This window comes from Crotalus tigris, unplaced genomic scaffold, assembly GCF_016545835.1.
Source record: "Crotalus tigris isolate CLP2741 ecotype Arizona unplaced genomic scaffold, ASM1654583v1 scf7180000017639.5415321, whole genome shotgun sequence".
NCBI lineage: Eukaryota > Metazoa > Chordata > Lepidosauria > Squamata > Viperidae > Crotalus > Crotalus tigris.
The window spans coordinates 1,023,967-1,096,055 of record NW_024096532.1 but is presented as its reverse complement, the minus strand read 5'-3'; the positions used below and the strand labels follow the sequence as shown (position 1 = coordinate 1,096,055).

Here is a 72,089-nt window from a genome sequence, read left to right as displayed (position 1 = left end):
TCTGGTTGCATCTCACCAGGATTGTAAATATTTCCCATTTTTTGCTGCTGGATATTTCTAGGTTACACTTAGATATTTATTTACCTTGAAGCAAGAGCAGACATGGATCAGCGGGCTGCCGAGGGCAGGAATCAAACATCACGCGTTTAAAATATGTGCTTAAGCACTAAGCTTGAATTCTTGGATGATCTAAAGGTTAAGCATTATGTTCAGAACAGTCTTCTCCAAATTGGGTGCCATCTATGTTGGCAGACAATGCTTATCAATGGCTACACTGGCTGAGGAATTTTGGGAATGGCCCACATATATGAAGGCTAGCAAAAGGATAGCGAGAGTAGAATAGTTGCCAAACTCAGCGCTCATAAAGGTTCTATTTCAGTTAACAGCTCACATTGCAAGAAGACTGGCAATAGATCTAGATCAGATTCCTACCATTCTCTTGTTTAGTGGTTCTGACCACATTAATGCTAATATGAGGCTGACTGGACATTCTGATGTCGTATTTTGGGGACCTATGTCAATACATAACTTACTTCTAGCCTGAAATTGAAAAGCACTAGCAAAGACATACTCTACCGAATAGAAATATTAAAGGGGCTTATTATTGTTGGAAGAGCAACGTGAGTCTTTAGATAATAACTGCCATCAATTGCATGCATTTTATGCATATTTACTTGAAAGTCCTACGGGATGGAGTGGGGCCTACTTTAAAGAAACATGTGCTGCATTGGGCTATCAGGAAACCGTATCTCAAGAGAAGAACCAGAATGCTAGATAGTTTGAATTGTATTTAAGAGGAGTCCCTGGGAATATTTTAAAATAAACAAGGTATTTATGAAGTCAGATTAACCACGCAAGCCTGGCATTATGGAAGCTGAAGTCCAACACACTTGGAGGTGACAAAATTTAGAGGAATGTATCAGATGCACCAAATCTCAGGAGGCATTCTATTATTTTTAAACAGTATTCAGCAGAGATCTCTGCAGGGCAGGAAAGAGGCGGGTGTCAAAAAAGATGAAGATGGTAGTCACAATCATACAAGCCTTATTATCCCCAAGAGTACCCTAGATATACAGAGAAATAAGTATATATGGCCTGAGTTGCAAATAAGCAGCCGTAAACAAGAGGATTTGAGGAGTGGGAAATGAGTTATGCTTAGTGGGATGAAGTTAGCAGCAGCAGCAGCAGCTGCTCTCTTTGCTTCAGTTCCAGCATCATTTACTTTTCTTGCTGTTGACATTTGAATGTTTATGTAAAAGACACCCCCCCAGTCATTCCAAAGCCTTATGAGAGAATGTCTGTTTCTAAATCCAAATTCTTCCAGATTAAATTGGGGAGGGGAGATATATTAAAGGAATGCTGTTTGGGATTGCTAAAATCCTTGAACCGATACTTGAAGACTTGGGGAGAAAAGCACAAGGTCCGGCAAAGAGTTACGTGGCGTCATGTGAGACATTTAATTTGCTTTTCATGTATATATCCTACTCTTAAATCTCCTGACCAGGAATCTCAACCCTAAATCCAGGAGAATTTTCTGGGATTGACTTTGCTCCCCGATTGATGATTTTGCACTCTGTACATGCACGAGTGCCAACACACAAAAACCCCGAGATGGCTTTAAGAAGAAAACTCAAAAAAATGCAGATGCAATTCATGGCTGCTGAAGATCAAAGCCCTGAATCTGGCAAAGGGGCGTCGTGCTCCTCTTAAGGAAAAGAAGCGGGCAGAGGAAGAGAAAGGAAGGCCCCGAGCCAAAACTGCTCCGGGTGCCATCCTGTCCCTGAGTCACTCCAGGAGAGTCCCTGAAAGAAGACGAGGTAGCTGGCTCAGTCACCTTTCCCTGGCCACGGCGTGGTTTTGAGGTCAGCAAATGAAAGTTTGCGGAGACTTTGAATCTGCAGCTCTGACTCCACGGGAAGGTGGTTGCACAAGATCTGCCCTCCCCCTTCCTCCCCGTATCCAGCTGAGTCAAGGCTGGCCCCCAGTTCGCACTCGCACGAAGCGGGGCTGCCATCCTCCTGACTCCACCGCGAAGGCACGCGCGCGCACGCAAGTCGGAGACCGCCGGTCTTGCGAAGGGAAGCCAAAGCAGCGTCAGAAAAATGACACCCCCCTCCCCTTCCCCGACCACCCCAGGCTGCTGACACATAATTTGGAGGCCGAGGTCGAGGCGGGAGAAGTTGCCACCCCTGGCTGGGAAAAGGACGGGATGGCTCGCCGGAGGGAATGAAATGTCACGAGGCTTCCTGGGGGCTTCTGGGAATTTTCCTGGGGCCAAGACGGCAGAGTTACAGGTGCCTCTTCGCTTCCTGTGTGCCTGGCAGTGATGAGAGGCTGCCGGGAGGGAGCCGGGCTGGCTGGCAGGGCCTGAGGGCGAGGAAGCGGGAAGGGAGGATGATATTTAGGAGCGACGGTGACACAAGCCGCGCACGAAAAGTGTGCGGTCATCGCACCGCGAGGAAAACGTGCCTCTTCCCAGAATGCTCTACTCTATGCCAGGAGCTCCCATTTCCCCTAAAAAACGGGCGGCATGGCTCTTGGAGAATCTCGCCTAGAGTCATTTCCGTCCCAAGAAACAAGGGTGGGGTGGAGGGAATAAATCTATCCCAAAGATGCTTTTTCCAAAAGGCAACTGGGATTTCTTGGTGTTTTTCTTTGCAAAAGTTTCTTGGATAAGGAGAGTTTTTTGGAATGAGAAGTTGCAGGATTTGGGTATGGCTAGTCTAGAGAAAAGAAGGACACGGGACTAAAGAAGGGCTAGGGGTGACATGATAGCAGTATTCCAGCAGTTGAGGGGCTGCCACAAAGAAGAGGGAGTCAAGCTATTCTCCAAGACATCAGTGGGCAAGACAAGAAATGATGGAAACTAAACAAGGAGAGAAGCAACCTGGAATTAAGGAGAAACTTCCTAACAGAGACAATAATTAACCAGTGGAACAGTTTGCTTTCAGAAGTTGTGGGTGCTTCATCATTGGAGGCTTTTAAGAAGAGACTGAACAGTCACTTGTCTGAAATGGTCTCCTGCTTGAGCAGGAGGTTGGACTAGAAGACCTCCAAAGTCCCTTCCAGCTCTATTCTGATTGATTAAGTTCTGAAGAAACTTCTTGAATGAGAAGCAATATGTTTTCAAAGAAAAAAACAAGAAAGTCCAGTTGCCTTTTGGAAAAAACACCTTTGGAACAACCATGACCTGAATGATTGAGAATATCCACAGACACTGAGCATAACTATGTTGTGCCGGGATCAGGAGGGGAAAACTACTATCTAAAGCTTTCTTCCCAGGGACGATGTTCTAATGAGTTCCCCAACTTGAACCCAACACTACACTCAAGACTATTTCCTGGGGGGGGGGAAGGGAATAGTCCTGAGTGTGGAGTTGGGTTCAAGTTGGGGAACTCACTAGAACATTGTCCTTCAGTTGTTGTCTTTCAGCTTCTCCTAATTTGCAAGTTTATTGGAAGGTTAATGTGGGGAGGGTGTCATAAAATAGAATAGAAATAATAGAATACTGGAAGGGACCTTGGGGGTCTTCTAATCCAGCCCCCCCCCCCGCTCAAGCAGGAGAACCTATACATCTCAGACAAATGACTGTCCAGTCACTTAAAAACCTATAGTGATGAAGCACCCACGATTTCTGAAGGCAAGCTGTTCCACTTGTTAATTGTCCTCACTATTAGGAACTTTCTCCTTAATTCCAGGTTGCTTCTCTCTTTGATCAGTTTCTAACCATTGTTTCTTGTCCTGCCCTCTGGTACTTTGGAGAATAATTTGACCCCCTTTTCTTTGTGGCAACCTCTCAAATACTCAGTACTCAAATCTCTGTCCCCTTCAGATATCTGAAAGAAGGCTGGAATAAATAAGTGTAAATAAGATACTTGAAGTTATATAAGATATCTTGATGCTGCCTTTCAGCTTAAGTGTCCATAGCAAGATGTCAGTGGGGAGGGCAACAAAAAAGTAAGAAATAGCGTCCACAGCAATGCAGTTGAAGGCTTGCCATATAAAAAAAGGAGTGGGGTTTGTGATAGTTGCCATCTTTATTATTTTTTTTGAAGCAACCAGGAAAACATGAGGACTACCTATAATAATGCATTTCCCATTAGAACATCCCACACAAAGACAATCTGCACCCAGTAAATATCTGCCTGTTTTTTAAAATTGAACCCTGAAAGAAAAAAAAGATAAAATGTGTGTGTGTGTGTGTGTGTGTGTTTCTGCAGTTTTTATACCTCAACACCCAGCAAGAAGGGTTTATCAACAGCCTGAATGCTTTATGGGATCGCATGAAATAAAAAGTAAAGTAAGCTTATCTGGTCATTTTGAATATCTTTTTTTAAATCATAGCATGGCAAAAGAAGATGGGGGGAGACCAGCTGCAATGCCTTCTCTTGGAAGCAATCACAACCTCACCCAAAAAATCCTGGTCCCCAGCAGTCTTCAAAGGAAAGAGATTAAAAAGGCCAGGTCCTTGGATGTAGCTCCGGGGCCATGAATAGGGCCTGTGTCAACCCAGGCTTCATAAACACTCAGGTCCCCATAACAACGTGGGAAAGCAATGGAAAACTTGAGTCAGATATATCTGTGCCAGGAGCTGGTGGGGAAGGGCAGGTGCCTAGCAGGATGAAAGACAAAAGTTCCCCCCATATGAGCCCCTGAGCAGTGGGGAAGTAAGGAACCAAATGAGGTTAATGCTCAAGCCCCACACAGGGCATTTAAGTGGAATCACACTCAACAGAGGAATTGTCTGACCCTTTATTGTCATAAGCAATGGCATACATTTCTAACCTGTCCTTGTCCACGTGTGTTGGAGACTGCAACTCCCAGAATTCTCCCCACTGGCCAAAGTATCTGGGAATTCTGGGAGTTGCAGTCCCAACAAACCTAGAAAGTGCCAGGCGAGGAAAGGCCAGCAAGGGGGATATTTCCATATTGAAATAAAATGGCACATTTCTATTCTGGTTCAAAGCATTTTTTCCTAATTCTCCCATCCATATTTGCCCCTGCCCAAAGCATGTAAATTTTGTGAGTAAAATTTATGACCCAAGTTCAGAGAGCATCAAGATGCCTCAGTTCAACCCTAAGCTATAGCTACTCTCTTCTTTTAGAACTTCCTTCTACTGCTGCTTCCCAGCAATCCAAATTTAAAGCCGAATGCCTATGATTCAAGAAGTAATAAACAGCCATCGATACAAGGCGTCATTGATAGCCTGATGCTCCAGGAATCTGTCCGGCACTCTTTGAAAACTATCCAAATTGGCTGCCATCATCACAATTGCTGGCAGTGAATTTGACACTAACAATGTGCTGTATAAAAAAACAGCATGTATTTCATTCTGTTGGTCCTAAATTTCTGTCAGTTGATGTCCTTCACTTCGTACGCCGAAAGAGGAGAGGGAAAAAAAGCCTTTCCTCATTATGGATGCCATGCATGAATTTTTATGCCTCTATCATGTTTCTTTTCTATCCTTCAGACTAAAGAGCTCACCTCTGCTTTGTAGTCTTTTCTTTCCAGAGGCCATTTCAGCCCTCTAATAATTTTAGTTACCTTATCTAGTTCTATCTCATCCTTCTTTAAGAGTGGTGACTAGAAGCATAACAGTACTCTTAAGTGTAATGTCATCCTGGCTCTGCATCAGTCATTATTGTGTTACTGTATTTTCAGTCATCTTCCTATCAGTTCCAAGAAGAGAATTTGATAAGTTTTTCCAAGATCTCTTTTCCAGACAGTTCCTGCCAGCTCAAATACCATTAATACGTAAATTAATACATAGAGGAAGTTTTGAATGTGTACAAGATGTTTGTACTGAATTGCATTTGCCATTTAAAAATCTATTTGTCCATTTTGGAAATATTCTTTTGGAATTTAAGCAAAAGAAAACATCTCTAGCTCAGGGTTGAGAGAACTGGGTTGTTTGCTAGCAGACATTTCATGATCCACTGATTATGTTAGGATTGGATAATGAAACATCTGCAAGCAAACAACCAATCTCAGAGACCACCAAGAAGTCCTTCTAGAATTTTTCATAGTTTCTTCCTTTCTGACTTTACCATCCTGAGTTGACTTCCACTCTTCCCTTGCATCTCCCTAGAGAGCTGTCTAAGAGACTTCTAATCCTAGTATAGATCATCCATGCAGCTTGCTGAAACATGGATGGATCTGGCCTGGGATTGCTCAGGTGTGTTCCACACCACACCATTCCACACCATCTCTGTTCCCCACCAACTTGGGGAGAAGGTCTTATCTATGCAAAAGGGAGAACCCTTTTGCTTAAGGTTCATTACTAAGGTGACCAACTTTTTTACAATGAAAAGGAGGACACAAATAAATTGAAGAAAAAAAATCGTAAAAACTGGCTCGGCCCATGGAAGGTCAACCGCCTGGCATGCCCCAGCCTGCAGCCGCCCTGCCAGCACCGCTGCCCTGCCATGTAGAGCGGGCCCCGTGGCTCCCAAAGCACCAGCTGCGCCAGCTCCGACCCTGGGGGAGAGCCTGCCGTCGACACACCCCACCTGCAGCCGCCCTGCCAGCACCACCGCCAACCCTGTGCAGCCCCGTGTAGAGAGGGCCCCGCAGTTCCCACAGCACGGTATCTTTGGAACTAACTAGGAGATGCTGTAGTTGGGTAGCAGGCAGGGGTGCTAAGTTCCTGCCAATTTCCCTTCGCTGCAGACTACTTGCATGTGCAAAGTTTACCGGTTGGGTGTTTGGCACGCTCAGCAGCAATTCCTATTGGCTTTCGAAAGCCAATAGGGGGAGTAGCACAGCTCATGCAAAAGTTGAAAAAAAAACACATCAAAAAAAGGTGTCGGAATGCCGTTCTGAGCATTCTATGAGGAAAAAAAGCCCTGCAGATTAGTCTTCAAATATTAAAAAGGAGGACATGTAGGAGGACACTTTTCGAGGGAGGACAGAACTTACAAAAGGAGGACTGTCCTCCCTAAAGGAGGATGGGTGGTCACTCTATTCATTACTGCATGGAGAAGAGGAGAAAGATTTGGTAACAAAAGAAAGAATGTTTGGCTTGTGGCAGAGGGAGGAGGATGGATGGATGGATGGATAGGTGGATTCTTGATGTGCCATTAATGCTTAGGAATCACATAGATCAGTGTTTCTCAATCTTGGCAACTTGAAGAGATGTGGGTTTCAACTCCCAGAATCCTTGTTGGTTGGGGAATTGTGGGAGTTGAAGTCCACATCTCTTCAAATTGTCAAGGTTGAAAAACACTGACATAGATGTCCTCCAGGATCATATTTCCTAAATTTGGCCCTTCAGGTCTTCCAACAGCATGCCCATTGCGTCATCCTTTTCTATGTTCCGCAGCTCTCTATTGAGAGTTAAGTCTTTGTAAATAATAATGTTCAATAAGCTGGTCATGTGTGCCTCAATAGAAAATTCTGGATCAATTTGCGGTGTGATCCGTTTTTTATAACTTAACTTTCCATAATATTCTCAGGAGTCTTCTCAAAGACTCTGCGCTTCTGATCCTGTTTCTCCAAAGTTCAACTTTTGCTTTCATAGTCCATGTCAGTTGCAGCATAGAATTCCAAGAAAGTTATGTATGAACAAATGCAGCTTTCAAGCTGAAAAGTGTTTCTGATCCTGGATCTCCACAGGGAATCATTCTGCTGGATTGAAATCTGGCTCATTTCTCCAGTTTGTAAGTGCCTCCATTACTGGCTCACAAAGCTCTGAGCCTAAATACTTTTGACGATACTAGCTGATTTTTGAGGTAGCGAAGTATTGGTAGTCCTCGACATACAACAGTTCATTCAGTTCATTTAGTGACCATTCAAAGTTACAATGGCATTGAAAAAAAGTGACTTATGACCGTTTTTCACACTTAACAACCATTGTAGTGTCCCTGAGGTCATGTGATCAAAATTTGGACACTTGGTAACTGGTTCATATTTATGAATGTTGTAGTGTCCCAGGGTCATGTGATCACCTTTTGCAACCATCTGACAAACAAAATCAATGAAGCCAGATTCACTGAACAGCTGTGCCACTAACTTAACAACTGCAGTGACTCACTTAATTGGAGCAAGAAAGGTTGTAAAATGGGGCAAAATTCACTTTACAAATGTCTTACTTAATAACAGAAAATTTGGGCACAGTTAATAATAATAATAATAATAATAATAATAATAATAATAATAATAAAGTTGGAAGGGACCTTGGAGGTCATCTAGTCCAACCCCCTGCTCAGGCAGGAAACCCTATACCATTTCGGACAAATGGCTGTCCAGTCTTCTTAAAAACTTCCAGTGTTGGAGCATTCACCGCTTCTGGAGGCAGGTTGTTCCACTGGTTAATTGTTCTAACTGTCAGGAGTTTCTCCTTAGTTCTAGGTTGCTTCTCTCTTGATTATTTCCATCCATTGCTTCTTGTCCTGCTTCAGGCGCCTTGGAAAATAGCTTGACTCCCCTCTTCTTTTGGGGCAGCCTCCTGAGATATTGAACACTGCTATCATGTCCCCCCTCGTCCTTCTCTTCTTAAACTAGACATACCCAATTCCAGCAGCCTTTCCTTATATGCTTTAGCCTCCAGTCCCCTAATCATCTTTGTTGCTCTTCTCTGTACTCTTTCTAGAGTCTCAACATCTTTTTTAAATCGTGGTGACCAAAACTGGATGCAGTATTCCAAGTGTGACCTTACCAAGGCATTGTAAAGTGGTATTAATACTTCACGTGATCTTGATTCTGTCCCTCTGTTAATGCAGCCCAGCACTTTTTGGCAGCTGCAGCACACTGCTGGCTCATATTTAAATGATTGTCCACTAGGACTCCGAGTTCCCTCTCACAGTTACTACTATTGAGCAAGGTACCCCCTATACCTGTACATTTGGTTTTCTTGCCTAAATGTAGAACCTTACTTTTTTCACCATTGAATTTCATTTTGTTAGATAGTGCCCAGTGTTCAAGTCTGTCCAGATCCTCCTGTATCCTAAGCCTGTCTTCTGGAGTGTTGGCTATTCCTGCCAGCAAATATTGAAACATGCAGCACTTAGAATACCAGAGGATGTCCAGAGGCAATTGGCTCCTCTCCAACAAAGATGCTAACCTCCTTATAAAATTCTTAGCTTCTAGGGTAAAATCCTGCAGTGAAGAGCACAGCCTCAGAAGAAGAAAGTCAGATAATGTGAACATGGATTGGACTAGAACAGAGTTTCCCAACCTTGACAAAGTTAAGATAAGTGGACTTATAAACACTGGCTGGGGAATTCTGGGAGTTGAAGTCCACAGGTCTTCAAGTTGCCAGGGTTGGGAAACACTGGACTAAGAGATAGGGACCTCTGTTTTTCAGTCCAGCTTCTCCCAACCTATTTACTTTCAGCTATGCTGGATCTGCCATTCTCAGAATGCCAAGCTAGTATGGCAGGAGGCTGTAAATTCTGGAAAGTGCAGTCCCAATGTTTCTGCAAGAGTGCCAAGTTGAGGAAAGCTGCAGCGCCAGAATGTCTTTGAACAGCCAACTTTGTCTCATGGAGGAAAACCAAGGAAAGGAATTGATGCAATCTGGGCTTTTCTAGGGCTGCCCCCAAGTCCAGTTCTTTGGAAATGTCAATGGAGTGACCAAATGCTCTGCTAGAGTTTTCAAAACAAATAGTTTGGAAATCCTGAATCTTGGCCAAGGAATTAAAATCAGAGCTCACGTCAGCACTGTATTGTAAACAGAAGTACTGTCTGAGTCCACTGTAACCACAAGGTATGGGGCTCAGGAAAGTCCTTACTAGCTTCCCTTACGTGCCTTCTGGTGGGAATGGGACAAGGCTTCCTTCTGCCTTGGCCAACATTCCTCCTCATGGCTACTTAATTCCAGTAGACCCTTCAAGGTCATCTGACGATGCTTTAATGAAACCGACAGTTCTTTTGGGGATAAGATGAGCTGGGAAGTTCCTTTTAAGACTCATAGGGGAAAATTCTTTGCAAGGGGGAGCAAATCCCACCATTTACGCCAAACATTTGTACAGAATTAGCCAAGAATCTTCCCCTTTGTCACATTTTAGAGGCTGAGAAATTGGCAGCAATCTCAAGCAGTCTGGGCATGTGTACATTTGAATCAAAGGACAAATATATGCTTACATAAACAAGCAAATAAACACAAACATCTTTGCTCTCCCTTTCTCAAACCTTCCCGGCACCACTGATTTCTCAGGTAGACGGTATCTGTCAATCCACTGGAAAGCTCTCTGTCCTTCAGCCGGGCGGGACCCAGACATGGAGTTTCCCCCACTGTGACTCAGGCATAAACACAGCTCCAGGCCAAGGTGTGTGTGCAGGGAGGTGTTGTGAAGATATGTGTAAGCAGGTATGCATGTGGAACTTTAACATCAGCAGACCGCCCACCCAAGCAAGTGTCACGCTTAGGGGCATCTAAGATAAAATTGAACTGTCATGGGCTTGCCTACAACTTGTATATTGGAATGGGATGGAGAATTATCATCTTTTTGAACCCCTCTATCCCAAAATTGCACTGCTCTTTTAAAAAAAAATAAAGTCTCATATTTGGAGTGTCCTTTGCCATAACATTGTAAATAAACATTCATAAAGCATCCATGGAATGATCCTCAAGAAAAGCGATTGAATTTAATTCAAGTCAAGTCCTCAGCCCTAATGGAAAGATGTGGGTCAGACCTCCATGGCGGTTATACCCCTGTCTGTGGTTTAACCCATGATGCCTGTTCAGCCTGATATTATTTTCCTTAGAAAATCTGTTTAATAATCCCTTTACTGCTTTTATGCTTTCTTCTGGGCAATCTCAACCTTTGTGTGAACATAAAGGGTTTTAAAGTTATGGCATTATTGATTTCACTTGTGGGATGCTGCTTAGGAAAGCAAGACACTGTTTATATGAGCAGGGAAAAATCAAGGCAGGCGGCTTTTTTTATGGGAATTGTGAAAACAACTAGAAGGCACTAGAAGGGTTACTGATAGGTTCGGTTTTTGCAAAGTCAGGGAAAGATAGGGGAGGATGGGGGAGAGGGAGCGAATGGGGTCTGCTCCATGGTTGATCATTTGGTCTTTGGAAAAAATAAAACTTGTATCAAGAAGGCAGGACCCGAGGAATTATGCTTTGAACCTAACCACATTTACAGACAGGAAACTGGACTTTAAAAAAATGGATATATAAAACCACATCTGTAAGATGCAGCTGGTCAGCCAAAACACGGGCCTTTCTAGCATATACTGTAGATAATCCTCAAATTTATGGCCACAACTGGAACCAGAATTTCTGTTGCTAAGCAAGGCAGTTTTCAAATGAGTTGTGCCCTATTTTATGACCTTTATTTTGCCATGGTTGTTAAGCAAATTGCTACAGTAGTTAAGTTAAACATGTCATTAAATGAATCCGGCTTCTCTAATTGACTTTGCTTGTCAGAAGCCAACTGGGAAGACCGCAAGTGGAAATTACATGATCCTGGGATGCTGCAGCTGTCATAAATATATGCTAGTTGCCAAGTGCCTGAATTTTAATCATGCCACTGTGGGGATGCTGAGAGAGTTGTAAATGCAAGGACCAGCTGTAAGTAACTTTGCAACTTCATGGCTATTTAATTCCAGTAGACCCTTGTATAATGTCCATGTATCTCGGAGTGGGGAACTATGGTCCTTTTATGACTTGTGGACTTCAGTTCCCACAAGAGAGTTGAAGTCCACAAATCATAAAGAGGCCATAGTTCCCCACCTCTGATGTATCTATTGAGCAGCACCTACATTATAAAAAATGTCCAGGGTAATGAAAATTTGACCGTCATAGCCTTTTCTGAGTGTCTCAATCAATCTTTTTAAAACAACCTTTCCAGTCTGGTGCTCTGCAGAAATGGAAAACTATCGTCCTCTTCATCCTTAGAAGCCCTAATTTTCCCCCCAGCATATGCTGCTATATCTGAGGCTTAGGGTAGTCCTAAATTCAGCTTCAGTACATTCTGGTGCTGGAGAAGACTCCTGCGAGTCTCCTGGACTGCAAGGCGATCAAACCGGTCAGTCCTAGAGGAGATAAACCCTGACTGCTCTTTAGAAGGCCAGATCCTGAAGTTGAAACTCAAATACTTTGGCCGCCTAATGAGAAGAAAGAATTCACTGGAGAAAAGCTAATTCTGGGAAAGATTGAGGGCAATAGAAGAAGTGACGACAGAGAATGAGCTGGCTGGATGGAGTCACTGAAGCAGTAGATGTGAACTTAAATGGACTTCAGAAGATGGTAGAGGATAGGAAGACCTGGAGGAACGTTGTCCATGGGGTCGCGATGGGTCGGACATGACTTCGCAACTAACAACAACAACAACATTCTGCAGTCCACTGCCTCTGTCTACCTTGAATAACAGGGCTGGAAAATCTCTCTCTCTCTCTCTCTCTCTCTCTCTCTCTCTCTCTCTCTCTCTCTCTCTCTCTCTCTCTCTCTCTCTCTCTCTCCCTCTCTCTCTCTCTTTCTCTCTCTCTCTCCCTCTCCCTCTCCCTCCCTCCCTCTCCCTCAATTTTTTTCCAGAAAACTGGAAAAAAGAGAAGTGGCTCAGATTGTAAATTGTCTTTCTATGAGGTACTCTGTTGATGCTCAGAGGCATTCTTATTGGTCCTTTGCATATTTACAAATTTTGATGTGAACAGGTTACTTATTTCTCAAACATGTTCATTTCACTGTACAAACCTATCCTCTGCATAGCCCAAGCATGATTAGGATTGTTTCTAACTAGGATTATGGGGTGGTGGTGGAGGGAAATCCACATAATGATATAGTTCAACTTTCCAACAACCCTAGCTTCATTTTTAAAAAGACAAAAATATTTAGTCCTTATGAGTACTAAGCTGATCTTGAAACTTGGTTAGCAATGGCAGGCCTTGTGCTAGAAGTTCTCAAACATTTTGATCTCAGGATCCCTTTACATTCTTAAAAATGACTGAGGTTCCCGAAGAACTTTGGTTTATGTGGGTTATATCGTTATTTACTGTATTAGAAATTGAAACTGAGAAATTTTAAAATATTTATTTTTTGGACTTTGTGGATCTCCTTGAAAGGGTCTTGGGGGCCCCCAAGGGCCCTCAGGCCACACTTTGAGAACCGCTGCCATGCCATGGTCATCTTATGTCTTCTGGTTTCAGAGCAGCTTATGAGTAAATGATATATAATAGAAAAATCTGGGATGAAATATCAAGGAGCCAGATGGCTGCCAAAAAACACACAAGCCGGATAGATAAATATTTGGCCATGAGGTGATGGGGGAAACCTTCCCTCTCTGCCTTTGGCTTACAGCCCATTGGGGTTTTTCAAACTATACACAACTCAGGGAATGTTTAAAATACGATGCCCAGATTCAGAAGTTGGGATAAATCTATCTTCTCCAGCCAGAGAAAAGGGTTTGGCAAAGGTCATAGGAATGAGTATCCTTTCCCCTCTGCCTCAGTGTCACAGATTTACCAAACAGAGTCTGAGAGGTTTTGCAAAGTTGCACCATTGCATTGGCCTGAGTCGTTTGCAAAAACAGTGCTCTGAAAAATAAATTGCCCCTTAACTGTGCAAATGGTGTAAATGATGTATGTTGGAAGTGATCTGGTGGTTTTTTTTTTTTTTTTGGTAGGGTTTGTAGAGTTATAGGGTTTGTCATTATAATGCTCAATAAGCCCATTATTTAGGAATTAAAATATTTTTCCTTTGGTATTTTTAATCCCAGCTTATTATACAGAAAGGTGACTTTTAAAAAGCTCCCTTTCCTAATATCTTGCTCCCCATTTCTAAAATGGATGCAATTAAGAGTTATTTCATAGTCAGCAAGCGAAAGAAAGATACACAAAGGTGAGAAATTGTGCATAAAGAATTGGCTGCTGAGCGCTGGTAGGCCTATGAGGATTCAACATATCTGCCCTCCCACCATTTTGTCTGGTTTCACACAATAACCCTCAAACCACAAACCATGATTTATAGACAAGACTGGCTTCAAACCAAATGCAGCACTCAATGTCTTAGAATATTGGTGAGTCTGACTATCCTATTAAACCATAATATGAGTTCTTAGTTTTCTCTGTATTGCGAAGACTGCCTTTGTGGTCTGTTAATTGTGGTTTTACAGTTTACGGTGTTGTGCACACATTGTCATAGTGGGTGCATTTCTCAGGGAACCCCAAGCATGTCCTAAGGACTGGATGAACAGAAACATTTTGTATGAAAGCTTTTGATCACAACAAGGATCAACACAACACAACAAGGAAGAATATTCATGGTCAACTATTCTTTGTTTCCTTATGCAGCTAGTTCTCAAGTTGAGACTGCAGTGGAGCCTGCCAGTATGATCGTAAGGCGTAACTCATAAAACAATTTTACAATGTATTTTACTGTGGTCATTAAGTGAACGTGGCAATTGTAGGTGTGAATACCATGGTCATTAAGCATATCCCATGGTTATTAAGCAAACCCATTGTTTGCTGTACGCAGTTTTGGCAAAAACTGGAAGAAAGTGCTGAATTTTGGCAAAACTGATGTAAAATGTGGTCACATGACCACAGGATGCTGCAAATGGCCCTAAATGTGGCCATTTTGCCAAGTGCCCAAAGTAGTCATGTGACTGTGTGGGGAATACAGTTGTCAGAACTTCAGATCCAGCCCCTAGTTCCTTTTTTTCAGGTATCTCAAAAGATTAAATCATAGCAACTGGACCAAAGTTTATTAAAACTGAAGCATTTCGTTACTCCTCAAATAACTTCTTCAGTCAAAGTTACTTGGATGAGTTATGAAACGACTCGGTTTTAATAAACTTTGGTCCGTTTGCTATGATTTAACCTTTTAAGATACTTTTGGCCTGGAGGATGGAGTCTTCATTTACATCTTTTTCAGGTAGGTTGTAATTTCAAATAGTTGCTAAGGGTCTAGTCATGAGTCAAGGACAGCCTGTTAGAGAAAATAGGAAAATGATGACATGATGTACAATGCAAGAAGGACTTTGAGGAATTGAAAAGAGTGCAGAGAACAGTGACAGAGATGCTGAGAGGCTTGGAGGCGAAAAATCCTATGAAGATCAAAACTGGGTGTGTTAGGTTAAAGAAGAGAAGGTGAAGGCAAGACCCAATAGCAGTTTCAAACACTTGAAGAGAAGAAGGTGTGCAGTAGGATGAGAACCAACAGATGGAAACTTAATAGAGCAGGGGTGGGCAAAATATGCCCCCTTTCCGACCTGTGGACTTCAACTCCCAGAATTCCTTAGCCAGCCATGCTAGCTCATGAATTCTGGAAGTTGAAGTCCATAAGTCACAAAGAAGCCATAATTGCCCACTCTTGTTATAGAGGAAGTTCTAGGGGGAATTTCATAACCATAAGAGCTATTAAGCAGTAGACTAGCCTTCTTCCTGGCAGGGCTGGTTTTCGGTTGAAGCAAATTAGGCAGTGGGTTAGGCTGCCAAAGCTGATGGAGTTCCAATGCTGTTCTGAATCATTCAAAAAATGCAAATCTTTGCATCGGTGGGAGGTGGTGTCATCAGTAAACATGGCCTGGGGGTACCTCATACTCTTGAGTTGGCCCTGCCTGCTCATGAAGGCTCCATCCTTGGAGATTTTCAAACCAGTGGTCTGGGATGATCTATCATGCTGTCCTGGGCAGGAAAAAGAGGCTCAACGCAATCAGACTTGCAAGTTTTTGTTATTATAGTCAATATCAATAAAAATAATTTTTGCCTATACATGGCCATGAGTGAGTCTCTCTCTCTCTCTCTCTCTCTCTCTCTCTCTCATTTACAGAGCACTCTGATTGTACTGGTCTCTGAACATAATAAATAGAATTGATTGATTAAATTGATTGATTGACAGACCTTCTTGGTAGCAGCCCCTTTCTTATGAAGCAACTTGCCCCTGGTATAGGTTGCTCTCTTGTTACTTGGCATCTGCCAGACAATAAAAAGTATTTAGTTCTGTTGTTTTTTATAAACTGACTTTGGGATGGTTTTGTTATTTCCCAGTTAGTTTTGTTATTTCCCAGTTTTTTATAAGCTGACTTTGGGATGGTTTTGTTATTTCCCTTTTACTTGTGCTATAAAATCAGACACTCGAAATCTTTGGAAGTAGGGTAAATATAAACATTTATACCAACACAGAATGCATGTACTAGAGTCATAGCAGGTATAGGAATGGATCATTTGCAATCTGCAGTCTTTCAAAATGTGAAGAAACTAATACTGTACTGAAATTATGCATTCATTTATTTGTGAGTCCTGCTTTTTTTTCAGGAGCTCTGGGGAGAACGTATAATGTCCCTTCCTCTCATTTTAGCCCACAATGGCAACCTGATGAAGTAGGTTGGGTTAAGCAAGAGTCACTTGTCCAAAGTCACATGGTGAGCTTTGCTGGCAAAGGGTGGATTAAAATCCACATCTCTCTGATCCTTCTTTACATCTTAATCACTACATCTCCCTGGCTATAAATAAATATTATCCGATTTATGGACATGCCATTGTTTGAAAAATGTCACAGCAAAAGGCAAAATGTCACGTATCGCACTATGAAATTAATTCTATTTTTTAAAAATAAAATACTTCGTATTAATACTGTTTTTGATTTGTCAGCTGGTTTGCTGCCTGCCCCAACAATTGGCACTGGACTCAAATTCTTCTGACTTTTTTGTCTTTGATGCAAAGCTCGCAGGGCAAATATTACTACTGATTTCAACATTTTATAAGTATGGTTAGCCAAAAAGAACTTTATATTGTGAGTAAAGGATAATAAAGCTTTTCCTATCAGCAGGAGCTCCACTTTTGCTATCTGAAAAGCTGGTAAGAAGGATAATAAAAAAGCACAAAGGAGAAATTAAACCACTTCTTGTTCCCAGAACTACATGGCAAATTAAAGATGAATTTTCATTGGGGTGGCATTGCTCTCCTTAGAAAATCTCATCTTATATTGTAAGTGGGGAATTTATAAGATTGCACTAAGAGAAAATGCACCCAAAAAGACAAATAATACTTAGTTATTGTAATGTACTTAATTATCCATTACAAGGTTTATTTCATTCATCCCTCATCTTTCCATTAAACAAGGAGATCAAAGCTACAAGGCAGCTACAGCTGTGTCAACAAAATGAATTAAAATCAAACCAACAGCTCAGATGTCATGAAAAGGTACAGATAAAAATATTAAAATACTAAAAATTAAATATAAAACCCCATGCATATAATCAACTCAACTCTTGGATGAAATAAGATCTCTTCTTCTAAAGCAGAGATGGGGAGCTCAGGAATTCTGGGATTTGAAGTCCACAAGTCATAAAAGGGCCATAGTTCCCCACCCTGTTCTAAAGGGAGAGAGCAAAATAGTGTGACCCACTATCAAAAGAGGAAAGACAACCCAGAATTGTTTTCAATGGTCATTAAACCTGGATTCTTGGAAACATTGTGCAAATATCACACAGAGGAAGGCAGCCTGTCCTGCTTTCGGCATATAGTAAAAGGCCGGGTCTTGAACTTCAACAGCTTTCCCTGATAACTTCTTTGCAACATGGAAAAGCCCATTCGCTCTAGCTCTAAGTTTTCTGTCCTCTGAGGCTTGGCAAAATCAGTGCTTGAATTTCTTTTGAAAATGATTCAAAGGTTTTTCTATTTGGACAATTATTTATATTTGGCAATGCATTAAAAAAAAACCCAAATGTTCTCAATATAAAAATTATCTTTAAGATATATTGCTCTGTTGCAGACAAGTGTGCTGCACATGTTTTTTAAATAAATACGTGGTCCTCTAGGCATTCAAAAAGGCTCGGCCAATATAATTTTAATATGATGCAAAGCCTATTAGGACATAATAAAAGGTTTACACTCTAAACCTATCCTATATGGTTTGGATCCCACTTATGTTAATTGCATTTAATTACAACTGAAATCAATCAGATTCAAGGAATGACTGGTTTGCACCATGGAACCCAAGGGCAGGTAAATCTAGTCACAAATTGAAGCATTCAGTCAGAGTGATTGCAGAAGGCAGATATGCCTTTTGTTGGATGACAAAATGCAAAGGACAGCAGGATGTTTTAAGCAGCTCTGAAAAATTAGGCTGGCTTATAGATTTCAATAATGTTGTGTAGGCTGCTTTTCATGGGATTTGGTTGGCTGCACATCACTTGTCCTGGGTAGACTTTGGGGAGTGGGTAACCAAGGGACTGGAATGTATGAGTCTTCTCTTGCACTGAGGATGATCTGTGGTTCATTGCTTTGCTGCTGCTCTGTGCCTGAGGTTTTTCCTCTGCGGGCAAGACTTTCACATGGTGTAATCAGAACTGCACATATGTGTGTGGCACTCTGTTCCAGCCTTTGCAAGAGTGCCCATCAGAGACAGAGGGCAGGCTAGGAAGAAAAAGGAAGAGAAAACAGGTGAGTCAGTTGGCAGCCTCTCTGATACATGACAACTCAACCCAGATGGGGAGAAACCTGGGAAAAAAATTTCAACATATTACAAGAAACTCCACCTTAATGGCTTACTCTGGAGGAGAATGGGAAGTTCTCTGCAGACATTCCAAGGTTCTGTATGTATCCCAGGTGGGCTTAAAGCTACCTTAGGGAAGTCTGCAGAGTTCTGTCTGGATCATCTTGCCCTGTGATTAGAAGAGCTGGCAAGGACCTGTGATCTGACATTTCATTTGGTGCATGGAAGTCCACCTCCACTGTGCATTAAGTACTCCTTGGCAGATGGAAGCAATACTATAACTATCAAACGGTATCTCAGTGAGTTCATTTCCTCCAAATGCAAGATGGGGGCCCAATGCCGCACAGTGCCACGTCTGAAGCACTGAAACCTCCCTGGCATATCATTACCTATTTCTAAACCAGGTGCATGGGTGTAATTCTTCTCTTCCTTCCCTCTGAGAGCACCGTACCTGTCTGTGAAACTAAGTGGAAGTTTATTATAGGCATCTTGGGTGGGGGAGTCTGAGAGTTCTGGGAAATGTAATTTGTGTACGTGGTTTGCTAGATAAGCGTGTGCAAAACTGTGCGTGTGAGCCCCTGCTGCCTTTAAAAGACACTTCCCAGGAACCCCCGTCATCAGGAAATGCCTTGTCCATTTCCCTTCGCATCATGCGCTCCATAACAGCTGAATTTCACATTGCGAAAGCTTCATTTAACGTAATAAGCATGAGCCATAATAGGTCCGGGAGGTCGTGTGATCTTCTCCAGGAAAGCCATGTGGAGGAAAAATGGAGGAAACACTGCTGCTGCTTTTTATTAACTATGGCCAGAGCCCATCCCAAACACAAGGCATTATCTGAAATCATCAATGCTGGAAGACTAAGGGGTGGAAATGAACTCTTTGTTATTTCAATGTTTTAGAGTGCTCCCCACCCACTCCCTCTTCCTCGGTCACTGAGGACAAAAATGGAGAAAAGAAATGATGTTGACACAGCAAGCTGTATAAAAAAAAAGGGGGGGTGAGGATGGAAGCTTGCATCCTGGACATCTCAGAATTTTAAGAAGGCTCCAACCACAGCTGGATAGGTGGCAAGCTGCAGCTAATTTTAACAATGACTTGTTGAGATAAGCCAGCTTCCAATTTCATTTACAAGCCTGATGGTTGCAACAAGCCAACCAGAAAGGAGATGAAAGATTAGTGCAAGGAGAGGCACCCTGACGTGTTCCAGATGTGCAAAATGCTCCTGTCGTGGACCACACTGGCAGAGGCTGCTGGGAATTGTAGTTCAACATCTCCCATTTGTTACAAGCAAACTCTCCCTTCAGGCACAATTATGATAAGGCGACCAGACTAACGGATGTGACTTTCCGTTTGCATAGATGTTTACTCATGCGCTGCGGGCATCATAATACAGCCATTTTCCTCCAAGAGATGTCACCAAGTTATCCCTTGGATTGTGTACTTTTGATGATTATCTCCTCTAGTTTGGAAGAGATTGCCAAGAGGAAGCAGCCATGCTACGCAAAGGGCAAGGGAATTATTAATCGGGATCAAATGGCAGGGGAGGGGGGGTGTATTAAAAGTGGAGGGAGTAACCCCTCCTCCCTCCAGTCTGGAATATCAAGGAAGGAGAGTAAAGCCTCCGGGGCTGTGTGGTTGTCTTGTCAAAAGGTCGATGTGGTCAGCCTCTGAGTTGGTTTTGTTGTTTGCATTTGGCTCAGACACTGCCACAGCAAAAGACTACGATGAGTCTCAGTCCTGGCGTCATTTACCCCCACCCAGGCTTTGACCCCCACTTGGGGGAAATGGACTCACTATGAAAATATCAACCCCTAGAAAAAGAAACAGACCCCGGGAAAGGGGAAAAAAGGATTCACAAGGTTTTAAACAGGAGGAGATCCATGTGAAGAGGGCATGTTGTTCATTGTCCCCCCTCCCCCCCTGCGTCCCACGTCTGGAGGCTTCCCGTCTCTCAAAATCTGCTGCAGGCACTTCCAGATCAAGGGAATGTTTTTGAAATTCATTGTTCCCTTTTTTTCAGGCGATATAATTTACTACGGGAACTTGGAAGACATTTTATCGGCTGAATTGGAGCCAGCCCTGGGAGTCCGCATTCGGAAACTCACTTGAAAGACAAGGTTTCAGATTCAACACATCGTAACTTCCCTTTTTCATTGATCGGAGTCCTGAAATGGCTTCTGATAAAGAATTCCAAATCCTTTAAATAGCAACAACAACAACAACAACAACAACAACATCTGGAACACCATCCGCATTGACAAATCCACCATCAGTCAATGGCAAAAGGCAGCTTTATTCAGAACAGCTTACATTCTGTGAAGATAATTATAACACAATTAAATATCCACATCTGCCTATCCCAGGTCCTTAGGAAGAACTTGGTAGGTGGATAAAAAATGCCAAATCCAGTCTGAACATCTGGCCGACTGTGTTATGAACCATGATAAAAACATGATAAAAAATAACATTTTCTCCCTTTCTTCATTAAAATGAATTTCAAATTGGAAGGCCATAAACAGAAGCCAAAAATCAACCAACAGTCAGCAAATGAAAAAAGAAATTACAATCACAAATTGAGCACCACTGAATGTCTGAAAGAAGAGCGAAGTTCTTACTGGCTCCTAAACAAGTGCCAGGCAGAGGTGCCCAGAAGTGATTTCTCTAGCCTGGGCACCTTCTTGGCACCTCCCAGGACCCTCAGGCTATCATGGTCAATGGTGAAGATTTTCATCCACCTGGAAGACACCAGGTTAGGGATGGCTGTTCTGGAAGCTCTCAGAGAGCCCCTGGCCATATCTGCTTGTAAAAATACATTTGTTTGGAAGACGTTTTTGGGTTGCTGTTAAGGTCCCTCTTCTCATAAATCATTGTTCCTTCCTCAACAGTGTTAAACAAAATCCATGATGTCTCTCCATTATCTGCCTTTCATCCATTATGCTTGATGTGAGTTGTATCTTCTTGGGCAACTGAGCTCAATGTAGCATACACAGTCACTTTTGCTCAATGTAGTTTGCAACCAGGAGGATTATAGTTGGAAGACATTATTATATTCCCAAAGAAACCCCTACTCTGTTTTTTTTAATACAATAAGAACATAGGTGGTGGTTGTTGTTGTTAGTTGCAAAGTCATGTCTGACCCATCGTGACCCCACGGACAACATTCCTCCAGGCTTTCCTGTCCTCTACCATCTTCTAGAGTCCATTTAAGCTCACACTTACTGCTTCAGTGACTATCTTAAGGGACTCATTTTCCCCTGCTACCTCTAGTTGCATCCTCTAGCTCAAGGATAGGCAACCTTGGCTCTTTTATGACTCATGGACTTCAACTCCCAGAATTCCTGAGCCAGCCAGGAATTCTGGGAATTGAAGTCCACGAGTCGTAAAAGAGCCAAGGTTGCCTACCCCTGCTCTAGCTCAAGACTCTCCAAACTTGGCAACTTTAAGACTTGTGGACTTCAACGTCCAGAATTCCCTAGCCAGCATAGCTGGCTGAAAAATTCTGGGAGTTGAAGTCCACAAGTCTGAAAGTTGCCCAGTTTGGAGATCCCTGCTCTAGCCCATTTGGGCAAAGACTTGATATGTTTATATAGGTTTGGGAGAAGGCATATTTGAATTTTGGGATCATGTGGTAGGCATAAGTGGCCATGGGAGATTTGCACCCGATTATTGAGGTGGACGTGGCCAGTCACAACATCTCAATAGGTAATCCTTAACTTATGACAACAATTGGAACCAGAACATCAATCACTAAGCAATGTGTGGTTGTTAAATGAGCCATCATATGACCACACCAATTTTATCACCTTTTTTGCTGTGGTTGTTAAGTGAATCATACGGTCCTTAAGTGAATCCAGCTTCCCCCCTCCCCCCATTGACTTTGCTTGTTGGAAATTAACTAAGAAGGTTGCAAATGCTGTTCACATGACCCTGGGACACTGAAACCCTAATAAATAAATGCCAGTTGCCAAGTACCCAAACTGTAATCATTTAAAAAGCAAGGTGCCGTGATTGTCATAAGTGCAAGGACCTGTTGTAAGTCACTTTTTTCAGTGCTGTCATAACTCTGAATAATTGCCAAGCAAATGGCCATGAATCAAAAACTGCCTGTAAAGCTAGTGTGGAATGAGAGATTTAACACAGACATAGATTATATTCATTTAACATATATAAGGATACACTTGTTCACCTAAAATATGCCACAATGCACAGTGGTTTCAATCCAAGATATGTTGCATCCATAAATGTATCATTTAAATAGAAGGTTGGGACAAATGACTGGTAGGACCAGTTCTAAAATCACATTTGATTCAATCTAATTTACATGGGAATTTAATTATGATAGTTAAATATAGCCGATAAGATTGCCTCATATATTTTTACAGTAATTATAAAGGCAAAGGTGTCATCCCTGGAAAGTCTGCTTTAGTTGGCTCTGAAGACTACATACCAGAATAATAGATTTGGAAAGGATCTTGGAGATCTTCTAGTCCAACCCCCTGCACTAGTAGGAGACCCTAAGCAACTTTGGACAAATGGCTGTTTAATCTCTTCTTAAAAACTTCCAGTGATGGAGCACTCACAATTTCTGAAAGCAAGCTGTCTCACTGGTTTTGTTCTCATTTTTAGGAAATTTCTCCTTAGTTCTAAGTTGCTTCTCTCCTTGATTAGCTTCCATCCATTGCTTCTTGACCTGCCTTCTGGGTGCCTTGGAGAATAGGTTGACCCTCCCCTCTTTGTGGCAGCCCCTCAAATACTGGAACACTGGTATCATGTCATCCCCTAGTCCTTCCTTTCACTAGACTAGACATACTTAATTCCTGCAACTCTTTTTCATATGTTTCAACCTCCAGCACCCTAATCATCTTTGTTACCCTTTTCTGCATTCTTTCCAGAGTCTCAACATCTTTTTTATATTGTGGGGATCAAAACTGGATGTAGTATTCCAAATGTGGTCTTACCAAGGCCTTATAAAGCAGTATCAACACTTCACATGAACTTGATTCTATCCCTCTGTTTATACAACCAAGGATTGTATTAGCTTTTTTGGTCACTGCAGCACACTGCTGGCTCAAGTTTAAGTGATTGTCCATTAGGACTCCAAGATCCCTGTCACAATTATTACCATTGAGCCAAGTTCTATCTATTTCACTATTCTATTCCACCTAGGTATATCCTTGAAGCTTTATTGGTCTCCAACACATTTGTGGTTTTCCATTGCCTTCTTCCAGAATGTTTGTTGGCTTCTCAATCTAGCCTACAATCATGCAATGTTCGTGTCTCATCCATGTACTGAATAGCTACTGATGCTGCTTGGTTTCTAAGCATGGGCAAGTTATTGAAATCCTGTCACTTCCTAAGACATTCAATAACACAACTAGTCTGTCTCATTAAGAAGCAGAAATTGTTGGGAATCTCTGGAGAAGCTTTTGAGGGTGCAGTCAAAGCTTTCTTGAGTTATATATGGCCTGGACTATCAGGTTCCACCTGCCAGATTGAAAAACCCTTAAAGGTCACCATAAATGGAGTTTGTGAAAACAGTCCACTGAAATGAGGAAGCACCTTTCAGCTCTAAATCTTCTGTTTACAATATGGATAGGAAAACAACTAGAGTTCGAAGACAGGATGAAAACTTGGAAGGAGTAAGCAGATTGGGCCAGCTTTTCCTGTAAGCACAAAAATTATATTCATTTCATTATAATTACTGAACCCAAACCCTGGCAAACACTTTACTACTCCTATAGTTTGCTGGATTCAGTTAATCTCACAGTTTATTCTACAGTTTGTGTGTGAAGAGACATGTTAGCTGAATGGCATTTTCTGCACTTCAAGAAAGCACTTTTTAAGATGCACCCCGAGAGACAAAAAAGAAAAAAGGCAAAAAGGCAACATCCGTCTGCAGAAGTGCCATTGGGAGCGAAAACATCTGGATCCAGCACATGAGTAATGGCTGCGCATTTGTTTCATGACATAAGAGTTGTGTGGGATATTTCTGGAAAGACACATATGAGTGCGCGATAGTGTACACAGGCTTCTTTCCAAGCTTGTCTTATGTGTAAGCATGTGTGTTTGTGTGGTTGTTATTTGTGTACTTTTCTGAGCATTTATAGCATATTTCCTGTGTGGCATTTGTTGCTTGGATGGAGGTGTCAGTGTCTGGGAGTGAGTGGTTGTGTAGAAATATCTCTAGGAGCACATGTTTGGAGTGGGGTGTCCCCGTGTGTTTGTGTGTGTTTGCGTGGTTATTTTCCTGGAGATCCTTTCCCCTCCTCTGTTGGGAATCCTCTTCTGCTTACAGCCTTAATGACACAAGATGCCCGGATTACCACGTGTGCTGCTGACGGCAGATGTTTGCTCCTATCTAAACATCCCCTAGATGCCTCCTGCCACGTCAGGACTACTAGGAATAGAGGGAAGGGGGGAGCTAACATGTCCAACCACAGAGTTATGATTCCCTGGGACTGGGCAAGATAACTCCAAACCACAAGCAACAGCAGCCAACATCCATGAGGGCCTAGTCTAGGTGATCACTATCTAGACAGACAGATCAACTGCAGGGAGTGAACAAAGAAGAAATAAATATCTCAAAAGTGCAGGTGGAAGGGAAGTTCAATTCTGATGTGTATTATGCATTTAATAAGCATTGAAAGCTTTACCTGGTGATTTATTGGAGCATTTTAACAGACTGATTATATCAAGTCAAGCCCAAATGCCTACAATAAAAGGGTCTTTTCTAAATCATAGGACACCCTCCTATAATTGGAAAGCAGATGCAAAATTGGACATTCTGCTTTCTAATTTGGACTTGGCAGTCCCAAAGCTTTTCCAAACATACCCAAATCAGGTTCTATTGTCAGTGATGACCTATCATTATTTAAATTGCAGCTTGTCTTCATATAGTAGTCAGGGATTAAACCTAGTGAAGAAACCTCCTAAGGAGGCTGTGATAATGGATTTTTTTTCTCCCAGTATATTGTCCTAGCAAACCTATGCGATATCCACTTATGTCTCTCACAATAAGGACAGCCTCTTAATGGGGGCTTGAAAGCAGGCTTATCGGTATGGAAACTAACCAAGGAGAGAAGCTACCTAGAACTAAGGAGAAATTTCCTGACAGTGAGAACAATTAATCAATGGGACGGCTTGCCTCCAGAAGTTGTGGCTGCTCCATCCCTGGAGGTTTTTAAGAAGAGATTGGACAACGATTTGTCTGAAATGGTATGGTTTCCTGCCTGACCAGGGGGTTGGACTAGAAGACCTCAAAGGTCCCTTCCAACTCTGTTATTCTGTTATTCTGCTTATACACTGATACTCTAGGAGAAGGAGTGGCAGAACCCAGAGCAGAGTCAAAAGAGGAATCAGCTTAGAGTCATTATGTAGCCACAAAGTCCAACCCCTCTTGCATTCTGTTATCTAGTGTCAAAATAGTGCTAACCATTTGTTCAGTAGATTCAGTGCACAGACATGAGTACAGGTAGTCCTCGACTTACAATCATTAGTTTAGTAACTATTTGAAATTACAATGGCACTGAAAAAACTGACTTATAGTTTTTTTTCACACTAATGACCATTTTAACTTCTTGTGGTCACATAATCAAAAGTCAGTCGCTTGGCAACTGGCATGTATTTATGATGGTTGCAGTATCCTGGTGTCATGTGATCAACTTTTGCGAACTTCTGGCAAGCAAAATCAATGGGGAAGCCAGATTCACTTAACAACTGTGTTACTAACTTAATAATAGCAGTGATTCACTTAGCAATTGGGGCAAAAAGGATTGTAAATTGGGGCAAAATTCACTTAACAACTGTCCTTACTTAGTATTTATTTATTTATGAGACTTATATACCACTTTAAGTGCAAGCACTCTCTAAGCGGTATATACCAGTAAGCAATGTATATATATATTTACATTGCCCCCAACAATCTGGGTCCTCATTTTACCTACCCCGGAAGGATGGAAGGCTGAGTCAACCTTGAGCCGGTGAGATTTGAACCGCTGACCTGCTGAACACAGTCAGCTAAAGTGGCCTAAATTTTGGGTTCAGTTACTAACAGTGAGGACATTTAACCAGTGGAACAGCTTGTGGGACTGGACACACTTGTCTGAAATAGTATAGGGTCTCCTGCCTGAGCAGGGGGTTGGACTAGAAGACCTCCAAGGTTCCTTCCAGCTCTATTCTGATAGAATTGTGGTCGTGAGTTGAGGACTATCTGCAGTAATAAAACAGTTTAATTGGAACTTCCATGTGGTCCAGCTGCTTCATGCCTGACAAATACCTTCTTTTCTCTACCTAGAGATGCCATAGCATCTCTAGATTTCTTCCTTGTTTCCAGAGAATTCCCCACCCAATATTTCCTTGGAGGCTAACTAGGAACATTGCAAAGGGAAATGCAGGCCCACTGAAGGCTCCCCTATTTTTATTTTTCCCAGCAGACAATGGCAGAGTGCAGTTGGATTAATGGCTGTAGTAATATAGGTATTTCTCGATTTCCAACCATGATGGAGGCTTCCTGTTACTGTCGTAAAATTGTGACGGTTATAAAACGAGTTCCCCACATTACCTACCAATTTTATGACTTTTTTGTGGCAGTTATTAAGCAAATGCCATTGTTATAAAGCAACTGCCTTGTGCTCTCTCTCTCTCTCTCTCTCTCTCTCTCTCTCTCTCTCTCTCTCTCTCTCTCTCTCTGTCTCTCTCTGTCTCTCTCTGTCTCTGTCTCTCTCTATCTCTCTCTGTCTCTCTCTCTCTCTCTCTCTCTCTCTCCATCCAGAATTGTATATGTGTTATGGGTGATTAAACAAATTGAACAAACAAGCCAATAAACAAATAAGCATGTGGAGAGTTAGGTAGGCAGAAAGAAAAGTAATAAATAGAAATTGACCTGATGAATGAATCTAATCAAAATAGAGTTGGATATGATCTCCTAATTTATAGCAGTAAATTAATAGTGAGTGAGCCAGTTAGGTGTAGTGGTTAAGGTACCAGGCTAGAAACTGGAAGACAGCGAGTTCTAATCCCGTCTGGAGAACAAAACCAGCTAGGAGACTTTGGGCCAGTCACTTTCTCCCAGCCTCAGGAAAGAGGCAAGGGCAAACCACTTCTGAAGAAGCTTGTTAAAAAAACTGCAGAGTTTATAATGTTTTAGTGGAATTGGATTCAGAAACAGAATTAATTAAGGATTGTATGGTTAAGTGGGCTCAAAATTTTGAAGAGACGATTTTATTAGATACATGGGAGATGATTTGGGTTAGGAATGTTAAGTTTACCCAAGCTCAAAATTTACGAGAAAATTTTTACAAAATGTTTTATAGGTGGCACCTTGATCCACAAAAGATGTCTCGTATGTATCCGAATCTACAGCCCAAATGCTGGAGATGTGGTTGTTTGGATGCAACGTACTATCATATTTGGTGGTCATGTAGAAATATAAAGGCTTTTTGGATTAAGATTTGGTGGAACATTCAGAAAATTTTTAATAGAAGGATAAAATTTACACCACAATTATTTTTGTTAGGTTTTATTGAAATTGTGATGGTAAAGAGATTATCTTAATGTTGAATTTTATTATGGTGGCAAGGTTATTGATTGGGCAATATTGGAAGAAAGATTCCTTGCCTACTTTAGAGGAATGGTTTCTTAAAGTTTCTTATTTATCAGAAATGGCTAAAATTTCGGCTTATCTGAAAGACCATTCACAAGAGAGATATAATTCTGTGTGGAGAAGATGGGTAAATTTTGTACAGAATAAATATGGGATTAGAAAGTATTATTTAGCCTTTGAATAAGTTATTGTTTAAAGTAGTTATGGTTAGATTTGTTGTTTTTAATGTGTTGGAGTTAAAGCATTTTTAATCTTTTTGGATGTATGTATAGTTGATTGATGTTTATTTAATTTGTATGTTTTTTTCTTGTTTTTTTTTTAACCCTGTATTCAACTCTGGGAAGGAGGGGGGAGGGTTTTGGGGGGAGGGAGGGGGGGAGGTATTTTATTGTAAAAAGTTTATAGAAATTTCAATTAAAAAAAAAACAAACTGCAGAGGCTTGTCCAGGCAGTCTCCAAGAATTAGATATGATTGAATGGGAAAAAAATTGGGGGAGGAATTTATTTAGTAATAGTAGTAAAGTTGGAAGGGACCTTGGAGGTCATCTAGACCAACCCCCTGCTCAGGCAGGAAACCTTACACCATTTCGGACAAATGGCTGTCCAGTCTCTTCTTAAAAATTTCCAGTGTTGGAGCATTTACTGCTTCTAGAGGCAGGCTGTTCCACTGATTAATTGTTCTCACTGTCAGGAAGTTTCTCCTTAGTTCTAGGTTGCTTCTCTCCTTGATTAGTTTACACCCATTGCTTCTTGTCCTGCCTTCAGGCGCTTTGGAAAATAGCTTAATTCCTTCTTCTTTATGGCAGCCCCTGAGATATTGGAACGCTGCTATCATGTCCCCCCTCGTCCTTCTCTTCGTTAAACTAGACATACCCAATTCTAGCAACCGTTCCTTATATGTTTTAGCCTCCAGAGTCCCCTAATCATCTTTGTTGCTCTTCTCTGTACTCTTTCTAGAGTCTCAACATCTTTTTTACATCGTGGTGACCAAAACTGGATGCAGTATTCCAAGTGTGGCCTTACCAAGGCATTAAAGAGTGGTATTAATACTTCACGTGATCTTGATTCTATCCCTCTGTTAATGCAGCCTAGCACTGTGTTGGCCTTTTTGGCAGCTGCAGCACACTGCTGGCTCATATTTAAGTGATTGTCTACTAGGACTCCGAGGTCCCTCTCACAGTTACTACTATTGAGCATGGTGCCACCTATGCTGTACTTGTGCATTTGGTTTTTCTTGCCTAAATGTAGAACCTTGCTTTTTTCACTTAGAAGCAATTCATTTAGAAGCAATTTCAGCCTATTCGCGGCCTTGTCACCTATGAAAAAGGAAGTAACTGAAACAGAAATACTGGATTTCAAGGAGTTATTTGGAAGACCAGATGATATCCTGTCATGTATTTAGGTTCTTGAGCAAGTTACTTGCCTTTTAACCTTCTCAGCCTTTGTGAAATGTTTGGGGGAATATTGTGTGAAAGGCCAGCAAACCAGTAGTTTATTGTGGGCCAGTAACTGCCAGGTTTTGGCACAACCATCGTAAAACATGGTCATGTGACTGCAGGATGCTGCAAACAGTCATAAAAGTGGGTTGGTCGCTGAGCACCTGAAATTCAATCACATGATTGTGGGAGGAGCAGCTGTCAGAACTTTGAAACCAGATCATAAGTACCTGCCAGAGATGTCTATCACAACTTTGAACAATTGCTTAGCAACTGTTTGTATGTTGAGGAGTACCTGTATACAGTACTGAATTTGTATGAAAAGAAAACTGCCCCAAATTTGAGACCACTCACTATGGAAGACAACAAGGAAAAAAAGACATCTGTCCTCATTACGCTATCTTTAAACCATGTTAAACATGAGTTATTTATGCGAAGGGGATGCCTAGCCTTCTTGTCAAGTAAATAGAGAGCTGGGCTTCAGGTCAGTTTTACATTCCAGCCTGAAAACTTTTCCCCCATCCTCTAATTCACGGTCTCTACAGAACTCCCTCCTGTTGCAAAATCTTATCCTCATACTTGGGCCAATGTTTTTTTGATTCTGATCCGCAAACACCCAGTTCCAGCCCATCGCGATGCTTGCAAAGCCTGTTCTACTTCTTTCCCTCCTGGCTTTAGCCTTGAGCACTGTCCAAAGACACACAACAGAGGAACACTGTTCTTAACCAGAGTGAATTCCTGGGTCATGGAAAATTTGCTGAATCAGCAGTGGAGGAGCTGAAGGATTAAAGAAATGCGCAGACATTGAACAGTTTCTCTTTTAAACCTCCATTCCCTTCTTGATCTAGGCTATCAGCATTAGGGAGCCAGTCCAATGCTCACTCACACCCTTATAACCAAACGTCTGCTTCCCCCGCTAACCGAGGCCTAGTCCAGCCTTTCTGTGACGCAAATGGGAGGGAATTCTATGTGGGGGGCAGATTTTAGTGTGGTTTGGCTGTGGAGCTGTTTGGGGGATTTGGGTGGCTTCCTAGGGGAGGCCTGCGGGGTGAGGGAGAAAGAGAGCATCGTGTACCCCATGGAAGAAAGGGTACACACGTACAAGCTCACAGCCTTACATGTGGGATGCTCTCCATCTTAGTACAGAAAATTTCAAGCACATCCAGGCACAAACAATCCCCAGCTGAAACATCTGCACCTTCATCTCCTGATCCCTTTTTGTTCCTCTTGGAGATCCTGGGAAAGTTACAACACAGGCAGCTTCCCAGCTATGGCTCACTTCTCTGGAAATTAACTCTGGGCCCAGTTAGAGCAGTACAACAAGTAAAGCTGCCCATAGTACAGTTTGCCTGTCTGGAAATATGTATACTCAAAAGAGAGGGTAAGGAAGACAAGCTGTTGCAGTTGGACTGAAGGTTAGCCATTTGCACAGATCTTGCGTTCCTCAGTTTTCCTTATTATAGAGTTTGCCAGATGTGCTAAACTACGAGAACTGAATATTTCTAATTTAGGATTGAACTCAGGATTGAATATCAACGGGATGATGCTACCTAATTTGATAATGAAATATCTGCAAGAAAACAGCCAAGCTCAGAGAGCACAGAGAGCAGAGCGCACCAAGAACCCTACACTGTAAGAACTGGCTGGGAATTATGGGGTTTGCTGTCCAACACATGTGGAATACATAGTCCATGAAAAACCAATGTAGATCAAAAGTTGCTTGCCTTGGGTAATGCTAATTTAAAAAAAAATATAGAGGTATCTTATGCCTAAGTGCCTCATGCTCAGATGAAGTTGTCTGGAATTGTGATTGTCATTATTGATTTATTTATTTATCAAATTTTGAAATTGCCCATTTCCCTCTCAGAAGGACTCTGGGAAGTATACAAATAAATGTGCTGAAAGACAGAGGCAAGATGTGGGTGTTCATAGAAATTAAGGCTATGTGGTTATAGAAATGTATATATTTATGTCTTCCAAGCCTTCTTGTTCACATTTTGTGGATTTGAAATCACCTAGCCACCACGGGAAACTACTTCACATAAAAATCTTGTCTGGACTGAGCATTTTGGCAGCAGTTTGTAAGGTATTCAGTCCAGACAGTGGGCTACCATATCCTCCCTTTGGATTAATTCCCATGGTGCTTTGCTCTTCGACTTTTCTCTTTCGGATAACCAACTGCCAATCATGGATGGGTTTTCCTGGGCATGTATACTTTTCGATGTGCTTATATATGAACAACCAGGGAGATGGGAATTGGCTATATGATTGCTGAGAGTGAAACCTTTTTATCTTAAATAACTAAAAAAAACAACAACAGTGAAACCGTGCACTATAGGACTATTTTAAAAAAAGCACAGAGAAAAGTAGGAAGCCCAGAGAGAGAAAAATAGTAATTAAAGAAAAAATCTGTCAGGATTTGAACGAGCAATCTTCTAATGACAAGGCAAACTGTTAAAACTGTTATGTTACTGTAGCATTCATAGAAAAAGGCACAGAGACTATGGTAGGTATTTGCTCAGTTGAAGGGGCATAGCTATTCTCTGCGAAAGAGTTAGTGTGTACTATAGTTAGCCTGCAACAAACTGAGGCATGTTATCCAAAATGGAACATTTAAGGCCACACATAAGAGGAAGTATCCTTTGGAAATATAGCAGAAAAATACCCCCTGAAGACATTTCAAAGTGTATGGAGAATTAGTAGATGACAACATCTTTAATTTCTGTCCTTCAAATCCAATTGCCTGTCCATTCTGGTGCATAGTAAATAAGAACTTGCCTGCTTCATCATGATACAAGTGATTTTATAAATGTCTGATGTAGGTTTACTTTCTAAAATGAAAGGCATCCAGGTTCAGATTGGCTAAGAAGCTTAGTTTCTACTATTAGTACAATCTTTGCTTTCTTTAGCCACACTTGTTCTATTTCTATTTGCAGGTCTTTGTATTTTGTGATTTTTTCCACTTCTTTGTTATTTTGGTTTGTTGCACAGTCAGCCAGATATTCAAACTGGATTTGGCATTTTTGTCCCCCTTTTGAGTCCTTCTCAAGGACTTGGGATAGGCAGATGTTGATGTCAGTCAGATGTTTAGACCAGATTTGGCATTTGTGTCCCAAAGACGTGGGACAGACAGATGCTGTGGTTTGATGGAGTTAAAGGTATCATTGCAGGATGTAAGCTTTTCCAAGTAAAGCTGCCTTTTGCAATTGACTGGTGGTGATTTGGTCAATGCCAATGGGGTTCAAGCAATGCTTCAGTTATTTTGGGATTGAACCCAAGGCACATATTATTATTGCTACTATCTTTGCTTTCTTTTGCCATAGCCGTTCCATTTCTATTTGTAGGTCTTTGTTTTTTGTGATTTTTTCCAGTTATCATTATCATTATCGAATCAATGGCATCAGCTTTTGTTGTGTTCAGGGAAGCCACAGTTCAGAAATGCTGTAGGATACATGACCTCTGAGCCAGATCCCAAAAGATATGAGTTCATTTCTTTTATTCAATAACAGTCTTAGGGACTCTTCCAGTTCGGAGGGAAAAACAACATAAAATGAATGCTGACATCCCTTTTACCATGCTCCAAGGCTCTAGTGCCAGCCTGGTTTGGCTCAAGGGAATCCCATGCAAAGGAACGCTGGCTTCTTCTCCGGACTGGTGTCTAGACATTCCAGGAGAATCCAAGATGCGCTGCCAGGGGCGGGGTCACCATTTGGGCATGGCGGTTAGACTCCTGAGGTTGCTGCGTCCATGGGCCAGATGAGCTGTTCCAGCAAATCTGGGTCATTTTCCCTTTTTTTTCTCTCTCTCTTTTGCATGGAGAGATGGAAAAATATTTACTAGCAGGTGGAGGAGCTGAACCAGCCACATTCGGAAGCCCATCTGTTCGTGTGCGTGCATGTGTGTGTGTGTGTGTGTGTGTGTACAAGTACGTGTGGCAATTCCTTCTCTCCCCTTCTTTGCCAGATGAGGCATTTAGCATAGAACTTTTCCAGTCTGACTAATGAAGAGAAAAGTACTTTATTGCACCAAGCAAATAATAGGCCAACGCTTTAAAAAAAATAAAAATAAAAATAGCTAACTTCCCCAAAGAGTGAAAACTCTCTTACCATGGGGAGTTGAGGGCCCAGCCTTGCCAACTGCACCCCAGGAACATCCAAAGTCTCGGCATCTGGCATTACACTGACATTCTGCAGTGCTGGATGCAACTTTTTCACATTTGGTCGCCACAACTATTCAGCCAGCTAAAGATTTCAAAACAAAAGGCTCTGCAGGCATTAATTTCTGTCTGCAATAGGGGAGGGAAGAGGGTTATCTGTACCCACAAATTTGTCCCCTGAAACAGGCCCAAACCCACATGCCAAACTCTATCTCGTCACACAGGGTCATGAAATCACACCTCCCACTAGTCCTTCCTGCCCGAAATCCGAGCCACTCCCCTCCTTTTGAAGAAGGGAGATCAGTTGCCATCAGCATCAGTTCTAGGTTTTTGTGGGTCTGTCCTCCACCCTACCTGACTTCAGTTGTTCCATGCTGGGCACTGGGACTAGGCTGGGTGGCTCTCCTCTGTCTTGCAGACACAGTTGTCCCGTGGTCGGACAGGATCTAGAGAGACAGGATGGGAGTAGGAACAGCTGCTTTTCTCCCCTCTTGCTGCCAAGACCACTTTGGTGAGAGGCCCAGCCAATGCTTGGCCAAAGCCAACCTTGGAGACTGAGGCTGCAATCAATCATTATCACTTTTTCTTATTCAAATGTACCCTTGCATGGCCTTGCGGGGCAGCGCCACGGACTCACAAAACCATGGCAGCACTGTCAACTTCACAATCCTGGTTCTAGTCATGGGCCAAAGGAATGACCTTGAGGGGCAGGAGGAAGAAGTCAAGCAAGACAACAGTCAGATAAAAGAAACCTACGTCCTGGGCAGAAATATAAACTGAGAAAACTATTCAGACAAGAGCCTCTTTCGTGCTGATGAACGGGGTCTCCACACTTGACAATTTTAAGACTGATGGACTTCAAGTCCCAGAATTCCCCAGCCGGCCATGGAAGCTGAAGTCCACAAATCTTGCCATGCTTGGAAAGCCCTGCTCATGAAGATAGAAGGAGGGAGGGAGGAAGCCTACTTAGATTTGCAATATCCTGTTAATGATAGTTTTATAATAAGAGTAATATTAGCATTCACAACTTTGGTTGCTTAGTCCCACCTCTCTCAAAAGGCCGAAAAGTTCAAATCATCCCACCACTTCCAGCATGGAAGTTGCATGTAAACATCATACAGGTAGTCCTCACCTAACAACCACAATTGAGCCCAACATTTCTATGCTGAGTGAAACATTTGTTAAGTGAGTTTTACCCCATTTTGTGACCTTCCTTGCCACAGTTATTAAATGACTCAGTGCAGGTGTTCAGTTAGTGACAGGGTTATTAAGTGAATCTGGCTTCCCCATTGACTTTGCTTGTCAGAAGGTCACAAAAGGGGATTCCCATGATCCCGGGACACACTGCAACTGTCATAAGTATGAGTCAGTTATCGAGTGTCTGAATTTTGATCACAGGACCACTGTAAGTGTGAAAAACGGTCCTCAGTCACTTTTTTCACTGCTGTTGTAACTTTGAATGGTCACTAAATGAACTCTTGTAAGTCGAGGATTACCTGTGCATAGCCTAGCACCCAGCACACACAGTGTATGTGTTGTGGTCTGGAAAACTGGCCTGCCAATGGCTTCATTTTGCATATTCATGTTGTATGTTTCCTTTGCATGTTCCAAGAAAAAAGGAATTTCCCCTGTGCCAAACCAGCTTCATAGCACCCCTGCAGAACAGAGGACAGGCAAATTGCAAACTGCAGCCCCCGCTATGTTTTGGGGATTCTGATGGAGTAGCTTGCCGCAGGTAATCCTTGACTTATGACCAGAATGCTGCCCAAAATTTCATTTGCTAAGCGAGATACTTGTTAAGTGAGTTTTGCTTCATTTAACAACCTTGCTTGCCACAGTTGTTAAGTGAATCACTGCGGTTGTTAAGTTAGCTACATGGTTATTAAGTGAATCTGGATTTCCCATTGACTGTGCTTGTCATAAATACATGTCATAAATACGTGTCATAAATACGTGTCTGAATTTTGATTCTATGATTGTAGCAGATTATATGCTGCTACTGCCGTACATATGGAAAATGGTCATAAGTCAGTTTTTTTCAGGACCATCGTAATTTCAGACAGTCACTAAATCAATATTATATGCCAAGGATGTGTTTTATCACTCCTGAAATGGGCAATAAAGTGACATCCATGTGAAAAACAATGCCATGGCATTTGGTCCTCTGAATTACAGGAAGTCCAATGGTCATAAGTTACTTTTTTCATTGTCATAGTAACCTTGAATGGTCATTAAACAAACGGTTGTAAGTCAAGGAGTACTGTACAAATTTAGCAGCAAAAAATTGTATTTTGAAAGAGAGAAATGAAGCTGAAATTTCTTCAGTTCAATCTTCCATTCTATTCATTCCTGCTTCTCTTCATTTTAAAGTGATGGCAGAATTTTTGGATTGCCGGGAATTGAAAATTATCAACCCATGCAACCTATGTTTTCTCTTTTGCTCTGATTCTTGGGTTATATATTTCACTACCTTTGCCCTTTCCCAAAACCAGTGCTGCAAGTGAGGTTCCCAAACCTGTTGCTCTACAGCTAGATCCCACCATTTAGCTGCAAAATGCAGAGGACCTTTTCCTGCACCCAGTTTGGTTTAGTGGTTAAGGCACCAGAAACTGGGAGACCATAAGTTCTAGTCCTGCCTTAGGCACAAAAGCCAGTTGGGAGACTTGGGGCCAATCACCAGGAGATGGTGAGTTCTAGTCCTGCCTTAGGCATGAAAGCCAACTTGTTGACTTTGCCTAGTCTCTCTCTCACAGCCCAATCTACCTCACAGGGTTGTTGCTGTAGGGAAAACAGGAGAAGGAAGGAATATTAGATATGTTCACCGCCTTGAGTTGTTTAGAAAAATAATAAGCGTGGGCTATAAATAAAAAAACAAAACAAAACTAGGCAGGAATGGCTGGAAGAAGCTGAAAAACAAATAAAAGGGCAACTCCTGTCCGGTTTGTTTCGCATAACTGGGGACTCTTCTGTTGTCCTCCAAGAGTGAAACAAAGTCCAGGTCACCACACATACCAACTTTGAACCTGCTGTCCTCGTGGGATCCCCTCCGCCCAGGGCTGCCGGTTTCCCCTCCCTTGGAACCAGCCAGCCAGACCTCCTGCACCAGCAGACAAGCTAAGCCTGGGCTGTTCCATTCCTTGCACTCTCTCTGAACATGAGCCCAGTCTGAGGTTTGGGAGTTGGCCTACTTGTGGTGAAATTAATGGAGCCAACTGCTGGCCGACTCCCTACCGGTCTTTCCTCCCTCAGACAGAGCTCTGATCTGACTCCCTCCAGAGGCTTCCAAACCACGACCAACATCACCCCAGGTCTCCGGAGAGGCTTGGATGCTGGCTGCAGGCCTGTTCTTGACCAAGCCAACCAGCCCTGCTTTTGCCCTCCTGGCCACCGAGTTGTGGGTGTGTTTGTGTGTGCATATTTTCTCTTTTTAAAGGTCAGCCCCGATACTAGAATCAGAGAAGCATGAAGGCACTTTGGAGAAAATTTTTACATTACAGGTAGTCCTTGACTTATAACAGTTCATTTAGTCGTGTATGAAGGCAAATTTATTGATACTGGTTCATTTAGTGACCGTTCCAAGTTATAACGGTACTGAAAAAAGTGACTTATGACCATTTTTCACATTGCGACTGTTGCAGCATCCCCATGGTCACATAATCAAAGTTCAGACACTTGACAACTGATTCATATTTATGACAGTTGCCGTGTCCCTCGGTCATGTGATCTTCTTTTGTGACCTTCTGACAAGCAAAGTCAATGGAGGTCAGATTCACTTAACAACTGTGCTATTAACTGCAGTGATTCACTTAACAACCGTGACAAGAAACGTCATAAAATGGGGCAAAACTCACTTAACAACAGCTTAGCAATGGAAATTTTGGGCTCAGTTGTGGTCGTAAGTTCGATGATTGGTTACAGCAGCACTGAAAATAATGACTTATGACTGGTCCTCACACTTATGACTCTCTTAACATACCTACAGTCATGTGATCAAAATTTGTGTGCTTGGCAACCTGCATGTATTTATGACAGTTGCAGCATCCCTGAGTCACATGATCATTATTTGCAACTTTCCTGGCTGACTCCCAACATGCAAAGTCAGTAGGGGAAGCTGGATTCGCTTAATGACTGCATGATTCACGAACAGTTGCAGTGATTTGTTTAACACCTGTGGCAAAAAAGGTCATAAAATCAGGTGTGACTCATTTAACAACCATGTTGCTTAGCAACAGAAACTGTAGTTCCAATTGTGGTCATAAAGCAAGGACCACCTGTATTTAAATTTCACCTTTGGGACCTTTGTCCTGCCATTAGAATGGACGGAGAGCAGCTCTGCTCTCCCACCCTCACCCCATTTGCAAATAACAACTTTCCAGATAGTTGTTGGCTGCTATCATTATATATTTTACAAGCTTAAGATATCCAGTCCTTTTAACTATTTTTTGGAGGTTTCCAGACGCCGTATCTTCTTAGCCTTCCTCTAAATCCACACTAGCTCCTCCCTGTCTAGTATCTTGAACTGCATAGAGCAGGGGTAGGCAACCTTGTAACTTTGAACAGTCACTAATGAACTGTTGTAACTCAAGGACTACCTGTATTTACTCTACTTATACTCCTACATTCTTCTTACACTGCACTGCCGCCATGCCACGTCTCGCCAACTTGTACCTCTAGTTTTAAATTATGTTTTTCTCTTTTAAGATATTAACCTAGGTACTGCCTAAGTCAGGGGTGTCAAACAGCTGGCCTGTGGGCCAGATGCATCATAGCGAAACAGCGCCCACCCCACTGACGTTGCAAGCTTGGCATCCCTGGTCTAAGTTTTAAACTATCAAATCAAATATCTATTAGGGTAATAAAGCAACATAGTCTAATATCCTACTTTAGTGTCACCTGCAAATTTGATCAGCATTCCATTCCATCTCTTGTGTCATTTATAAAGATATTGTCCAACACTGGGCCAAGGTTGAAGTCTTGAGTGCTTCAGGATTGTGTAGAATCATTTCTGAGCATTCAGGGACATGAATTTCTTCAAACATCTAACATCTCTTTACAGATAAAATTACCCCTCTTTTTCTTGAGTCCATTTCTTTTGAATAAGTAACACTTGTCTAATATTACATTCTAACTACGATTTTCATTGTATTAGTTTTTTTCTGCTCCCTGTCAGGTTGATTTCCTTAGTTTTGTAGAGCACTGTGGTCATTAAGTGAACCCACTGTTTGCCGATTTCTGGCAAAAATATTATAAATTGTTGTCATGTGACTATGGGGCATCGCAAACAGCTGCAAATGAAATTGCCGAATGCACAAAATACAGTCATGTGGCCTTCAGGGGAGGCAGGCTGGATGCAGGATTTTCAAAACCAGGTTATAAATCTCTTGTTCAGGTTCCATTATAACTTCAGCCTAAATCTCCCCATCGCAGTTATAAATCTCGATGTTTGTAAAATGGGTCATTAATCTAACCAACCCAATTTTATGACATATGTTGTTAAGTAAGCTAAGGGCCCAGTTTTGCCAAAACCCAGAAATAACTGCTAGTTTTCAGCAAAACCATCATCTTATGACTGTGGGATGCTGCAAACATTCTTAAATGCGGCCATATTCTGAGCACCTGAAGTTCAGTCATGTGACCACAGGAAGGGGCGATTGTCAGAATCTGAGAACCGGATCATAGATAGCCTCAAGGTAAGGTTGTCCTTTCAAACAGGTGCTAAGCAACTGGTCATAAGTCGAGGACAACCTGTGCGTACTTCTATTCCATGCAGCAGCTTGTTGTCCAGGGTGACAAAAATGAAATCTGCCTACATGTCAGCTAATATGCACTGAAGCTGAACCACATCCCTGTCTCACTCATTCCCTACAATGCCGGTTCCCATTGCGTCAACAAGTAGCTTGTCTTCCGCTCTGCTCCCTTCCATTAGAACGGCATTTGTAACCACCAAGTCCATAATGGTTTGGACTGCATTCCTCTCACATTCCTGGGCCAGTGCCTGATCTCCAAGGAGTTCCCTGCTTGATGTCACTCTACTTCAAGAACCTTGGCTGCTTTTGTGGTTGATTCAGATGGAACAACAGTGCTGCACCCTCCTGTTTTCGGCACAGCTCCCTGTTTGATGTCCCAACCAGAGGGTGTGGGGCCAGGAGAGGAAGGACAAAAAAGCCAAGATGGGCCACAAGAGATCATTGGAGTTCAGACAAGAGTTTGACGCTTGAAAAGATGGCCCCTCTGGGGTCCCCAAGAATGGCTGTTATTTATGGTGGACTTTCCATCAGCACCAATTTACCTTGCAAAAGCATGGATTATAAATTTGGCCGAAAATGAGAGGTAGATTGGAGGCCAATGTATTTAGTGGTTTCAGAGTTAAGATGAAGAACCATTTTCTTTTTCTCAGATGGAACATCTGCCATTAACCAATACAGTACATTCAATCTACAGCAGGGGAAGGCCACTGTGGCACATTTATGACCTGTAGACTTCAACTCCCATAATTCCTAAGCTAGCCATGACTGGTTCAGAGATTCTGGGAGTTGAGGTCCACAGTTCATAAAGGTGCCATAGTTGCCCAGCCCACCCTCCCCGATCTATAGTCCATGTTAAGTCTGACACTTTGTTGTTGAAACAACCAACATAATTTGGGTACTTTTCCCTTTCCCCTTTCCTGCTTTTTGTAACAAGTTCCTTAACAACTTTTAGATGTGAGTTCTGAAGGATTCAATTCTTGCATGGGGTTTTTTGTTTGTTTGTTTGCATTATTTTGGCCAGCCGCAATAAACTATGATCCAAATGTGGATTTGGGATTTTTGTTCCATCATGAAGAAAGGTTCTCCTTTTATGACTAAGATATAACATTTAATGCATATATTAGGATAATTCCCTAGAGTTTTTTGCTGTGACTTCCAAATATCTATAGATATACGGAAATCGATCAAAATGTCTAGCCAAAAAGAAGTAATGTCCTGTTGTGAAGTCATATTGTATTTTCAGAGACTTTTAAATGAAGGTGTAGTCTGATAAGGAATTTGACACCCATAATCTGAAGTGTGGCATTCCACATAGGAATAGAGATACATCAGCCCTTGGAATTGAATTCAAATTAATTGAATATTCTTCTTATTTTTTTATTCCCACCTTTATTATTTTTATAAACAACTCAAGATGATGACTTACGCCATACTCCTTTCTCCTATTTTCCCCACAAGAACAACAACCCTGTGAGGTGAGTTGGGCTGAGAGAGAGGGACTGGCCCAAAGTCTCCCAGCTAGCTTTCATGCCTAAGGTGAGACTACAACTCACAGACTCCTGGTGCTTGGCCCAAAGTTACCAGCCAACTTTCATGACTAAGGTGAGATTAAAACTCAGTTTCCTGGTGATTGGCCCAAAGTCATCCAGCCAACTTTCATGAATTAGGAGGGACTTGAACTCACAGTCTCTTGATGATTAGCCTAAAGTCACCCAGCCGACTTTCATGATTAAGGCAGGACCAGAACGCAGAGTCTTCTGATGATTAGCTCACCAAGTCACCAAGCCAGTTTTCATGCTTAAGGCGGGACTAGAATTGGGTGCCTTAGCCACTAGACCAAATTTACACCTGCTCACTCAGCATTCCCACTGTGTTTAACTGGGTTTAGTTACCAGCTAGTGGACATAGGATTGCAGCCGTCACCACACTTCAAGCAATGGCTAGCTCATTATGTCCTGATTACACTAATGGTTCTTATTTAAGAGTGGAAATGTATAGGGCTGCATTATACAGTGTGCCAAGATCCAATGTTTAATGCTTTGTAATATAAATAAGAAAAGTCAAAAATTGCAGAGGGATCATATTTCTACTGGGTATTTTCCGGTGCAAACTGGTACACCTGTTGTGGCCAGGATACTCCGATATTCCTTAGACTTTTCCTTAGACTTCCAGATTTAATTCAAGATTCTTATGCTAACTTATCAAAACTATGAAGGATTTATACTACAAGCAATCTAGAACTAAGGAGAAACTTCCTGACAGTGAGAACAATTAATCAGTGGAACAACCTGCCTCCAGAAGCAGTAAATGCTCCAACACTGGAAATTTTAAAGAAGAGACTGGACAGCCATTTTTCCAAAATGGTATAGGGTTTCCTGCCTGAGCAGGGGGTTGGACTCGATGACCTCCAAGGTCCCTTCCAACTTTACTATTATTATTATATAAAGGAAGGAATTCCTCTTGAAATATTGGATTATTATTATTGCAGGAGTATTGGAAATAGCTAAAAAAAAAAAAAGGTCTTTCCTCTGCTAGCATCAGGATCTTGAAACTTCCCCATCTTTAGACATTTGGACTTCACCCTCATTTATGAAACCTTGAAAAACTAATTTTTACCCTCACCAGACCCTCTTTAAAATGCTGCCAAAGATTTTACCTATTTCAATAGAAATATTCTATTGCTTTTTATTGTATTATTTATAGTTGACAAATGTGTTAATAATAATAATAGTAAAGTCCAGCCCCCTGCTCAGGCAGGAAATCCTATACCATTTCGGACAAATGGCTGTCCAGTCTCTTCTTAAAAACTTCCAGTGTTGGAGCATTCACTGCTTCTGGAGGCAGGTTGTTCCACTGGTTAATTGTTCTAATTGTCAGGAAGTTTCTCCTTAGTTCTAGGTTGCTTCTCTCCTTGATTAGTTTCCACCCGTTGCTTCTTGTCCTGCCTTCAGGCATTTTGGAGAATAGCTTGACTCCCTGTTCTTTGTGGCAGCCCCTGAGATATTGGAACACTGCTATCATGTCCCCCCTCATCCTTCTCTTCATTAAACTAGACATACCCAATTCCAGCAGCCGTTCCTTATATGCTTTAGCCTCCAGTCCCCTGATCATCTTTGTTGCTCTTCTCTGTACTCTGTACTCTAGAATCTCATCATCTTTTATGTGTTATGATAGTGCTTATTAGCTTTGATTTATGATATTGGAATTATATTATCCCCTTTATGGATTACTGCCTTGTCGTGGCGAAGGGGCTTGCGTAACTCAATGAATCTATAAGCTATGCCGTGCAGGGCCACCCAAGACGGACAGGTTATAGCAGAGAGTTATGACAAAATGTGATCCACTGAAGAAGGAAATGGCAAACCACTCCAGTATCTTTGCCATGAAAACCCTATGGACAGTACTAAAAGGAAAAAAGATATGACGCTGGAAGATGAGCCCCTCAGGTCGGAAGGTGTCCAATATGCTACTGGGGAAGAGCAGAGGGCTAGTACTAGTAGCGCCAGAAAGAATGAAGCGACTGGGCCAAAGCCGAAAGGACGCTCAGCTGTGGATATATCTGGTGGTGAAAGGAAAGTCCGATGCTGTAAAGATTTTTTCTCCATAGGAACCTGGAATGTAAGATCCATGAATCAAGGCAAGCTAGACGTAGTCAAAAAAGAGATGACAAGACTGAACATCGACATCTTAGGAATCAGCGAACTAAAATGGATAGGAATGGGTGAATTTAACTCAGATGACCATCAGGTATACTACTGTGGGCAAGAATCCCTCAGAAGAAATGGAGTAGCCTTCATAGTCAATAAAAGAATAGGAAAAGCAATACTGGGATACAATCCCCAAAATGACAGAATGATCTCAATTCGAATCCAAGGCAAACCATTCAATATCACAATAGTCCAAATCTATGCCCCAACCACTGGTGCTGAAGAGGATGAAATTGACCGGTTCTATGAAGCCCTACAGCACCTTATAGAATTAACACCAAAAAATGATGTCCTTATCATCATGGGGGATTGGAATGCTAAGGTAGGAAGCCAAAAGATAACTGGAATAACAGGCAAGTTTGGCCTTGGAGTACAAAATGAAGCAGGGCACAGGCTAATAGAATTTTGTCAAGAGAATACGATGGTCATAACAAACACTCTTTTCCAACAACCCAAGAGACGGCTCTACACATGGACATCACCAGACGGTCAACATAGAAATCAGATTGACTATGTGCTCTGCAGCCAAAGATGGAGAAGCTGTATACAGTCAGTAAAAACAAGACCAGGAGCTGACTGTGGCTCAGATCATGAGCTTCTCATTGCAAAATTTAGGCTTAAACTGAAAAAAGTAGGGAAAAGCACTAGGCCACTCAGGTATGAACTAAATCATATTCCTGATGAATATACAGTAGAGGTGACAAATAGATTTAAGGAACTGGATCTGATAGACAGAGTGCCTGAAGAACTATGGATGGAAGTTCGCAACATTGTACAAGAGGTAGCAACTAAAACCATCCCAAAGAAAAAGAAATGCAAGAAAGCAAAATGGCTGTCTGAGGAAGCTTTGCAAATAGCTGAGGAAAGAAGGGAAGCGAAAGGCAAAGGAGAAAGAGAAAGATACACCCAATTGAATGCAGAATTCCAGAGAATAGCTAGAAGAGATAAGAATGCCTTCTTAAATGAACAGTGCAAAGAAATAGAAGAAAACAACAGAATAGGGAGGACCAGAGATCTCTTCAAGAAAATTGGAGATATGAAGGGAACGTTTCATGCAAAGATGGGCATGATAAAGGACCAAAATGGCAGAGACCTAACAGAGGCAGAAGAGATTAAGAAGAGATGGCAAAACTACACAGAAGAACTATACAAGAATGAGCTTAACATCCCAGATAACCACAATGAGATGGTCACTGACCTCGAACCAGACATCCTAGAATGTGAAGTGAAATGGGCCTTAGAAAATCTGAGCAACAACAAAGCTAGTGGAGGTGACAGTATTCCAGCTGAGCTATTCAAAATCTTAAAAGACGATGCAGTAAAAGTGCTACACTCAATTTGCCAGCAAATTTGGAAAACTCAACAGTGGCCACAGGATTGGAAAAGGTCAGTTTACATTCCAATTCCAAAGAAAGGCAATGCCAAAGAATGTTCAAACTATCGCACCATTGCACTCATTTCACATGCTAGTAAAGTTATGCTTAAAATCCTACAAGCTAGACTCCAGCAGTATGTGGATCGAGAACTACCAGAAGTACAGGCAGGATTTCGAAGAGGCAGAGGAACTAGAGATCAAATTGCCAACATACGCTGGATCATGGAGAAAGCTAGGGAGTTCCAGAAAAACATCTACTTCTGCTTCATTGACTATGCAAAAGCCTTTGATTGTGTGGATCACAACAAATTGTGGCAAGTTCTTAAAGAGATGGGAGTACCAGACCATCTCATTTGTCTCCTGAGAAACCTATATGCGGGTCAAGAAGCAACAGTGAGAACCGAACACGGAACCACTGATTGGTTCAAAATTGGAAAAGGAGTCCGGCAAGGCTGTATACTGTCACCCTGCCTATTTAACTTATATGCAGAGCACATCATGAGAAAGGCAGGGCTAGATGAATCAAAAGTTGGAATTAAGATTGCCGGGAGAAATATCAACAACCTAAGATATGCAGATGATACCACTCTAATGGCAGAAAGTGAAGAGGAACTAAAGAGCCTCTTGATGCGGGTGAAGAAGGAGAGTGCAAAAGTTGGCTTGAAACTCAACATTAAGAAAACCAAAATCATGGCATCCGGCCCTCTCAATTCCTGGCAAATAGATGGGGAAGAAATGGAGGTAGTGACAGATTTTATTTTTCTGGGCTCAAAGATCACCTCAGATGGGGACTGCAGCCAAGAAATTAAAAGACGCTTGCTCCTGGGGAGGAAAGCTATGGCAAATCTAGACAGCATTCTAAAAAGCAGAGACATCACCCTGCCAACAAAAGTGCGTATAGTCCAGGCCATGGTTTTCCCAGTTGCAATGTATGGCTGTGAAAGTTGGACCATAAGAAAGGCTGAGCGCAAAAGAATTGAGGCCTTTGAACTATGGTGCTGGAGAAGACTCCTGCGAGTCCCTTGGACTGCAAGGCGTTCAAACCGGTCAGTCCTAGAAGAGATCAACCCCGACTGCTCTTTAGAAGGCCAGATCCTGAAGTTGAAACTCAAGTACTTTGGCCACCTAATGAGAAGGAAGGATTCACTGGAGAAGAGCCTAATGCTGGGAAAGATTGAGGGCAATAGAAGAAGGGGACGACAGAGAATGAGATGGCTGGATGGAGTCACTGAAGCAGTAGGTGTGAATTTAAATGGACTCCAGAAGATGGTAGAGGACAGGAAGACCTGGAGGAACATTGTCCATGGGGTCGCGACGGGTCGGACACGACTTCGCAATTAACAACAACAACAATTATATTATTAGCCATCTCAGCCTGATCTGCACTCAGAGCATGGATGGATGGATGGATGGAATGGAAGGAAGGAAGGAAGGAAGGAAGGAAGGAAGGAAGGAAGGAAGGAAGGAAGGAATCAGCAGAGATAAAACCACTGCCCAAAGCACATTCCCTAATCTTCTGTTTCCATACTAAATAATGGATTTTTTAAAAAAGAAAAAAACTAAATTATATGTTTTTGTGGACCAAACAATATGTGAGCAAGAAGATTTTTATGAGATAGATGTTGTCACTTGGAAAATAGAAGGGAAAATAGCTGCCTGTGGAAATAACCAGGAGATAAGTCCTTGAAAGTTTCAAGATCAAGTTTGGAAAAGTTTGAGCAAGCAGATTTTTCAGAGCAATCAATGTTCTGTGTTAGGTCTTTGGAAAAAATGCATTGTAGGGTTAATGTGTAGTACAGAAGACAATTTTATAGGTCATGGCTAACAAGGCAAGTGCCTGCAGGTCTCCTTAGAACAGTGGTTCTCAACCTTTTTAATGCCGCGACCCCCTACCGGTCGTAAGTCGAGGACTACTCAACCAGTCGTAAGTCGAGGACTACTCAACTGGTGCAGCACTGTTTGCAGAATGGGACTTTTGGCGGGCTCAGCAGGGCAGAGACAGCCTGGACAATTCCTATTGGCTTTTGAAAGCCAATAGAATTAGACTCTATTCAAGAGAGTCTATTCTATTGGCTTTCAAAAGCCAATAGAATAAAAGGGAGTAGCACAGCTAAGGAAAAGGGGGAAAAAATGGCGGACTGCGTTGTTTGGCGACCCCCGTGAAATGGTCGTTCAACCCCAAATGGGGTCCTGACCCACAGATTGAGAACCACTGCCTTAGAATATGCAACTGATAGCTTGTTCCAAAACAGAGGGGATATTCTCTTTCTTTCTTTCTTTCTTTCTTTCTTTCTTTCTTTCTTTCTTTCTTTCTTTCTTTCTTTTTTCCTTCCTTCCTTCCTTCCTTCCTTCTTTCTTTCCTTCCTTTCTTCCTTCCTTTTTCTTTCCTTCCTTCTTTCCTTCTTCTTTCCTTCCTTTCTCTCTCTCTTTCTCTTTTTCTCTGTCTCTCTTTCTTTCCCTCTCTCCCCCTCTCCCTTCCCCCCCTCTCTCCTTCCCTCTCTCTCTGTACAATCTGTCTGTAACACTAAAGAAAATGTAACAAATCCAAGTTGCTCCTTTTTCACTGTCAGCAGACATTAATTGCAAAACCATATCCGATCAATCCCTAGATGGCAACAAAGCGATAGAGAGAAAATTCACACTTTTTTGTCAAATAGTAGGCGTCTGTATTTTAGCCAGATGCAACACAATAGTTCTAACAGAATAACAGAACAGAATAACAGAACTGGAAGGGACCATGGAAGTTTTCTTATCCAACCCCCTTCTCAAGCAGGAGAACCTGTACCATTTCAGATATATGGTTGTCCAGTCCTAGCTTGGATTTCCTATAGAGTCTTTCTTTTGTAAAGCTATCATCTCAGTGCTTAGATTCCCATCTTAGGCTGTTTATTAATACCCCAACTTTTACTATTTTTATAAATAACTTAAGACAGTGAGCATCCCTAATGTTCCTTCCTCCTATTTTCCCCATAATAACTACTCTGTGAGGTGAGTTGGGTGGAGAGAGAGAGGCACTGGCCCAAGGTCACCCAGCCAGCTTTTGTTAAGACAGGCCTGGAACTCACCCTCTCCCAGTTTCTCGCTGTTGCCTTCCTAGACCAATCTGGTTCTCATGCTGCTGTAGAAAAGCTAAGGCAGGGATCCCCAACCTCTGGGTCATGGACTGGTACCGGTCCAGGGCCTGTTAAGAATTGGGCTGGACAGGTGGAGGTGCGTGGCAGGTGACCAAGCTAAGCTTCATCTGTAACAGAGCCGTGGTGGCGCAGTAGTTAGAATGCAGTACTGCAGACTAATTCACTGTTCACTGCCAGGAGTTCGATTCTGACCAGCTCAAGGTTGACTCAGTCTTCCCTCCTTCCAAGGTCAGTAAAATGAGGACCCAGATTGTTGGAGGCAATATGCTGACCATTTGCAACTACTCCCCTTTCTAGCATCACAGCTCCACCTCAGACCATCACGCATGAGATTCTCATAGGAGCACGAATCCTATTGTAAACTACACATGCGAGAGAGTTAGGTTGTGCAGTCCTTCTCTCCCCTGGTCCACGGAAAAATTGTCTTCCACCCTGGTGTCAAAAAGGTTGGGGATTGTTGAACTAAGAGGCAGAGGAGGGCTTGAATTCTGATTTCTACTGCAACCAGAAATAGGTCTGGGAATATGGAAGACAGATGTCAAAATGAGATTCAGTGGTTTTCTAGAACTTGTTTTTCCTGGATGGATGAAGAAAGAAAGAAAGAAAGAAAGAAAGAAAGAAAGAAAGAAAGAAAGAAAGAAAGAAAGAAAGGAAGGAAGGAAGGAAGGAAGGAAGGAAGGAAGGAAGGAAGGAAGGAAGGAAGGAAGGAAGGAAGGAAGGAAGGAAGGAAGGAAGGAAGGAAGGAAGGAAGGAAGGAAGAATAACCAGAGTATGAATGCCATCTCTGTCTTGGATTTGGAAAGGGACATTTCTAACATTATGGCTTCTTCTTTGCCAATGGGAAAAAATACAATTGTTAGCAATGTTTATCCTTTGTTTCTGCTATAATCTGGTTCTAGAGATGAAGAAAAATGCCATATTTAATACGGTCTATCTTAGTCCATTCAACTGTATATCACTGTCTCTCCAAAGGGAGTGGGCGACTCCTAGTGGCTAGGATCAGTAGTACGCAAAAGACACCAGCAATTGTCAGCTTGAAAAAACATACTTCAAACATCCCTATAAAAGGGAACACAGTTCATGAGCCAGTTCCTCTTCCTTTGTTCTACTTTCCTGAAGTTTGGGGTCTTAATGTCATTACTGGCTACGCTGGATGAGGGAAGCACCCAAGAACTCATCTGGTTAGGAAAGATTTAAGGTTTTAAATCTTTAAGAATTCCACCAATTGCACTGGACTTGGAACAAAGGCAGATGCAGATAGTCCTTGACTATAATCATGTAAAGTTACAATGAATCCCCCAAAATGCTACTTCCAACCTGGATTCAAAGTTCCAACAGCCACTCCCCTCTTTGTGCTCATGTGACCCCATTTTGGGTGCTCAACAACTGGCCTGCCTTTATGACTATTTGCAGCATCCTACAGTCACATGAATGTGATTTATGAAGTTTTTGCAAGAAATTGTCACATACTTCCACCTTTTGGTGAAAAATGTCCCACAAAGAACAATGGGTTTGCTTAATAACCACTATGTTTGCTTTATGACTGCTGGAAAAAAAGTGCAAATTTGGGCATAGTCGTGTGTTGACCCACTTAATGACCATCCCAACCTATGGGTTCCATTATGGTCATAAGCCAAGGACTATCTGTACATCTAATTCAAACTGGGATGATGAAATATGACGAAACCTGAACCCCATACAAATCCCTGACTTTCCTCTTGAGTGCTACTTAAATGCACTCCAGGGCACTCCTTAAATCAGTGGTTCTCAACCTGTGGGTCGGGACCCCATTTGGGGTCAAACGACCATTTCACGGGGGTCACCAAACAATGCAGTCCGCCATTTTTTCCCCTTTTCCTTAGCTGTGCTACTTCCTTTTATTCTATTGGCTTTTGAAAGCCAATAGAATAGACTCTCTTGAATAGAGTCTAATTCTATCGGCTTTCAAAAGCCAATAGGAATTGTCCAGGCTGTCTCTGCCCTGCTGAGCCCGCCAAAAATCCCATTCTGCAAACAGTGCTGTACCAGTTGAGTAGTCCTCAACTTATGACCGGTTGGGGGTCACGGCATTAAAAAGTTTGAGAACCACTGCCTTAAATGGAAGGATGAAAGTTACAGGACTTATGTGATGCTTCATCAGTTGCCTCTTTCTTGATGCCCTGCAGATGCCTATGATGAGGGAGACCTAAAATTAACTCCACTCACAAACATAGAAGCTCTCTGGGTGACTTTAGACCACTTCAAGCCCAGTTTTCAGTCCAGCCTTCTCTGCAGGTTTGTGTTGGGCAGACAAAATACAAAGAGATTTCTAGGGAATATTCTTGGATCATTAGAGGGGAGATGGTAAGAACCCAGCAACTAAATAACTAAATCTGTATATGATCTACTTATACAAGAAATGTTTCAGGACTATTTATTTTGCTTTGGTATGGCTTTCCTATTGTTGTGGCTTGTTTAGCCAAATATAAAATAAATGTAATTAACTTACAAGGCATAATATTGTATTTACTTACTCAGGTTTCTATGCTGCTCCAATCCAAAGATTCCTGCTCTAGTAAATATCATGAAAACAATAAAAAAGTCAAAATAAACAACCCATCCCAATTGTACCACGTTGGTCAACAGTACCAATATCCTTTGGGGGGGGGGTGCAATCATCCTTCCCTCTCAAGAATGTCTGCAATGGGGTTTCAAATATAAAGTCAAGATGATGGCTTTGATTTTGCAAAGCCCATTGATTTTTTTTCTTTCTTTTTTTTTCTTTTTTCTTTTTTTTTTTGATGACCCTGTAAATCCCCAAAGCTCTCTAGAAAAAAAGAGATCTAGAAATCTGTACAGAAGTGTAGCCAGGAGAAGGCTGACTTTGCATTTAAATAGTTTGGGGCTTGCCCAAAAGGCTCACGCATGGCTTTTCTGTTTAGGCATTTCTGTAGCTTGGATCTAAGGACTCCTTCAATTCTGCTGCCCAAGGGAAAAAAACCCCTGTGCACAAAATTGTTTAGATATTATGCTGAACAATAAAATAGACAACTACACATTGGCCTAATGTGCCTTGTGAACCAAATCCTTGTAGTTAATATATGGGTCAATCTGTTGTACAAATGGTGAAAATTGGATTAATGGAATAAACCACGCATAAGTTCACCTTGGGTAATTCTGGCAGAGAGGATTTGAATTTAAATGTCCTTTGTGAATCAATATTTCCCCCTTCTGAAAGGGGAGATGATATAAACCCCGAGGAATAATCAGAAAACTATTTCCTCTTGAACAAGGGGTGACATGATATAAGTGTTCCAATATCTCAGGGGCTGCCACAAAGAAGAGGGAGTCAAGCTATTCTCCCAAGCATCTCAGAGCAGGACAAAAGCAACGGATGAAAACTAATCAAGGATAGAAGCAACCTAGAACTAAAGAGAAATTTCTTGACAGTGAGAACAATTAACCAGTGGAACAACTTGCCTCCAGAAGTTGTGAATGCTCCAACAATGGAAGTTTTAAAGAAGAAATTGGATAACCATTTCTCTGAAATAGTATAAGGTTTCCTGCCTGAGCAGGGGGTTGGCGTAGGAGACCTCCAAAGTCCCTTCCAATTCTGCTATTCTATTCTATTCTATTCTATTCTATTCTATTCTATTCTATTCTATTCTATTCTATTCTATCCTATCCTATCCTATCCTATCCTATCCTATCCTATTTCAAGATGTAGAAACTAGCTTTTTCCAAAATCTATTTTAGTTTCTAGATCAGGGGTCCCCAACCCCGGTCCTTAACTGGTACCGGGCTGCGGCATGCCAGAAACCAGTCTGCGCAATCATCTGTGGGATGCAGGCAGCACACAAAACCATGCACTCTCCGGTCTGTGGAAAAACCTTTCTCCAGAGAACTGGCCCCTGGTGCCCAAAAGGTTGAGGACCTCTGTTCTAGACCACATTTGTTAAGATAATAGTGGAGACTGCAATACAGGCAATCCTTGACTTATGACCAGTTGCTTAGCAACTGTTCCTACAAACCCCCTCCAAAAGGTGCTTATGACCCAGAAGTTCTGACATTGGCCCCTCCCACAGCTACTGACACATGTACAGCCATTTGCAGCTTCCATGGTCATGTGACCACGATTTGAGTTTTTGCTGAAAACCAGTGTTTACTTCTGGTTTCTGGCAAAAACACCCCATGGCAATCAATGAGTTTGCTTAACAATTGTGGTGTTTGTTTAATGACCACAGTGTTCATTTAATGATTACTATAAACAAAAGTCATAAAATCAGGTCAATCACTTGATGAGCCACTTTACCACTGTCACAACTTACCATCCTAATTGGCCAGCTCCATTAGGATCCTAAGTTGAGGACTACCTCTAGTTATTGGAGGGGTGTGTGTGTGAATCTGGTGTCCCTTCAGATTATGACATGGCAGTCACAGCTGGGAAAATGCTGTTGGATCCCATCATTTCCCCAGAGGCTCTGCAGCTATGACCTCAGTTTCCAATAAACGAGAACCTCCATGTTTTATGAGTCTGACATGAAGAGAAGGGAGGCTATATTTCCATTTAATAACTCTTGATTAGATTCCCTTCTGTGCTGCAGGGCGCCAAGAACAGTGGAGCCACAAGATGCTGGGAATTTGAAAGATGGTGTCCTATTTGAGAACAAAGCATAAATATCCCTCTTCAATCCTTGGCCGTTTGGGGTAAAATCATGAGTAGGGGCATGAAAAGAGGGAGCAGAGCTGAGATCAGCAAGCCAAATTAAAGCAGCCTGTTTGAAAGAAAACTTTTGTGGGGAGAGGAAGTGATTAAAAGCATGTTATTGTAGGGATATTAATTAAATTAAAATTCTGTTTCCAGGTGACCTCTACACACAGTATGACTGGCCTTTCTGTGGGTGGCAATCAACTCAGGTCTGTATATAAATCCAAGAGCTTCTTTTAATCCCTTCCTCTTCCTTTCTGGCAACATCTGTCCAGGTGCTTTAATACCGAGGAAATGCCACTGATCCTTTTCACAACATACCAATGGGGGATTTTCCTCCAGGTTGCTGGGTACCTGAGTGAATTCCTAGGCCTCAGCTGAATCAGTCCAGAATTACAAAGTGACTGAATCTCCAAATCATCTTTATTCCTTGAATCATAAAACCCAGATGACCAGAATCCAAGTAGAAAGACAGGTGATCTTCTGTTTACTGGATGGCATGCTAATCACTACTCAGGATCCCTTCTGAAGCTAAACCATGATGCTCCTCAATGACTATTAATGACTCAGTGATGTCTCTGCCCAGTGCTGAGTGTTGGCATTTTCTACGCTTAGGACAGAGCAATTTCAGCTGACCCAAGAGGGAAATAGAACCACAGATTTTGCAAGAAGAACCCACGGGGATTCAAATTGGATAAAATTATGCTACTACTTAAGGAGCAGCAGTGGTCTAATGCTGTATGATACTTCATGGGATTGAAGACACAGCTGCTAAAGCACCAGCTTTCTTCATACCATCAACCTCCTCTCCAGCCCAAATGGTATAAAATTCTGTTTCTCTCTTGGGCTAACTGAAATTGCTCAATCTATAATCTGTCCTAAGCATAGAAAATGCCAACTCTTGGCACTGCACAGAGACATCATTTCATTATTAATAGCCATTGAGGAGACACAGCTGTTAAAGCACCAGCTTTCTTCATACCATTGGCCTCCTCTCTAACATCCCCCCGCCCAGTGTCTCTCAGAACCAGCTTTATCATGCATCCCCTCTCCAGTATCCATCAACTATTTTCAGGACTTTTGAATGCAGGTTTGTCAGGCCGCAGCTTGGAGATGACATAACAAAATCCAACCAAGTCCAATCCTTTAATTGCTTACACCAAATGGACAGAATCTTGCCAGACTAAAGCAATAACCTTGTAACCTAACAGCTATATCCTATTCTAGGTTTATGTACATTCCAGTGCTTTAGAAGAGCACCAAAGCTGTGCTTAAAAATGGTCGGAATAACAGATGAAAGGAGGGGTGCAATGCAATAGCAGAACTTTTAAGGCAAAGTCACCACAACCTTGCCTTAAAAAACAAAACAAAACTTCACGCTAGACAGCATTGTCTCACTCAAAGTCCTTGTGTCTTGTTCTTCTTGTTATTCCCCCATCTTTTTTTCTCTTTTCTTTTTTACTTTGCAGGTTCCCTGCGAGCAAAAATCTGTCTCTTTGCTCTGTTTTAAAGCTTTGCATCTATCTACTCCACATGGGGAACAGGCTGCCATAAATAGGAAGGCTGGAGAACATCACCCCAGTCCAAGATTGGGAAAAGTTAGCATAGGACTCCAGGTTGAAACTGCTCATCAGTACGTTCAATAATCCTCAGTAAGGACACCTGGAGTAACCCAACCTTTCTTATTGCCCATGGAGAGGAAGTGGCAAGATCTGTATGCAGGGGAGTTATCATCACAACCCCCCTGCTCTCTCTCACAATGGGTTTGGCCTGCTCTGGGTCCTGAATCCCTGAGCCCAGGCGTCTGGTTGCTAAGTGACTATTCTAGAACTCGCAGGTTCTATGACACTTCTCTGCGATTCTGACACCATCCACGTCACAGCCCCTTCCCAGGCCCACCTGGACTGCGCAATTTGAAGATCGCTCTACCAATCTTTCCCCAGTTCCTGTGAGGAGCCTGCAGTGGGCATCTGCCCCACATGGAACTGACATCCCTAAAGGGAGAGAGATATGAGCCAGCCTATCCTGGCTTTATTTCTTTATCTCGTGCTGGTTTTGGAAGGTAAGTGAAGAAGGAACTAGCTTCAAGAGGCATTGCAGTGGGAGAGGACACCAGCAAGGCACTGCCTCTCCTACCCTCCTCCTCCTCGACATTATCCTCCTCCTCCTTTCTGATTTTGTGTCCTTTCCTCCCACTAGGTGGTAATGGAAGTTTCTTCAAGCCTCTCAGTGAGTAAAATCCAGCATTTATTATTTCCTTTTTCAATTTGTTCTCATTTTCTTCTCTTCCTTAAATACTTAGCCCAAAGGCCTGCTCTCAAAAAAGTCAGAGTGCTCCCTCTGGAGGCAACAAGAGGAAGCACAGTCCCATCTGTCAACAGAGTTGGGTTTTTTGGGAGGTGGGGGTGTCTGTAAGTTAATGTTGACCATGAATGCACTGGAAGTCTGGGCAGTAGGCTAGGTTTTATGATCAACATCCATACCTGATGTTGTTGCAAAGAAAAAGAATTGTTTCAGGAAACTCAGCTTTGTGTCTTAGTTCAAATTGTTCTTGAATTGGAAGTTCTCCAACTTGGTGTCTTCTAGACAGACAGATCAGAGGGCAATTCAGAAAATGGAATTAGAGATAAATCAAGTGGTCCTGGCCTTAGTAGTGCTCATTTAGACCTTTCCATGGTGAAATGTAAACAGAAGCAACATTCTGACTGGGATGCCCCATTTTGGAAATTTCTCCCTTGCTGCTAAATCATGAGGACCATTTATCATTTTGAGTATTCAGCGTATTTTCAGCTGTGATGCACAATTCTTTTAAGAAGCAACACACAACTATAGACCGGCCTTTCCCAAGCAGATGCTTTCAGATATCTTGAAGCCACTATGGGTCATGCGATCATTCTTGCATATCTGGAACTATCGCAGTTTAAGGAAGACAGGGGTAGATTTTGGAGGTAAAAGGATTGTTTCTCCCTCTGTTTCCAGCCACTGACACATCTCCTTAGTTTAGATTGGTTCTCTACTTGATTAGTTTCTGTTTGTCGTAGATTTGAACTAGCCACCCTTAAAGAGAGGTCTGTCTGCTGCAGGAAGGGCATGATATGGCCACTAATGTAATACAAAAGTAGACAGCCAAATAAGGAAGGTGAAAATGTAGGGAGGCTGGGGCTCTTTACAGACCTTTTAATGTAGAAGGTTGCCATCCCATCATCTGACATTTTGCTTTATCAATGAATGAGCCCTCTTTATAGTAAGATATTGTTCCTATCATCTTTAGCTCCAATGAAGCTTTTCTTATGATTCGCAGCCACATTCAGTTCCACTCCACCCGCTTTTGGGTGATTTGCATCCATAAATAAATACAAAAGATCATTAAAAAAATATTTTCCTGTTTGATTGGTTGATATCATGATTTGATCAGTTTTCAAGAATGTCTGGTTAAATGCCTCTGGGAAATTCCCAGCAAGGCATAAAGACATGGGGAGTCTTCCCTCACGGTCTTTACTTCAACGCAACATGGGACGCCATAATGTTAGACACCACAAATGTGCTGTGTTAAGTCTTTGTGTTAGTGTTGGCAAGAAGGAAGAACAAAATGAGGCAGATACTGAGGTGAGATGTTCTCCATTTCTTCTAGCCTGCCGACTGGAATCCACAGCAAAAAAAATCTGTGGTGGTGAAGCCGAGATTTTCTATCCTCACCAATGCTTACTGAAAGGATGCTGTTACAAGAATAACTCCTGCTACTTCCACGTTCTTGATGGTAAAACCAAGGACCATTGCTGCTCCTCTTAATGCCTATGTCTAGTTATCTTCCTTCTGAGGAACCAAATTTGTTTCCAGAAGGCCATTTCCCTATATGAGTATTTTCTCTATAAGCCTCTACTAATTGTATATCTAGGTGACCGCCAGCAAAGAATTCTGGGGGGTTGTAGTTTGAAGAGGTGTCCAACAGAACTTGGGAAGCTTTCCTCAAAGGATGGTTTCCAGATATGTTTAGAGTACAACTCTTAACCTGGAGGATGGAGAAAGACTGGATTAGTAGTTTGTTCAATGTTAGCCTTCCCCACCAGTTGCCGTGGCAATATGTTGCAGCTTCTCAGATATACTGGCTGAGAAGATAGGCCAAGGGTGTCCAACTGTGGCAACTTTTAAGACTTGTGGATTTCAACTCCCAGAATTCTCCAGTCAGCCATACTGGCTGGGGAAGTCTAGGAGCTGACATCCACAAATCTTAAAGTCACCAAGGTTGGAAACTCTTAAAGTAGGTATTGCAATTCTGAAACAATTGGTGGTTGTCAGTTGGAGGGGTCTTTTTAGCCCTCCCCTTCCCCAGCAGTATCATTTTCTTGGGAAATACCATGGCAGCCAAACAAGTTTGCATCTGCTCTATAAACATAAATGGTACACTGCGGATAGAGAAAACATTTTCTTTTCTTGATAAGTGGAAGCATTGTGGTTTGGAGAGGCTTTTGAAGTGCTGGCTGTTTAAGTGCCATAGGCCCCAGTTGGTCAACGCCTGTGACATCATTGACAATAAGGAACACAAACACCTCCCTGATTCATTCGTGCCATGTTCTGCCAAATATGCCATCACTAGAATATGCATGAATGTGGAAACGATTGTTCCATAAAGTTTCTTAGGCATAGCTCTGTAAGGTTCCTTGGGATTCATTAGAAGCAATCCTGTTCCCAATTTTGCATGTAGATACCTAGCCACTCCAAAGAAGATGCAGAATGTGAGATGGTGGACCCTATTACAACAATATGCCGTCCCTCCAAAGTAGACCAGACTAGAAAACCAAAATTATGCATGCTTATACTGCTTTTATTATAAATTCATAGGAATAGAATTTTGAAAGTCTCCACGTGCTTCCTTTCTCCCTCCTTTATCTTCATGTCAGTGGATTGGATCTTGTCCAAGATGCTTCCTTGAGTTACAGATCCACTCTGGACTCAGGTTTCTTTTATTTGACTGTCGTCTTGCTTGCATCTCTTTTTCTTATTCCTCATGGTTATTCCTTCTGTTCATTGGATCTACCTAAGGACTGTAGAATTAAGGGACTTATATCTCTTCCATTTAACTGTTTGTTTCAGCAGGATGCTAAAAAGCTGCTGGAAAATGTAGAAGTGGTTTGATAACTACTTATCAATGGCGTGAAGGAACCCTCACTTCTAAAGCTTTCCTCAAACAGTGCCTTTTTCACATAAGGAAAACATACATGTTGCAGAAAAAGCTAGGATGGAACCCATTTCCCTAACAACCCATTTTGGGGGATATGTTTTAATCCTGAAAAGTCAGGAAGAAATAAAGCTAAACAAGCTGCTAACTCAAATCAAAGGGTTTTTAAATATTTAGCAGACCATCAAATATGAGGGAAATTTTTATTTGCAGTCAGAAGTGGCACAGTCCAGCAAATTATACACTGATGGAAATTTTTAAGTAACATTGCTGAGGATTAACTTTTCCATGGCTAACTAGAATCAAAATTACACAGACAGCCCTTGAGACTGACGGAGTTTCATTTTCCACTGACTTGGTAGAGTGGTATTCTTCTCACAATTTAAAAAAAAAAAGGCAGGGTGGGGTTTGACAATGCTGTACATTCTTTGACCAGATTGCCTCAGTCTTCTGCTATTCATTATATGTGGGCTGGGTAGTGCAGGATAATGCATTTCGGGAGGCTTATTTTAATGTCTATCTCTACTGTCAATGAGAGGCACTTTGGTCTAGTAGTGGTTAAGGCATCATGCTAGAAACCAGGAGACTGTGAGTTCTAGTCTCACCAAAAAAAAAAAAAAGCCTGTTGGATGACCCTGGGCTAGTTATTCTCTCTCAGGCCTTAGAAGGAGACAATACAACTTCAGGGATATGTCCAGGCAAAAGTCAACAGTAGTTTGTTTGTTTTTTGTTGTTGTTGTTTTAAATTTTATTGAATAACAAAAAAAGAAAAAAAATTAGAAACATTGAACATGGTAAATCAGATTTGACAAACATCTCAGTTCATATTCACAATTAATTACTAATAAAAACTCTATACAATAACATCACTCTAATCTCAATCTTAATTTATCTCATTACAATGACTTCCATATTTTCCCCCACCATCTATAAAATTTGTTCCAAATTTGGTAAAAATCCGTTTCATCCTGATTTTTAAGTCTTTTAGTTAACCTATCTAATTCTGCACAGTGCATAATTTTATGAATTAAGATTTCCTCACTAGGTATAGCCGTAGCTTTCCAGTTTTGAGCGAATACAATTCTTGCACTGTAACCACATGAGTGAATAAATACATATCCTCTTTACTAACATTTTTTTCAAGAATTCCTAACAACAATGCCTCAGGCTTATACTGAATGTTTTGCATACTCATTTCTGTTACCCATTCCCAAACCATATGCCAGTACACCTGTGCTTCCTTACATGACCACCAAACATGAAAAAAAGTGCCCCTTTCTTTTTTGCATTTCCAACACAAAGATGAGTATCCTTTGTACATTTTGGCCAATCTTGCTGGAGGGAGATGCCATCTGTAAATCATCTTATACGAATTTTCTTTATATGATGATGCCAATGTAATTTTATTATTTCGCATCCATACCTGCTGCCATTGATCCAAATTAATGTTGTGGGATTCTGGGAGTTGAAGTCCACTAATTATAAAAGAGCCAAAGTTGCCTACCTCTGTCCTATACCATTCCAGACAAATTGTTGTCCAGGAATGTCCACATGAATCTTTGGTGAGATGCTTTTTCAGAGGACAGATGCCATGATGGAGAAGTTACGCTTATGGGATCCCACTAGACAAAACTGCTTAATTGAGGGGTCTACCCAACCCATTTACAGGTGATATCTCCAATAACCAGGCCATATTCCATAAAGAATTTTATAAGAGAAAACCAGCTCCTTGAATTGCACCCAGAAGCCATCTGGCAAACAGTGCAGTGACAGAGCAATGATGACACACAGACATATGGAGGCACATCATAACTGCTTGTGCTACTGCTTGTCTTTTGACCAGTTGTCACTTCTGGCTAGTCTTCAGATGCAGCCCCAGGAAAACTCCAATTGTGAGGTGAGGAGAATACAATCGAAGTCTGAAGGGCCTCCTATTCTAGGAATAGGTGCAATGGGTACATAAGATGGACCCATGCAAAGATTCTTCTGGCTACAGTTGCCACCGGCTCTCTAAGCAGTAACTGTAAGCCCAGGAAGACACACCCCCAGGCTGCCCCCAATATCCCATGAAGTCCCCCACATGTTCATTCAAGGACACTGTAGGAAATTAAAAATTGTAGCTTGGGGAGTGCCATCTTGAATTGCACAACCCAGCAGATGCCCCAGTCCTAAACACAATGGCATATTGCTGATCACACTGCTACAACCATTATCAAGGGACAGAGCAACGAGAGCTTTGCAAAAAGTTCCCACAATGTGACATCTCCTGTCCTAGCATCTCAGCCTGATCAACAGTTGTTGTTTTTTCCTTGCAGTTGATAAACAACGCCGGAATGCAGGCATCCTTGGAGGCATCCTTATAATTATGACCATCACCATGTGCATCTTTTTCTGCTGGTAGGTTTTTGGTTCTTTACACTTCATAGAACCTGGCTGCCATATTGGGTTATAGGACATTATGGGGAGGTGATTTGCAGTTTTCAGCATTAATTGACATAATCTGTTGATTCATTCTTTGGGATTTTAGTCATCAAAACATCAGGATCTTGAGCAAAAATAGGTAGTCCTCAACTTACAACTAGTCATTTAGTGACCGTTCAAATTATGATGGACCACAAAAAAGGTACATATGACCCAGATTTGAAATTTTAATACTCCCTTATGGCCCATGTTCACATTTTGGGCATGTGACAGTGGGTCAGCATTTATGGCTGTTTGCAGAATCCTGTGATCACATGACTGAGAATTATGAAAAAAAAAATTGTCAGAAACTGCCAAAAACAATGGGACAATGGGTTCGCTTAATGATCGTAGCATTTGTTTAATGATTGCAGATTCACTTAATGACTGTGGTGATTCAACTGCTGCAAAAAAATCATAAAATCAGGCTGGTCTCACTTAATGACCATCCCAACTTACAACCATAATTCTGGGCTCACTTCCAGTCATAAGTCGAGGACTACCTTTATATACTTCATTCTTTCCATCACAAAGGAACTCTTTTGCTCAATTCCAAGATTTATGGAAGTTGAGCATCCAGCAGGTGGCAACTGCACACTGCACTTCTTCTGGATTTGGTAACTCCCATATTTTCAAATCATGTCTAGAAAACTGTCCATACTTCAGCTTTATCTGTTGCAAATGCTCCATGTAGGAGCCAAAGTGTCTCCTGGCTATTGGCCCAAAGCTTCCAGCATATTTTCATAATTAAGGCAGGATTAGAACTCACAGTCTCCTGGGGATTGGCCCAAAGTATCCTGCTGGTTTCATGCCTAAGGCAGGATTAGAACTCACAGTCTCCTGGTGATTGGCCCAAATGCCCTGCTGGTTTTCATGACTGAGGTGGGACTAGAACTCACAGTCTTCTGGTGATTGGCCCAAAATCCCCAATTGGCTTTCATGCCTAAGGCAGGACTAGATCTCACAACCAAGATATTGTAACCTTGTCAACTTGCTCTGTGCTGAAATCTTTCCTTTCCATAAAAGAGCTGGAAATTCTTTACTGAAATTCTATACTGAAATGTAATACAGTTCCTGTATTATATAGCAATTCCATTGTGTCTATAGTACAGCAGCAGAGCACAAAGTTCTGTTCCTTGATTTCTCCAAGTGAGGCCAGTAAAATACTATCCGAAAGATAGTTTTGCTTCTCATCAGTTTCTCCATGACCCATGAGACATTTTGGTTGGAGATGATGAGAAGGAGTCATACTTCCAGTCATCTCATCTATTAACCAAAGTTCCTCTAACTCAGTGGTTCTCAACCTTTTTAATGCCGCGACCCCCAACCGGTCATAAGTTGAGGACTACTCAACCGGTCGTAAGTCGAGGACTACTCAACTGGTGCAGCACCGTTTGCAGAATGGGACTTTTGGCGGGCTCAGCAGGGCAGAGACAGCCTGGACAATTCCTATTGGCTTTTGAAAGCCAATAGAATTAGACTCTATTCAAGAGAGTCTATTCTATTGGCTTTCAAAAGCCAATAGAATAAAAGGGAGTAGCACAGCTCAGGAAAAGGGGAAAAAATGGCGGACTGCGTTGTTTGGCGACCCCCGTGAAATGGTCATTCGACCCCAAATGGAGTCCCGACCCACAGGTAGAGAACCACTGCTCTAACTGGTAAGAGAGAGAAAAGATCTGGATGTATATATTTGTGTTTCATTTCACGGATGAAACCCCCCACTATGGAGAAATATTCCCTGCATTTATGCTACATGCAGCAACCACTTGCTCCCATTCAGCTTTGGATGAAAGCTCTTTTCAGGACACTCATTGGACAGCTCATACATCAATCAATCATGGAGCAAAACATTTCCCTGAGACCCCCTTTGCAGAGTATGGGTATGCATCAGGCTGATTGGCTGCCTCTTGTGTCAGTCAGACAGCCACCTTTTCTCTTCCTCCAGCCCTTTGGAACAGATTTCAAAGGGAAAATATGCAACGAGAAAAATCTAAACACAAGTTAACCATAAATGGGTGGGAAAAATTGAGGTATTTGTAGCAATAGAAATACAGAACCACAAACCTGTGTAATACAACTGTCCAAAAGGGATGGGTGATGATGAGGGAGGCAAAACACAAGTTAAGATGGTGTCTGTGTCCATTGTGATCCTAACTCTAACTCAGTTAACTGTAGGAGTGCAGTTCTGGACAGGATATGGAGGATGTCAGTGGAAGAATACAAGTGGTTCTTTACTTACAACCGTTCTTTAAGCTGCTGTTCAAAGTTCCAATGGTGCTGAAAAAAAGTGACTTATGACGGATCCTCGCACTTAGGACCATCGCAGCGTCCTGATGATCATGAGATCAAAATTCGGACACTTGGCACCCAGCATGTATCTATGTTGCAGTGTCCTATAATCACATGCCAGCCATGTGCCACTTCCCAGCTGGCTTCCGACAAACTGGATTTGCATAAGAACTGTAAGATCCACTTAACGACTGTGGTGATTTGCTTAAAAACCACAGGAAAAAAGGTTGTAAAATCTGGCGTGACTCACTCAACGACTGCCTCGCTTAGTGATGGATGTTCAGTCCAACTGTGGTTGTTAAGTCAAGGACTACCTGTAACTATCCCATGTGGAAAGGATGGCGCTTCTGTGTTCTAATCCTACCATTCATACATGCAGCTTAACCCCAGGTGTCCAGAGGGGACTGGAGGGAACCTGTCATCCTGCTCAGAATTTGTTAAATGTGAAATGCACACAGGAGCACCCTTTATTCCCCGTCCTGTATTCTGAGGTTCTTCTTTCCCACACAGGAAGTTTAAAGAGTTGCAGCGGAAGGAAAAAATGTCTCGGACGTCACGAGGTGGGAGTGAAATGGCCGATTACTTAGTCAAACTCTTAGATGAGGAAAGCGAGGCTGACGACTACAAGGGACATGAGTTACTAGATTCCTGGGCCCAAGGAAGTTACTCACCCGAGCCAGGAGGAGGAAAAGGAGGACTAGCAGAACAACAGTGGAGTCCAGAGCTGGGCTCTGAAGCCAGTCCTGAACCTATGCAACCGGTGGAACCAGAACCACCAAAGCCAGAAGCAGCACCTGCAGCAGGAACATCGGCCCCTTCGGAGCCCCCACCCCCTCCAGCACCAGCACCCCCACCGTCAGAAGCAGCACCCCCACCCCCTCCTCCAGAAGGAGCACCACCCCCACCCCCACCCCCATCTGGAGAACCAGCACCGGCACCACCGCCGGCGCCACCATCTGGAGATTCAGGAGGTGCTCCTCCTCCTCCACCACCACCACCACCTGGAGAACCTCCACCTGCTCCCCCACCTCCTCCACCAGCAGAACCTCCCCCGGCCCCTCCCCCTCCCCCTTCCTAGTGTGATTTTGGAATCTCCTGATGCATTTAGAGTCACCAATAAAAGAGTATAGTTTTCTTTCTCCCACGCTGATTGATTGAGTCAGGGAACCTGAACCTATGAAGGCCCGAGAATTCATGCCTTCCTGCAGGGCTCAGGAGTCTCCCTCCCAGCTCTGCTCTCCCTCCCTAAAACCTTCCCCAGCTATTATTCTTCTCCGTTTCTACCTTATGGCCTGTCTGGTTTCAAAGCTTAAGGATGAAAAGTTATTCCCCCGAGTGCAGCTTTCTCCACGGGTAGGAAGTTCCTGTCACAAATCTCAGAGGTGCTACAGCTTTTTAGGCTCAGAGGGACCGAGAAAAGATTAGAAAGTGGGCTAGGAAAAGAATGAAAGTTAGTTGGACTTAGAAGAGTAATAGTAGTACCACAGTGGTAGTCCTCGACTTACAACAATTTGTTTAGTGACCGTTCAAAGCTACAAACACACTGAAAAATTGACTTAGGACCATTTTTCATAGTTATGACCTTCGCAGCTTTCCTATGATATGTGATCAAAATTCAGACGCTTGGCAACTGGTTCATACTTATGGCCATGGCTGTATTCCAAGGTCACCTTTGCAACCATCTGCCAAGCAAAGTCAAAGGCGAAGCCACTTAACAGCTGGATTACTAACAACTGCAGCAATTCTCTTAGCAACTGTGGCAAGGAAGGTGGTAAAATGGGGCAAAACTCATTTAACAACTGTCTCGCTTAACAACAGAAGTTTTGGGCTCAGTTGTGGTCATAAGTTGAGGACTACTTGTAGTAGTAAAAGGAAAAGTAATAATAATACCACACCTGGTTCTAGAAAAAAAATAGATACTGTATATATATATATATATGCATATATTTAGAAACATAGGGACAGCAAAATTCACCCAATACTGTACAACAAGAATATCACAAGATACTACGTGGATATAGGCAGGAGTTCCAGGGTAGTAACTGAAGAGTTACACACTTTTCTCAGTGAAGTCCAGTTTTAGAAGAACTTTGTCCAGCTAAATCCATCCTGCAGGTAGAGCACAAAAAAAAAAAAGAGTTAACCACAAGTTTGTTACAAATACTCATTTACCATCATACTGAAGGGAACTATGAGTAAGTTGGGATAAGAGAGGAAAGAGTCAGCAATTTTCAAGCCCTGCAGCTTAAGGTAGATCAGGAGGAAAGAGGTGATCCCTTTAAGAGGCAAGTGGAGCTCAGATGATGCCCACGTCCGGTTTCTCGTGGAAAGAATGGAAATGACCTGGAATTCAGGTTATATAACATATTGACATGTCTAGACAAATGATTTTGTTCCAAGAGATGCTGGAAATGTCCTCCTCAACTTACGACTGTAATTAAGCCCAGAATTACAATCGTGGTGTTCATTAAGCAGGTCACCATATGATCAATTGCATCTGACTTTTTTTGCCCCTTTTTAAGTGAACACCATGTTGTTAGACAAATGCAATTGTTAAGCAAGCCTGTTTTCTGAGATAGGTTTTTTTGTGGGATGGAAATCGGAAGTAAATGTTGAACACCAGCAAAACACACCAAAAAATTACAGTCTTGTGACCCTGGGATACCACAGGAAAAGAGAGTTGAGGGGAGCTTGGAGGGGAACAGAAAACCCCACACCATTTTAGACAAATGGTTGTCCAATCCCTTCTCAAAAACTTCCAGTGTTCCAACAATTTCTGGAAGAAAGTTGTTCCACTGATTTATTGTTCTAACTGTCCTTTGTTCTAGATTGCTTCTCTTCTTGATTAGTTTCCATTCCATTGCTTCTGAATTGGCCATTTATTTTATTTTTATTTTATTTTTAAAATTTATAAGCCGCCCCACTCCCGAAGGACTCTGGGCGGCTAACAATAAAAAACATATAAAACATAACAAAACAACAATACAAAAACAATCATCCAGGGATAAGGTTTTATAAACCCCAGGCCTGCCGGAAAAGAGAGGTCTTAAGTAGCTTACGGAAGACCAACAGGGTGGGAGCGGTCCTAATCTCCGGGGGGAGCTGATTCCAAAGCGTGGGCACCATCACAGAGAAGGCCCTCCTCCACGGCCCCGCCAAATGGCACTGCTTGGCCGACGGGGCCTGAAGGAGGCCCAGCCTGTGGGATCTAACCGGACGTAGTGAACTATGAGGTAGTAGGCGGTCTCGCAAATAGCCTGGCCCTGAGCCATATAGGGCTTTAAAGGTAATGACCAACACCTTGAATTGGACCCGGAGACCAATAGGCAACCAGTGCAGCTCACAGAGGATAGGTGTAACGTGGGTGTATCGAGGAGCACCCACTATCACTCGCGCGACTGCATTCTGGACCAACTGTAGTCTCCGAATACTTTTCAAGGGTAGCCCCATGTAGAGTGCGTTGCAGTAGGCCATGAATGACAGCTGGTTGCTGAGTGCCCAAATAGCAATCGTGTGTGTGTGTGTGTGTGTGTATGTGTGTGTGTGTGTGTGTGTGTGTGTGTGTGTGTGTGAGAGAGAGAGAGAGAGAGAGAGAGAGAGAGAGAGAGAGAGAGAGAGAAAGAGAAAGTGTGGATTCTCTCTCTATCCCTTTGTTGCCATCTAGGAGTTGATCAGATCTGCCTCCAGAAGCTGTGAACGCAGAGATTGGACAACCATTTGTCTGAAATGGTATAGGGTTTCCTGCCTGAGCAGGGGGTTGGACTAGATGACCTCTAAGTTCCCTTCCAATGTTGTTGTTGTTGTTGTTATAGATCTGTTTGTTCAATCCATATCTGCTGACAGCAAAAAAGGAGCAATTTGGATCTGTTACATTTTCTTTAGTGTTACAGACAGATTGTATACAGAGAGAGAGAGAGAGAGAGAGAGAGATGGGGAGAGAGGGGGGGAGAGAAAGAGAGGGGGGGAGAGAGAGATGTTAAGTACATTAATGAATTCACTTCTGAATAGCAAAACATGCATGTATGTATAAAGAAAATGCACGGATATGTTGTGGGGATACATACAATACATAGGATTTAGAGCAACATTCATTCTGGAATCACATTCATTCTGGAATGAAATGTTTTTAGAAATAGAAATATTTTCTATCAGGGCCCTGAAATCTTGAGATTGTCCTCCCTTCCCCCCAGTGTACCACATCAAGCGCATTTCTATACATTCCAATCAGGCAGAAAAAACAAGACTACACAAGGTAGTCTTGTAGATCAGGGCTCCTCAATCTGGGCTGTGGACCTCTACCGGGCCACAGAAATGGCGGATGAGCATCATTTGTGCATGTGTGGGATTCAGATTGCATGCGCAAAACTATTTCCCCACCACCACTACCAAAATCACCGCTGCCGCCGGTCTGTGGAATCAAAATAGTTGGGGATGATGTAGATCAGCGGTCCCCAACCTTTATGCTTTGGCAGCCCAGCTGGGGGGGAAGAGGGGATCAGCCCGTTGTGTAAGTCAAGCTGCATGTGCGTTGTCCAGCCACTTGCGCAGCCCGGTTCCGAATGGGCCACGTCCTAAGGGTGGGGTTGGTTGACCCTTGATGCAGACGTAGCAAAGGAGATTTCATTTGCAAGTAAAGGCCATCCAAGGCACAGCAAGAGGAGGAAGTCTCCAGTTTCACCCAGACATGAAAAATGATATCTGTGGCCTGTCTCTGAATATGTGGCATTAAAAGTTTAATGAAGATACTGAAAGATAAACAAAAGCAGTGAGGGAAGTAATAAAAGAAAGGACTGAGCTCTCACAGCAGCTTCTAGGCCACTACAGGAAATAGACTGATTAATCATATAGGACCTTTGTCCGATCAAGTAGGATGCCTAGATAAATAAAAATAAAAATCTGCAGCTGTTAAAACTCTTGAGATCAGCCCTTTGTTTGAAGGGAAGGCAAAGAACAGACTCAGGTTTAAGGAAGCAGAAGCCATGAAAAAGTTCATCCATAATTAGCATTGTTCCCCACCTTCTCAATTACACATAGTCCTTGACTTACAACAGATTGTTTATTGACCATTTGAAGTCACAACACTGTGACTTCAACAACAGCACTGAAAAAAAGTGACATGACTGTTTTTCATACTTATGATCGTTGGAGCATCCCCCGTGGTCACATGATCAAAATTCAAAAGCTTGGCAACTGACTCACGTTTCAAATTGTACAGAGACATAAAAATGGAATGGATTTTCACTGCAGCTGTGGCCAGCTGAACCACTAGCAGAAGTCCATAGTTTCATTCTCACTTCTGCTGTGAGAGTAGCTTTTACTTTCTACGCCTTCATCTCCTCCCCACCTGCCTCCTATGGTGGACTGACTATAAAAAGACTGAGGAGATGGTACATACAGTACAGTCCACAGTGTTTATATTTTGGATACGAGGTCAAAGAGAAGTAGGACTGATAAAAGAGACTCTTTGTAGCTCATGGTTGAATTGTGAGATCCTTGATGCACTACTGTATAGTGCAGGGGTAGGCAATCTTGGCTTTTTATGACTCGTGGACTTCAACTCCCAGAATTCCTGAACCAGCATGGCTCTGCTTCGAAACCATTCCCTTTCCCCTCAGCATGGCTGGCTCAGGAATTCTGGGAGTTGAATTCCACGAGTCATAAAAGAGCCAAGGTTGCCTACCTCTGGCCTATACCAAATCCAGGCTATAAAAATTCCAGATGACTAATAGATAAGCAGAGAAATAGAGAAAATGGTTGCTCTTTGCTGCCACCTAGAGATCATTTCTATTATAGTAGTCCAGATATGGTATCCTGCCATTCCCTACCATCCAATCAGAGCTGAAGAAGCTCCTTGGATGAGAAGCGAAACGTCCTCAAAGAAAAACAAGAAAGTCCAATTGCCTCCTGAAAAAGCACCTTTGGGGCAACCATGACCTGGATGACTGAGAATCTCCATAGACATTTAACCAAATCGCATAATAATTTAATACCCTTTGGTTAGCAAACCAGCATCACATGTTGTGTGAACTCAGTTATATAGATATTGTTTTTAAGTATACTTTTTGACATATAATGACTTGTGCAAATGTTTGCTTTTTAAAATCCGTTATTCTAATAATGCCCTTCCCCTTTTCCAGTACTGTATTACACCAATGAGCACCACCCAGCTCTTCACAACAGCAGGTTGGCCAAAAGTCAGAAAGATATTGTTTCTGGCATAGAATTACTGGCAGAGACTGCTGTGCTAGCCAAATGAATACATGTTGTGTTCATTGAAAAACCTGCATAAAAAACAGGAAAGCAACCTTAATTAGCACATCTAGAAGAACTGCATTGGCCTAATGCTGGGCAGGTTCTTTCCAATTATATGGTTATTGTCATATACTTGCTTCTTGGAACCATTCTAGTTGATCCTGGATGACCTTGCAAAACATAAGCTGGTTCAGATCTGGCTAGCATCTGGATGAGAAGACACCAGTACAAACCAAAGCTATAATCCCGTTTTCAGAATCAACCTAGTAGAGAGCAATGACAATAGCCATATTCTTTGAAGTCAACCGTAATCAAGCTCAACTTGAAGATATTATTTTCATTGACCTTTCATATGCAGTAGATGTTGAAGGCCGAGGTTTTCCCCAGTCCCTCTAAACCAGTGTTTCTCAACTCCGGCAACTTGAAGAGGTCTGGACTTCAGTTCCCAGAATTCCCCAGCCAGCTGGGGAATTCTGGGAATTGAAGTCCAGACCGCTTCAAGTTGCTGGAGTTGAGAAACACTGCTCTAAACCCAGCCTTTCCAGCATGATGGTTTGTAGATGTGCTGGGCTGTAGCTACCATTGCCTCTAGCTCTACAGGATGAGGACAAGGAGAATGTCTTCCACAGAGTAACATATGAATGAGAAAGTAGGATAATATCATGGTAGAGTGAAAGAATATGGAAAGTTACAAAAGTAAGGGGAAGATAAAGAAACAAATTTCACAGAGTCAGATCCACAATCCAGTTTTACTTACACTCATGGAAATCAACTCTTTCGGAGCAATTCCACAAAATGCTGACATGAATTGGAAGTCTGTGACAGTGAGGATGTTGTGATGTTGTGAGGATGATAGAGAGCAACAGCAAATCATGCAAGGACAGAAAATTGGTAGCTGGTCACCCTACTCATCCCTGTGTATAACACCCTATACCAGTGGTAGTGAACCTATGGCACGCGTGCCAGAAGCGGCACTCAGAGCCCTCTCTATGGGCACACACACCGTCGCCCCAGCCCCGCCTCCTCCCACGGCTCCCTCCTCACCAGCAGAGCTCCGGAGGAGAGTCGCCCTCGGGCATTGCCCACACAATACTGTGCAGCCAAGGACATGGTAGCCGGGCAGCGGGGACAAGACTCTGCCCTTGCACCCCATCGCGCGCAGATAATGCTGCAGGGCACGGGCGGAGGGCATGGCCATCATAGCGCTGCTAGGCTGCCTGGATGATGTGTGGCGGGCCGTGGAGGTGGTGGGTGGTCCAGTGGGCACGGCGGAGCGGGGACAGAGGTGGGGGGTGGTTTTTGGGCACTTGGTCTCTAAAAGGTTTACCATCACTGCCTATACTACAGGTAGTCCTCAACTTACCACCACAATTGAGCCCCTGTTGCTAAGCGAGACATTTGTTAAATGAATTTTACCCCATTTTACGACATGTTAAGTAAATCACTGCAGTTATTAAGCTAGTGACACAGTTGTTAAGTGATTCTGGCTTCCCCATTGACTTTGCTTGTCAGAAGGTTGCAGAAGGTGATCATATGATCCTGGGACATTGTAACCATCATAAATATGAGCCAGTTGCCAAGGGTCTGAATTTTGATCACTGACCTTGGAGATGCTGCAATGGTCTTGTGAAATATGGTCATAACTCACTTTTTTCAGTGCCGTTGTAACTTTGAACGGTCACTAAATGAATTGTTGTAAGTCGAGAACTGCCCGTAATTTTATATTTACAATCACTAAGATAAATTGCAATCCCTATTTTGTGTATTGACCACAAAATCATGCCCAGAAGAAAATTAGTCTAGATTACATGACAGACCTGTTTATATTTCAGGAATGGGAGTTGGACTAACCACGATCTCCAAAAGTCCCAATTAATGTTAAGATTGCAAACAACTCCACAATGGAACAACGGATGGTAAAAGTGGCAGAGTTGGCAGACACTGTTCTAATTAAAGATAATTTATCTAGTTTTGTTTCCATTTGGAAACAACTTCTGCATTTTGTACTCGAAGCTGAAAGAAAATGAAACTCTAATTTTAGGTTTTGACAATTAGCATGACTTCGTTGTTATAGGAAATGGCTTGAAACTTTTATAAATACAAAGCAAAAGGTTAAGGCTGTAAATTTTTTGTATTCCACTGCATTGAAAAGTAGGAAGATGCTACTTTTTTTTCTTTTTCACTTCTTTCTGCAGTTTGTTTTAATTTTCTCAGTTTTTGTTTCTATTTGTATTTTATCTTATAATAAACTTGAATAAAAAAAATTAAAAGGATTGCTAATGAGCTATAAATAAACCCAAGGCACCTTGCTGTAAGACAATTTGATACGGAAGTTGATGGGCAGAAATTGCCACACAATTTTTGATAAAAGGATCAAAAAAGCATACTTTAGACAGAGAAGCTGGTTACTCTCCTATGGAAATCCTGATGTGATTTGTAAGGGAAAAGGAGCATATGTTACCTCTAAGCTGCTTCTCGGCTACTTGAAACAGTCCTCATGGCCAGCCCACCACCTTGGCGCCGCGACCAGGTCCGTGAGATCTTCCTAGCCAGCCGTGCCAGTGTCCCTCTCTTGGCGTGATAATCCCTTGCCAGCTCTTCAGGGGCTATCTCAATATTGCCCGTGTACCACATAATCCAACCCAACAGGCTCAGGAACACCAGCACAGCACCCGAGTAGATTAAAAGATCCCCAAAGTCTTGGCCTCGCAGCCTCAGTCTAGCAAAGATGCCGGTCAACAATGCCCCGGTGCCCGCAGCGTCCATGAACACTGCAAACGCCAGGGCCAGCCGGCAACGGTTCAGTCCCGAGGAGACCATGGGACTGGAGTTGCTGAGTGGGTGCACTTACTTGAAAGGAGTTGGGGAGCCCTTCAAGAGGGAGGAAATGCGGCTCCCAAAACACAGACTGCAACGGCAATTGGCAGCTGCAAAGGTGGGGTCCTTCATAAGCCAGTAGGCAGATTTACAGACAAACCCAGTTGAAAGGAAGTAAGTAGAGGAGGAGGAGGAGGAAAAAGAACAGTGGAAAAGGCAAACTATTCAGGCTGGGAGTGGAAAGAAGGAGGTCCCAGGTGAGTGCACCTAGAAAGTGGTCCAACCAGTTTCAGAAAGGGAGGGACCAACAGTTGAATTAACCCTCCTGTACCCTCAAAGCTAAGAAACCTGGTTAAGCTTCCACTTGCTCACTCCCCTCCTTCAAACTTCTACCAAGGAACTCAGAAGGCCTGGTTCCTAGGACCTGAGCCCCCGTCCCTCTCCCACCCACCCCAAAATCTGCCTTCTCACACAGCTGGGAGAGTATTGGACATTCACTGTTCTTGGTTCAAATAACTTCCTTGCAGAAAGCAGGAAGTCTCTGGCTGTGTATTTTCTTTTCTAAACCCCCAGCTCCCCCACCCTCCCAGTGACCCTCTCGGAAAGCTCCGTTCTCCTCCCTTCTCAATACACTACTAAGTTGTTCATAAAAGGAATCTCGCCCACTGAAGTTTTTCAGGGGTGCTGCATGGGGATCAGGGCACACATTCACCTGCCTGTGTGGCCAGCCAAGCAAGTACGAGGAAAGAAGGTGAAAAGAATTTGAGAGGGTTCAGAGCAAGTGAAGAGCCAGATGGCTCTATCATTATTATGCTTAGTTATTTATGTTGATTTATTTATTAAGATTTCTATCCTACCTT

The 72,089-nt window shown here is 42.4% G+C and overlaps 2 protein-coding genes across 2 annotated transcripts; one reads left to right on the top strand and one right to left on the bottom strand.

Moving 5' to 3' along the window:
* Positions 1 to 53,353: 53,353 nt before the first annotated feature.
* Positions 53,354 to 63,238, top strand: LOC120304404 (branchpoint-bridging protein-like). Its single transcript, XM_039334902.1, has 5 exons — positions 53,354 to 54,297; positions 54,435 to 54,464; positions 55,867 to 55,992; positions 59,727 to 59,808; positions 62,671 to 63,238. Exons 1-5 carry the CDS (start codon positions 54,246 to 54,248, stop codon positions 63,236 to 63,238), a joined length of 858 nt encoding a protein of 285 aa, XP_039190836.1. The 5' UTR covers positions 53,354 to 54,245.
* Positions 63,239 to 64,082: 844 nt separating this feature from the next.
* Positions 64,083 to 71,259, bottom strand: TMEM238 (transmembrane protein 238). The gene is made up of 2 exons (XM_039335025.1): positions 70,874 to 71,259; positions 64,083 to 64,269 (listed from the first exon to the last, which is right to left on the bottom strand). Exon 1 carries the CDS (start codon positions 71,230 to 71,232, stop codon positions 70,876 to 70,878), a length of 357 nt encoding a protein of 118 aa, XP_039190959.1. The 5' UTR covers positions 71,233 to 71,259; the 3' UTR covers positions 64,083 to 64,269; positions 70,874 to 70,875.
* Positions 71,260 to 72,089: the final 830 nt, after the last annotated feature.

Bases quoted from the DNA above. Each gene is read 5' to 3' on its own strand.
- LOC120304404 (XM_039334902.1), top strand. From the start codon at position 54,246: ATGAGCCAGCCTATCCTGGCTTTATTTCTTTATCTCGTGCTGGTTTTG. The intron at 55,993-59,726 runs GTAAAACCAAGG...TTTTCCTTGCAG, and splicing joins CTACTTCCACGTTCTTGATG to TTGATAAACAACGCCGGAAT. The intron at 59,809-62,670 runs GTAGGTTTTTGG...TTTCCCACACAG, and splicing joins ATGTGCATCTTTTTCTGCTG to GAAGTTTAAAGAGTTGCAGC.
- TMEM238 (XM_039335025.1), bottom strand. From the start codon at position 71,232: ATGGTCTCCTCGGGACTGAACCGTTGCCGGCTGGCCCTGGCGTTTGCA.